Here is a 68,311-nt window from a genome sequence, read left to right as displayed (position 1 = left end):
CATCACAGCTATCTTGCACTGCAGTTGGTACATACCATAGACCACAGACTTCAGTGAAAATGTTTCACCAGTTGTCAAACGTTGAACATACAGTATATCTGGTCTGAAGTTCAGGGCTGACAGATTCTCCATGGAGTCACACAACTAGCAGTTTTAGAAATGCCCCTGGCGGTATGCCCACAGAGCTAGCTTTTGGAGTTAAAAACGGCACACGTACTGTGCTATAATCTTTTTTTTTTTTTCTTTTTTCTTTTTGCAATACAGTTTATTACAGTTTATTTTTTGTTAATTGTTAATCTTCCTCCCCATGTGTTCCAGGTACTGGTGTGCAGATCAGGTGATTGTCCAGCGGGTTCTGGCAGCAAAGAATATTGCTCATGCCAAAGGGTCAACCATCATGGCCGGCTTCCTCAAAATCCTGCCTATGTTTATCATTGTCATCCCAGGTGGAGACATTAATGAATAACTTACAAAGCTAAACTCCTGACTGTAGACTCACTAATTGCCTTACTAATATCTTCCTATATTGTCATGTTTCCAGGGATGATTTCCAGGATCTTATTTGCTGATGACCTGGCATGCATCAGTCCTGAGCACTGCATGGAAGTGTGTGGCTCTGCAGCTGGCTGCAGCAATGTAGCGTATCCGAGGCTCGTCATGACAGTGATGCCCGTCGGTCTCCGCGGGTTGATGATGGCTGTTATGATTGCAGCTCTAATGAGCGACTTGGATTCTATTTTCAATTCTGCAAGCACCATATTCACTCTAGATATTTACAAGATGCTACGAACGCGGGCGTCGTCCAGAGAGCTGATGATAGTTGGGAGACTGTTTGTTGTTTTCATGGTGATCATCAGCATCGCCTGGGTGCCTGTGATCATCGAAATGCAGGGAGGCCAAATGTTCTATTACATCCAAGAAGTATCAGATTATTTGACTCCACCCATAGCTGCTCTCTTCCTGCTTGGTATACTCTGGCGTCGCTGTAATGAGACAGGTGCCTTCTGGGGTGGAATGGTAGGGCTTTTCCTTGGAGCACTGCGTTTGGCTTTGGCGTTTGTTTACCGTGAGCCACACTGCAACCAGCCTGATGAGCGTCCATCTTTCATCAAAGATATCCATTTCATGTATGTGGCAGCCATCTTGTTTTGGGTGTCAACCCTGGTGGCTGTCGTTGTTAGTCTCTGCACTCCTCCACCCAGAAAGGGACAAATTAGAACCACTACTTTCTGGGGACTAAACCAGAGAAAGGAGCGAAAAAATCAAGGAAATGAGAAAGCTGGAGAAGAGGTCAATATACTGAAACCTCTAAACCACGCAGCCTTAAATGGAAATGGTGTTCTTCATGAGGAAATGTGTCACGACCACCCAAACAAGCTCAATGACACTGAGGTAAATCTTGAAAACTGTAACATAAGCAATGGTAATAATATCACAGCCACTGACACAGAAACAGTCCCTTCAGTCCAGAATGGTGGCTGTGCTCTGATTTCTGACAAAGAAACAAAAGGAGTGAGGCATGTTGAGGTGGAAGAGGAAGATGAGAGCTGTGTTGGAGAAGAAGCAAAGCTAGATGGTGGACGTTGTATGAAGGTTTTGGATTGGTTTTGTGGCTTCAAGGAGGGCTCGTCCAAAGCTCAGGTCATTACAGTTCAGGAACAGGAGAAGATGGTGGATGAGCTTCTCTATGAACCTCCAATAACCAGAATCATCTTAAACGTAGCACTGGTGGTGGTTTGCTCTATTGGGATCTTTCTCTTTGTTTATTTCTCCATATAAGTTCAGCTGCTTCCAAGCAGAGAGCCACATTTGTCAGTAAACACATCTTAGAAAAACAGAGCAGGCATGTTTGATACAGTAGACTGACCATTACACAAATTAACAAACCACAGCTGAAATATACAAAAGGCATGTGGTTAACGTATTTTGGATGTTATTCAATATCCAAAATATACCTTTTGTTTGAGGTGTACTAATCCATTTAGGATACATGTTGTGAATTTTTTTTTTTGGCAGTCATTTGTTCAATCTTAGTAGAGGTTCTCTGACTCCTGCCTTTGGGAGATGAATTCAAATATTTGGAGGCAGTACAGCACCAAATACTGGCATTGTGGTGGTGGTAATTAACGACAGTCACCCCAAAAACTGGGGGAACTCACATTCATGGACATTTTTTCAGATTTTATTGCTAATCCATCCATGTCTGAATTGCACTTTAATGGCTAGCAAGACATCCGCTCAGGTCGTAGCTGCAGAGGGCATTTGATACGGGTTTGGGTAAACGTGGTAGCGTTGGGTCCTGTTGGGTCCTAGCGTTGGTGCTAGCGCTGTGATACTGTTTAGAATTTCTTGTGCTTTGTCTTTTTAAAAGCAAACATGATATTTTATTTAAAGGAAATATTTTGATTGCACAAAAAAGTTGGTAACGGGTTAAGGGGTGGGGCGCTCAGGTGTGGGGGCAGCGGTTCTTACGGGGGACTGGTTGGTCCTGGACTTGGGACCACTGTGTTTGTGTATGTGTGTGGATAGGATGTTTGTTGTTGTTGTCTTTTGAGTGTGGGCGTGTTGTTTGTTGTCGTCTTTTTGTGTGTGTGTGTGTGTATGTGTGGGTGTAGGTGTGTGTGTAGGTATGCATGTTTGTGTCTGTCTACGGTGTGGGTGGTGGGTGCTGGCCTTGGGCACGGCGGTGCCCTGGGGGTGTGGCCACTGCAGGCCCTGGACCTGCCTTCCCTGCCCTGCGGTTGGGTGTAGGAAACCTGGGTGTCCAATGAGCCAGTATTTAGCTGGCTCTCTTCCTCCGGGGGTAGTCACTACTCCCGGTCATATGTATCCTGGCCCTTCCCCTCCTCCTATTCAATCAACAACACAACACACACGTAGGGTCTGGGGGGGGGCAGGGGGGTCATTGCATGATGTCCCACCCCCCCTTTTTTAATTACACCGTACAGCTCACAGAACGTCATAGTACACATAGGGCCTTGGGGGGCAGGTGTATCACACCGTGGCTAGTGGGTGGAGCCGCTGAAGTGGCTCCACTTATTTGTTCGCTGTTGCCTGCTCCTCAATTTTATCTACATCTTAGATATTGAGGGCCTTGGGGGGATGGTGTGGATGGGCGCTGTTGTCCAGTGCACATGTTACATCTGTCCCCCCAATTTTAATAGCACTATAGCTTTCATACAGTCATGTACATTCATTCATACATGCATCCACATAGACCTAACATATCATCCCAAACATTTTGAGTGGGAGGAGGGGGTGGGCGGGTCTTCCCACACCCGGGTTTCGTGCACCCTGCCGGGGGTAGGGACTGGCTAGTAGTTCGGGGCTGGGTTGGCTGCTTCTCTGGGGCGCTGCTGGCTCAGTGCTGGTGCCTGCTGGCCCACACTGAATGTCCATGTATGGTCTGTGTATATGAGCATGGCTGTGTGACTGGCATGTATGTGTGTGTATGAATATATGACGTGTGTGTGCGTGTGGACAGCTGGTCCTGGGTCTGTGGCTTGTTGAGCCTTGGCCCCTATGGGACACGGTTGCGGAGGCCAGGAGTTATCCCTGCCTACCGCTCCCCGCTACGCCCCACGGATTGTCACGGCCGCCCCTGGGATGTGGGTGCCTGGGGGTCCTGGGGTGCATGGTCGGGTGTCCTGGCGTGGTTTCTGGCCCGCTCCCTTGGCGGCTGTGGCCTGGGGGTGGCTCGGGCCTCTTTGGCGTCGGGGGGGGGGGGGGGGGGGGGGGGGGGGGGGGGGGTTCTGCTGGGTGTCGGGTGGTTCCTGGGCGCCTGGGGCCTCGGGGCTGCATTTTTGGCTCGTGCTGGGGGGGCCAGCCTGCCGGAGGGGCAGGCTGCTCATTGCCTCTGGCTCTCTGGGCTCTTGCCCGTTGGCCGTGGGGGCCCCGTCTGGGGTCTTCCTCCTCTCTGGTGTGCGCGCAGTTGCCATTGGAATGTGTGGTCTCGGGTCTTCTGTGCTCCTGGTGGGCTGTGGATGATCTGGCAAGAATAAATAAATTAAATTAAAAAAAAAAAAAAAAATACAATTAACAAGAATAGCCTATAGAAAATAATTATAGAGCACGTCTTGTAAAAGCAAATATGTTTGGTACAATAATGCCTTCGGATTATCATTCTGATTGCGAAAATTGCCAGACATGACAGGTCAAAAAAAAAAAAAAAAAAAAAACGTTGGTAACACACTTAGGTGGGATTATATGGTATCGAGACATGGGCACGCTAGGTACTGTACCTACGCTATATAGGTACAGTACTGTAAAACACCAAGCTATTGCTTTACGGGGTTTGGGTTGGGTTTTTTTGTACAAAAATAAACTGATACTTTGACTTTAGCCTACATAACAAAAATCATGTTGCATATTAGGCTGCTGGAAAATATGAATACAAAAGAAACATGATTTCAAAAAAAGAGAGTTTGACCCAAATCAGTTAAAGTGTTCACTGGATTTGTAAACAAAAATTTTGCGCAAGTTATAGAAAATCTCTTACTTTGACTGTATCCCAACATCTATGTATAAATGAATTTAATTCATTTGGATTTTGTATTCTGAAATGAAATGACTGACTGCATATGTGACAGTTATGGTGCACTGTTAAATAAATGTAGGTACAAATTTTATTTTATTGCACCTTACTTTTTTCAATGTATCTGGCCAGTATGTGTACCAGATACAGTGTATCTGGTACACACATTATTAATAAAACTTGGCTTAGTAGTAAATTGTTTCCCAATAATGTGAAACTGTAAATGAACTGCTAGCATAATTTTATAAATTAAGTTTAATTGTTTAGTACTCAATTGGATATATGTAGATACATAAGGTGTTCTTCATAAAGCGCCACAATTTTTAGAGTGACATCAAAAATTTGAATGTGAAAACTTATTTTTTTGTGTAGGCTACAGGTACATATAAAAAATCTTGACTTAATCCCAGTGGGGATGTGTTCATGACATTAAAATTTATAACGAATGTGAATTACTATGACTGCATCTTTTCATTTTAATGGAAATGTGTAACTAATTCTACAATGTTTAACTCTTGTTTTGAGTTTTTGGTACACCGGTCCTGACAATCAGGCTTGTGATCATTGGAATCAATCTCAATGTAGAGAGATATTAAATAGAATTCTGCAGCCAGCAACAATCCCATACAGTATCTCCAGAGCCTGGGACAGAACTTTACCCTCCAAGATCACACTCACCCACACATAGTGGGGTTTATCAGCGATTACCTCCAGAATTTAGGAGTGGAGAGGATGGAAAGGCCACCCTGCAGTTCTGACCTCAACTCCACTAAACACTTGTAGAATCAGCTTGGATGTGTTATTGCTGCCAGAGTGACCAACATAACCACACTAGATGACTTGTGACAAATGCTGGTTGAAGAATGGGATGCCATCCCACAGCAGCATGATGAACAGGTGCCAGGCTGTTGTGGCTGTGTATGGTTCTTCCACATGCTGCTGAGGCTCCTGTTTGCCATTATGTTTTGTTTCTTCAGACTTCACTCAATAAACCAGTAAATTACACCAAACAAGAGTCAATAGCAGAATAAGCTGCTTTGCATTAGCAGAGAAGATTTGGCAAGTTTTTCATGAGCGCCACATTCTCAACTCTGCTGCTCAACCCACAAATGCATCTTCTTTTCAAATGTGGCTCCATTTAAGGGGAAATAAATGGGCTTTCCAACATTGTAAGATTTTTTGCCAGGAAGCATTGTTACAACAAAGAAATAATCAACCAAACACAAATTTACTTACTTTTTGTGCTAAATTTACTTATATTACAGTAATTCCATTATTGTTTTTCTAGCACTGTGCACTTAAACTCATTGATGTTTAGAATCTCTTCTATGCAACAGCAACTGATTAGGTTAGACTAAATTAATTGTAAAAAAAAAAAAAAACAGGAGGCTGATTGAAAGTTGTTCCCCTCATTTAAGGTTTCCTGTGTAGAAGGTTCTTAAAATCGATATTCTACAATAAAAAATATTTTAATGCAACTGCCAAAACCAACTTTTTAAAAAATCTATTCTCTTTTTAACATATCTGTATAATATAATTGTCATTTTAAGAACACCAAACATTTTAGTCCATTTCAATATCTCCAACAGCGTATGTATGTCAAAGCTATCACATGTTAACAGTGCACGGTGGTCGGAAACTTGCTCACACTACAAACTTTACAAGCTTGGTTTGACCTGACATGCTTTATTGAGAATGAGGGGAAATGTAGGTTTTGTCTGTTTATAACAACAGAATATATTTTGTAAGAGCAGACTGGTTCATTTGCACCAAGCTTATCACTCACATTATTCCTGCAACCACCACTAATGTATCCATAATAACATCCAAGGCAGTCCTTCAATCTTTCTACCACTTTCCTTCCCACTGACACACCCCAACAAGTATTGGCAGCACTGTCATGAATTATGTAAATCCTTATTTCATGAGAACAGAGAAATCTTTCTGCCTTGTACTATCATCAAGTTAAAACATACCTTCATTCTGCTGAATTCCTGCATAACTAATAACAGCTCTGATGCTCTCCTGTACTTCAGTGTGTCTTTAGTGTACATGGTGAATGTTAAACTACTGAATAATCTTTTTTTAAATTGCCATAACAGAGTACACTTGAGGTTTATACAGTACGCTGTGTAAATGTACTTATTGCCAGCTGCTGTGACAGTTATTGCAACAGTAATTCAATGGAAACTTGGACATGAAGTTTTTAAAGTGTGAGCTATAAGACCAGTGAACAATGAGCTGTCTGAGAAAACCATGTCAAACGATGAGCAACCAGGTCGTGGTGTGTGCTCTACAGCCACAACAACAAGCCTGCCACCACTCAGGTAAAAGAGCAGCAGCCTCTGCCACAGTGGAAAGTTACTGGGGGAGTAGTTCATGCAGAAGCTGCCCCCCCCCCCCCCCCCCCCCCCCCCCCCCCCCCCCTTCGGTCTCTTTAGGGTTTATTACACCTCAGTTTTGGCTGCGATACAATTTAGTGGTTACTGAGATAATGTCACTATAAATAGAGTATTGATAATCAGACACAAAAAGGTTTCAGTTCTCTGAAAGTTCAGCTTTTGCTGGAAGGCTGTATGAAAGTTTGAAAATTAATATTCAATTTAATTACAGTACTGCACAGAAGTCTAGAGCTTTCTTTAGGTTTTAATTCCAAGGAGCCAGACTTTCCTGGTCTTGAGCAATAGTTCTCCAGCTTTCTGAAGGTCTTTAAAGTTTTTCTATGGACATTGGCTGCTTTTTCATTCATTTTTAGTGCAGTCCACACAATTTTCACAGGTTTTATTTATTTTTATTTTTTATTTTAAGCCACTTAAAGCTGACCTATGAATCACTCAAGCATAAAGTCAAAGGATGGACCATAAACAACTTACAGATTTTTTTTCCCTTGGGGCCTCAGGAAAGTATTGGCAGGTGTCCTGCTCCTGTTGATGAGCTGAGATGTACCACCAGCTACAGGCTGAGACATCTGTTATGTGGCATTCTTCTGATACATCATTAGCGTCCTCCACCCCACCCTTTTGTGAACATTTGTGACAACTCACAATTTAAAATTTGTTCTTTGCTGTCTTTAGGCACTTTGTTACAAGCAGCTTGTAACAAAAACATCATTTGTTCCCGTTTCTTTTGCTCAATCTATAAAAAATGTCAGAGATAACACAGCTTGACAGGCATAAAATAGCATTTCAGGGAAAATACACAGATACTCTGACAAGGAAGAGTAATCAGGAAGAATGGAGACAGTTGGGGAAACAAGGCATAGATGAAGCTAATGGATGACAATGAGAGAAAGCAAGTAAAACTAAGGACAAGGCGCAAGAGAAAATGGACTACCAAAATAAAACAGGATAGCCCTAAACAAGGAAATACCAAACACAGAGACAGAGCCATGACAGCAAGAAATAAGGGAACACAAGGGAATCAGATTTAAACTATGACTCAGAACTTAAACAGAAGCTAGATTTCAAAAAAGTAGCAATAACTAAATGCTAAACTGAGACTATAATCAGGAACTGTTTACTGCTACTAGAATGACACAAAGCTCACAAAGAACTCAATTTACATGACACAAGAATAAAATAAAAAAAGACCTAAAAAAAAAAACTACATCTGCAGTGGATGAACAGTATCTGAAAGTCGTGTCCTTAAGAAAGGGAGGGCGGGGTCAGGAAGCCTTTCTTAAAGAAGGAACACAGGGAGAAAAGGCTGAGGTATGCCACAGTACTCAAGAACTGGACTGAAAATCAGTGGCAGCAGGTCTGATGGAGTGATGAATCTAAATTTGAAATTTTTGGTACAAGTCATCAGTTTGTGTGGAGGAGGAGAGTGTCTGCTGTAAAACACAGTGGAGGTTCTGTCATGGTTTGGGGCTGCATTTCAGTCAGCGATGTTGGAAATCTTGTCAAAACTTATTTAATTATACCATTAGATTTTGATCCACTGTGTAATGTCATCTGGACAGCATTTGATTGGTAACAGCTTCATTTTTCAGCATGATTATGATCCCAAACACACTGCCAATGCAGTAAAAGCATACCTGGATAGAAAAGCACACAGTGGAACACTATCAGACATGGACTGGCCTCCACAGAGGCTGGACCTCAACATTACTGAAGTAGTGTGGGATCATGTTGATGGAGAACAAGCCTAAAGAACTATTCCTGAAGAAACAGTTTAACCTGACCGTGCTGAAAACGTTCAGACATTTCTAACTTCCAGTCCAAAGTATCAAAAAATAAATAAATAATTGACCAGAACAAACTTGTTGTGTCAAGAGGTGCAGGGATTTAATTTTGCAGCAGTTTGGTGTTTTTGCTCTGCCTGTCTGAGTGAAGCTCAGAAACAAGCAGCTGTGCAACTACAGAACAAAAATACACCTTGGTTTATGGAAGGTTTGCTTGACTTGTTTGTTGCAGTAATCAGACTTAATGTTTCCACGACCAATGCTCAAAATGTTTGCATGAATAAATGGAAAATGTGAGCAAGGTTGCTCTTTAATAGCATCTCGTAGTCACTGAATACGCATCTTGTGTTAATGTGTGAAGGTCTTAAACTGGCCTCCAAATGGAAACTGACTGAAAACCAAAAGGAAAAAAAATTGTATGCATAGTTTTGTATTTGTGGTTTAAAACCTACAACATACCGGGACTTTATTTAGAGTTTAATTTTGGTGAACCACCACCCCCAGACCAAACTTGTGAGCAGCTAGTTGACACAAAATACGAGAAAGGTTGTATGTGTTGTACTTTTAAGAGAAGTGGGTTAAAAGACACACTCCCTTTGTGTGTCAGCAAAACTACTGCTCCAGATGTGATCTCGCTAAGCTCATCATGGGTTTGACCCCCAGGTATACTGTACATTGAATATAACTGAAGAGCCATTAAAACAATAAATCTAGAGAAATACAACGGGACTAATTAAAATGACACAAAAAAATTTACATGTAATCTTTGTCTCCTTATTTGTGTTTTTCCATCTGTCAAAGAATATGATGTGAACCATCTTACCTGTAATTTCAACTGCTTTGCACATTGTTTCCTTCAGGATCGTGTCAAAAGTTATTTGGCAGTTGTCAAAGTGTGCTTAACTTTTAAATGTCAGAAAAGAGTTTTATGTAGGGGCCTTTTATTTAGATGTAGATGCTTGTTTTCAAATGTCTGTGAACTCAAATACTTGATGCAGTTTGATTCTGTGCTTCCTTTTCCCTGTAGAATCTTGTGAGTGATGCATAACTGGGACTCAGTTGTGCCGTCTACTTCTCAATTATTATACCAGCTGCAAATGCCAAAAAATATAAATAAAAATGGGAATTTTAAATAGTGGTTAGTCAGTTTGCTTAAAGCGCCGTAGTCTTTGACAGACCACCGTCACTCATGCCGCCCTCTTCTCTTACTCGGCTTTGTTTCGAATGTATTTTGTTTGTGTCAGATGTGACGTGAAAGGGTTCTCACTGAATCAGCTATCATTTCAAGGAAAGCCCACAACTTGATTCTGTGGAATTTTACAAAAAATTTGGTGTCAGATGTGTCATTGTTGAGCGTGGGTGTGCTGAAACTTGAAACACATTGTGCCACAAATTCTTTAAAGTGATTCTAGAAGTTGGTCAGTAAATGAAATAGCTTTGGAGGGGGGTGGTGGTGATAAGGCAACAGTTTAGACTGTTTCCACCACAAATGGGACTCGATCCTCCTCCAGAATCACTCACCCACTCCTGAGGCAATCTATTAAAAGTGAACCTTTATTCCCCTTTATTAGAAATCAACAGAAGGAAACAGAGACCACCGCATGTGCCAGAAAGGGAAAGGCCACATCTGGCAATCCAGCAACCAGTCTTCCAGTGTTCTTTAAGAAAAACTGAATAACATTTTCATTTCAATGAGGAGAGATCAGAATTCAATTAAGCTATTTGGCGATTGAACTCTGAAAGCCCATCATAGCAGAAGGAAATCCCAGCAGTGACAGGAATTAGGACCGCCCAGTGTCTAGACACTAGTGGTGGTGAAGATAAAGATGGAGGCTTGGATGGCGCACTGACTGACCTGGGTAAGGTGGAGATGGGGAGGAGGTGGGTTGCACAAATGAGTCTGCAAGGGAGAATGACAGGTAAGCGGTGGAGGCAGACTGGTTTGAAGAAGGCGTGCAGAAAGATGATTTTACTAGAGCAGTGATGTCAGTTTTGAGTTTGACAGCGTGGGAAAATAGAAGTGATGTGAAGAACAGACAAGCAGCCAAACACTCAGGAAAGCAGAGGAGAGATTACAGATCTTCCTCACGTCCGCAGAGCGGTGAAAGAGGCCAAACATCGCTACGGCCGCAGACTGGAACAGCAACTACAACAGTCTGACTCCAGGGGACTGTGGCAGGGACTACGCACCATCACGGACTACAAAGCACCACACACACACCCGGTGAGTGCCGACGCTTCTCTGGCTGATGAACTCAACAACTTCTTTGCGCGCTTTGAGTCGGGAAGCCGACAGCCCGCTGCGCTCCCGGCCGGAGGGGCGGAGACACTCACTGTGACGGAGCGCGACGTGAGGAGGGCGTTTAGACGTGTAAACACCAGGAAAGCGGCTGGACCAGACGGTATTAGTGGACGTGTCCTTAAGACCTGCGCTGACCAGCTGGCACCTGTGTTTACATTGATATTTAACCTCTCACTGAAACTGTGTGTGATTCCCACCTGCTTTAAAAAGTCCATCATAGTCCCTGTCCCAAAGAAACCACACCCCAGCAGCCCCAATGACTTCAGGCCCATAGCACTCACCTCTGTGGTGATGAAGTGTTTTGAGAGACTCATCAAGACATTCATCACCTCCTCACTGCCCACCACCCTCGACCCACTACAGTTCGCATACCGGCCAGACAGATCCACAGACGACGCCATATCCTTCCTCCTCCACAAGACCCTTTCGCACATAGACACTGGTAAGGGGAACTATGTGAGAGTGCTGTTTGTAGATTACAGCTCAGCATTCAACACCATAGTTCCCTCCAGGCTGGTCTCTAAGCTGCTGGACCTGGGCCTGGGCCCATCCCTGTGCAGGTGGGTTCACAGCTTCCTGACCAGCAGACCACAGGTGGTACGAGTGGGTCACCTCACCTCATCCTCCCTCACCCTCAACACCGGATCCCCCCAAGGCTGTGTGCTCAGCTCTCTGCTGTACTCACTGTACACCCATGACTGCGAGGCCACGTCAGACGACACTGCTGTTGCGGGACTGATCTCCCACAATGAGGAGACAGCCTACAGGAGAGAGGTCTCCCGCCTGGAGAACTGGTGCCAGGAAAACCACCTCCTGCTCAACGTCAGCAAAACGAAGGAACTGATTGTGGACTTCAGCAGGAAGCAGCAGAGGGACTACCATCCACTTCTCATCAGTGGTGCTGAGGTGGAAAGAGTGGACACTTTCAAATACCTGGGAGTGACCATCTCACGGGACCTGTCCTGGACTCATCACATTAACATCACTGTGAAGAAGGCCAGACAGCGTCTCTACCTCCTCAGGCAGCTGAGAGACTTCAAGCTCCCACTCAAGGTGCTCAGGAACTTTTACACCTGCACCATCGAGAGCCAAGCAGGACTTCATGGCCCTAAAAAGGGTGGTTCGTTCAGCTGAACGGACCATCAGAACCATCCTCCCCAACCTGCAGGACATTTACACCAAGCAGTGCAGGCTGAGGGCCATGAAGATCCTAAAACAGCCCAGCCACCCCGGACACTCTCTCTTCCTGCTCCCATCAGGCCGGCGTTACCGCTGCCTGAGGACTAAGACTGAAAGGTTGAAGAAGAGTTTTTACACACAAGCCATCCGTCTGCTCAACTCTGAGCCCTAACCATTATTGCACTATGTAAATATTATAATATTCTATAATTCCATGTAAAAGTGTGTATAGTGTATAGTATATAGAGTATAGTGTATAGTGTGAATTACTTTTTTTTTTTTTTTATTATTCTTATTTATATGTGTGTGTATATATGGTTGCAGGTACAAAATACATTTCACTGTGCATTGTACTGTGTATAAGTGTGCATGTGACAAATAAACACTATCTTATCTTATCAGTGACCTTAAGCATAAGCTTCATAAGAATACTCAGAGAGAAGCTAAAGGATATGTCATTGCACACATCCATCATCTCATCTCATGGATTAGTGACCGCTGGACAGTGATCTGCCTGATTTGGTGATGTGAAGTACAGGAGCTCCACGGGGGACTGCACTCTCTCTTCATTCCTGTTCACCTTGTATACCTCAGGCTTTCAGTACAACTCAGGGGCACACCACTCACAGAAATACTCTGACAAATCTGCAGAGGGTGGGTGAGTTAGTGATGGGCAGGAGGAGTACAGAGTGGATGATTTTGTGGCATGGTCTGAGAGGAATCATCTGCTTCTGAATGTGAATAAGACCAAAGAGATGGTGATCGACTTCAGAAAGAAGAAGGGAGCTACACGACCCATGTCTATCCCGGGACAGGATGTACAAGTATCTGGGCTTCTACATTGACAGCAGGCTGAACTGGATGACCAACATAGAGGCTGTATGCAGAAAGAGGTCGACCAGGTTCTATTTCCTGAGGAAGATGAGATGCTTCAATGTGTGCAGCAAAACGGTGGCTTGATGATGGTGTTTCTATCGTTCAGTTGTGGTGAGCGCAGCATAATTTAATGTGGACTTCTGGGGGAGCAGCTGGTGACACCACCAGACTAAATAAACTGGCTGGCTCTGTGACTCTCAGCAAACCGGACACTTTTGAAGCAGTGGTGGAGAGCGTGGCGTCTCCGAACAAACTGTTATCCATCACGGATAATCCTAACCACCCTCTGCACCACTGCAGAGGAGCAGTTTCTCTAACAGACTGATCCAGCTCTGCTGCCACAAGGACACAGGAAATCTGCCATAACACCCTCATAATACAATACATCTGTCTGGCACAAAGCCCATTATATTATTAGGCGAAAGCACAAATTAAATATTAACCAAACAAAACAGCTATGCAGATATTGAAAGCTACCTGCATATTAGACATGACAAAGGTTTAAATGAGAATGTAGCTTTATGCATTTCTCATGTGTGCAATTCAATGCAGTTTAATAATATTTGTTGTCACTTTCAGTTTCTTTCCTTGATATTTCTTGGTATGTTTGACTTATTTATTCTCTTTACTAACATTTGATTGCTCTCTAGTAGACAAACTAGCAAAAATGCTTCTTGCCACTTAAAAAAAAAGGCAATTTAAACACTGTATGGCACAACCTAATGCATGTGTGCTAAAGGCATTCTCATATCACTACACATATTTTTATAGGAATGCCAAGATCCTGGAAGTAAGTGAAGCTGGAAAAAAAGGTAACTGAAAATCTACTCTATACCCTGTTAGGATATTTGTGTGTATAGTGTCGATATCGCGACAATCTAGAACTAAAATCTCGCGATTTCTAGATTAATAACGTTCTTGAGGTGTCTGTAAAGTTCGCTAGTAGCACTAGCCACAAAGAGCAGTCCGGAAGTAGGGAAATTTAAAATTATGCTCATATCAGCTGATTATAATTAATTTTCAATGTATAGATAAACTTATAAAATAATATTTGAATGTGCTAATTTTTACGACTTTACGTACAGGATCACTTTTGCTTAAGTTGCTCTGTATATTCTCTTGATATAGATAAACATTCATTTTAACAGGATTATTATTATTATTATTATTATTATCTTACATTTGACATAGATATCAAATTATGAAATGTAGTTTTTTTTTTTTGTTTGTTTGTTTGTTTTACATTTACTGTTTGTTTAAAAAGCTTCTATTTTGGCGTCACCGGATGTTTGTTTTCACAGTCTTCGCGTTAGCTTCACGGCTTCATCTCAGCTTCAGCTAAAGAGCGAACCGACAACAGCTGTGTTTGCTTGAAGTATCACATTTGAAGCTGATAATACGGGACTTTATCGCCATTTAAAATTCAGTGCTAGCATTTTTTTAAAAGTTACCTTAAACTGTTAAAGAAATGAAATAGCGTCATCGGTCGTAACCACAGAAACAGGCGAGAAGCAAAGGAGAAATAATAACAACATCAAACCCGGCAAACAAAGAGGTCCCCTTTTCAACGGCATCATTTTTCCTCCATATTCTATAGTTATGAGTCATGTGGCCGTCGAAAATGCCCACGGTCTAGAGCAGCAGGTAAGCTGTGTTTGCTTTATGCGTCTTGCATGTTCGCTTTATAAATCGTGTAAAAACGGCGGTGGTAAACATTAGCTTGCCGGCTAGCCTGGAGCTGCTAACTGTATGCTATTGTGCTAGCTTAGCGTCGGGAGCGCTGCATTTGTGCGCTCACGCGTCTGAAGGTGGCTGCGGAGCATACGACATGGAAAATATTTCGGGTCTGTCTGCTACATGACCTAAAATACGTCTGTTGAGTGTTTCGCATATATAAAGCTTCGGTGTTTTTGCTAATAGGTGTGATAGTTTTCTTAGGCTGCCAGCAAACTGTTCAGTATAACGAAGAGCTAAATGCAAAATGACGCACGAGTGATTCCACTGGCTCCCCCGTGTGAACACATGAAACGCACCCCTCAACTATTATGTTCACTGCGCTTGTCTTGCAGCTTGATATAATAATAAAATGGAGGTTTGTGTGGCTGGGACTTGCGGGGCTGGTAAACAAACAATGCGGCGTGACTGTCGCCCTCGCCGGCTTTAAGATGTTACGCAGCATTTTACAGACTTCGCGTTTGTGTTAACTGCGTCCCGCTAAGAAATGGTCATTTCTTCTGCGTCACCAGCAACGTAGTCTACCTTTGTCTGACTGGTCAGACAGCTGGATGGCAGCAGAAAAGTACTGCATGTCCTCGGTTGATGTTTTTGGAAAGGTCCAATTGCTGAAAATGTCTACGAAGGAGAGTGATGCGCAACCCAGGCCCCATTTCAACGAATTATACCTCCTCTTGAGTTTAGTTGGCCTAAGCTGAATGTCAACCCCCACTCCACTCTCCCCACCCCACACTCCCCCACAATTCAATTTCTGGAAATGAAAGCATTAAATCCAAAGTTGTTCCCTGAACAACAGAGATTGACGCACCAGCATCGCATCTCAGTATCCCAGACCAGCTGTGGCTGGGTGCAGTTTGCTGACATCATCATGAATTCAGCACGCTGGATCTTTTCAGCACATCTTTTTTTTTTTTAATGTCTGCTGCAGACATCAGCAATTAAAAGCGACTTCTAGATCTTTTCCCCACCAAATTCGGGCACTTTGGGTTCTGTCCAGTCCCTTTCACAGTGTTTATTATGATACATAAACATTTTTAAGGTAGGTAGCAGCTTGCCTGCCTACGAGCTAAATCCTAGTTTCTACTCATTTTGTTTTATGTGCATTTTTATTCATGGGAGCAAATGAATGTAATGGAAAATTGGTGAAAGAAACCAAAAACAGTATTTGAGAGGGAAAACTATTGACTCGGAGGGGGGAGGTGGATATGAGATAACAGTGACATTGAGCCTTCTTGCTGCATTAGCCACTTAAAACCCAAATGACTGAGAATCAATGGGGAAACTAACAGAATTGCCACTCTGTGTGTATCTGTGATTTGGGAAAAAATCAACTTATAACAACACCAACAAGTATCAGACACGGCTAGTAGTAGTTTCGACAACTCTAACATTTTGAGCTTCACCCTACATTTTGTTAAAGTTTATATCATAGTTTTAAGTTGTTGGGAGTTGGTCAGCACTTAATAAACTCAATAAAGAACAAAGTTGCACTGTTAGTTCTGCTGAAACTGACCAAGTCTTTTTTTTTTTTTTTTTTTCCTGTGTTTTTGTTTCCGTAGCTCGCCGTCCTAGACTTGAGTGCTGCAGACGGACAAGGTGGAGGGAATAGCAGTAAGCAGAGATCATTTTTTTTTTCTTTTTTTTTTTGTCGTTGTCTTTCTAAAATAAATAATGGTCTGTGCTGTATGTGGTACTGTTTAAATGCATCCCTGATGCAATAAGTGCTGTGTGAAGATGCTGGAAAGAGATGTTTCATAGTGTAAAATATGCATGTAGGGTGTGTGTGGGGGTGCTGTAAAGGTTTTGATGAAATTATGCCCCCCCCCCCCCCCCCCCCCAATAAAGATGACATTTGATGGCCTCCCCTGTACCCTTGATGAGTTTTGACACCTATTTCAATAAAGATGTGGTTTGATGAGCATAGAGTAGTTTCCAGGTTTCTCCAAGGGTAGCCCCAGTAAGCTGTATAGGCAGAGATCACCCTCATTAACTTCTGATGCACACCCAGTCAATTTGTTCTGGAAGCAGGCCTGAAATATGACAGAAACCACTCAAGTTAAGAACAGAGAAACAAGGGTTACCCCCAGTAGGTGTCCAAGGGGTAAAGAGTTAAATGTTTTGTTCTGTCACATGTTCTATTTTTATTCAAGTACAGAACATCAATTTTTACTGCAGTAACATTTAGCTGAAGAAATGCTGTACTTTTTTGGTTATTTTACATCTGATTTCATAGTTGGTTACAGATCAGGTCTGCGGCCACATGAAAATGCACATTTGCACTTGATCTTAAAGGGTAGTTTCATAACCGTTTGTTGCTACAATCATCCACAATTTGTTGATAAACTCTGAAATTGTGGCGTTAGCTGGATTTTTATTATCTATACAGTGTAACAGAAACTGACTGATTATTGGATGTTGTCTTTCTGTGTTGCAGGGCGATACATTCCTCCACATTTACGGAACAAAGATGCTTCCAAAAATGGTGGGTGCGGTCCACCTAACCTTGTTTCCTGCAAGCAAAAAGGAAAAATTATGAAATTTTTAGTCCTCTGGGTGACTCCTACACTGTTTCCTATCAAATAAAACACTTTTTAAATGTTAAAACATGCATGGTTATATCTGATTTTTTTTTTCTACCATTAGAGTAGAAAAGAGGAACGTAGCGACCATGTTGTTACCGACTGGTTAGTGAAGTCTGTTCATCACTGTCGTAGCTGGATGTGACGTGCGAAGGGCAGCTCTGACTGTGAAAGGGCGCGCTCGATTTGTGGTTTCCCAGTTGTTAGCTAATGAGCGTACACTGGGTAATCCCTGGGTGATTCTTACAACGAATTAAATTTACAAAATGGACTTAACGTTCTGTTTATTCTGACCTGAAGCAGGAAATGATTTACTGAGGTCACAGAAAGTGAGCCGAGGTCTGTTTTCCCCTAGATGGCCAATAAAACAAGGGCAGGTTTAAGGCACTTCAGCACTGGTTTCACTTGTCATCTGCATCTGTTTTTACTGTGGCTAGCATTTAATCTCCTTCCTCCTTGCTTGGTTTTGTACACATGACTACTGCCAGCTGTTAAGTTTTGGAATAGTGTGAAAAATAGGTGACATAGTGTTTGAAAAGTAATAAGGCCCCACTTGTAGAAGCTTTGTGGAGTTATTGCTATAAACCAAAGTATCTGTATATCTGCATGTGTTATTTTACCATGAGTCACAACTGAAATTTTGTCTCCTCATCCAGCAGGAAATGCCTTTGCTGCTGGGCGACAGGCTGCTTACACCATGGCGCCTACAGCCACCTGTAAGTTCCCCTCTGAACTTCTGATTTTCTTGGATAGACTTAAACAGAAGCTGGTGAATTAGTCCTTTTCATATTGTTTTCTACGCTGGCAACTTATTGATGTGAAATCATTGTTAATGTCTAAACATTAAGGTATGGCTGCATATTGTAAGCAGTAGTAGAGACACCTGAAAGTGCTGCTTTGTGAGAAAAAAATTTTAAACCAAAAAAAAACAAAAACCATGACTGAGTCAGAGGAGAGTCTAAGTTGGTTTGTTTAATCATTTTTTTTTATTATCAATAAAACGGACAGGTTTAGACAGAATTTTTTTAAACACAAATGCTAAAACAAGGGTGTATGGGGTAAACTGCCTCCCTTTATAACCCTGCCAGGGAAATATTTATTGTAGATGGATATAGTTTATTCAATGTTTTCTACAACTTACCCTAAAAGGGTAATTTCTCCATGTAACTTTAATAAATATAGAGGTTTTTATTTATTTTTGAATGGGGGGGGTCCTGCAGTTTCCTACCTTTCATAACTCTTAATTTTTCTTCCATAAATTATTCCAGTATATGTAAAAAGGACTCAAAATAATTACTGCTGCTGATAAACCTGTTTATTGGTGTTCTACAAGAGCTGAAACTACACTATATATGGACAAAAGTACTGGGTTACCTACAGCTGTCTGGCCATGGAAGCCCATGCCATGAAGCTCCCGGTGCAGTTTTTATGCTGATGTTAATACCAGAGGAGGTTTGGGACTCAGTTACAGAGTCGGGGCTCACTGCACGCCTCAGCCCCTGGTGATCCCGCTCTGCCACTTTGTGGCTGAGTCGCTGTGGTTCCTAAAAGCTTCCATTTTCCTATAATGCCACTTAGAGCTGATCGTGGAATATCTGGGAGTGAAGAAATTTCCCAAACTGAAATTGCGACAGTGGCATCCTGTTACAGTACCACAGTCACATTCAGTGAGCTCTTTAGAATGACCCATCCTTTCACAAATGGTTGTAAAGGCAGACTGCTGCAGGGACTTGGATTTCCCCCTCCGCAATACCCCTGTGGCGATGGGATTCAGTGATTAAGAGGTGCAGCCCAGTACTTTTGTCCACAGAACATGTATTACCAGCACTACAACCATAACAGCAGTGATGATCATGAAGATGATGTTCCTGCAGATGTGATATTAATGTGTTGTCTTGTGTGATGCTTCTTCTCTGCAGACGGTTGGGACGGCGGGCGCAACAACTTCGTTAACGGCTACCACGACACTCGCATGACAGGCAACTCATTTAACCGTGGCCCACCTCGCATGGAGCGGGGAAGGGGTGGTGTTGGAGCTGCCGGTTACCGCGCCAACAGGGGTGGGGCCTTCAACCCCATGAACCCAGCACAGCCAATGGGCTTTGGTGGGTATGAGAATAAAGGTGCGATTTTTAGTTTTACTGCTTGGGAACTTGGGGGGCTATTTAGCATAATGGTGCATCCAGTATGTGTTCATTTACCTGCCTCTCTACTACAATAATGACTATTTATACCTGCTAGCACACTGTTAAAAATGTCTCACACCTCTACGGTGCACTTTATCAGTGCAAAAAAAGAAACAACACAATTGGGCCAAATGTCTGTCTTCTGTTGTTGTTTGGGGTGGGACAACTGCTGTCTTGCAACTCTCTCCCATAGATTTTCCTATTAGTATTTGTTGATTGCCATGTGTCTGATTTATAAAAACTGTTCTAACATGGAGTGTATGTATAAAAAGAGATGCTGAAAATTTAGGTAGAATTGATAAAAATCCATTAAATTAAAGAAGAGTGTTCCATTTAAAAAAAAAAATTTAAAGGTTATAGTTTTACTCTGGGCAACAAATCAAATAAAACATGGTTCATACTAACATATTTCAGCTTTATTCATCTCCTCTCTTTTATGTGAAACATTGTAAGATTAACATTGTGTGCATGAATCTGTCCTCTAACAGTTTTGTGGTATTCTCCTGTTAGACGCAAGTGGCTGGAATACTGCCAAGGACGCCTATACCAGTTTTGGCAATAACCGAGGAAAGTCTGCTTTCTTCAACGACAGAGGCAATGCTAACAGAGGAAGGTGAGCACATCAGATGGAGATGGAGTCGTGAACTTCTGTCATTGGGCTTCTTTGGAAAATTTCATGTTAATTTTAAAAGCTAAAAAAAAAAGAAAAATTCTCACCATTACAAAAAAAAAGTTGAGTAGAGAGTTGTGGTTTGCAAAATCTGGAAAAAGTTGTAGCATTATACATCAACATCTTGCATTATTATTGGTGTGTGTGTGTGTGTGCTCAGGTTTGAGCATGGTGGATTTGGTAATGGAGGAGGGGGAGGAAACAGCCGCTGGGTGGAGGAGTCCAGAGATGATGGAGACTGGTCCAAGCCAACACCTCGTAACGAGCGCCTTGAGCAGTGAGTCTGTGCTTTAACTCATTCCTCTCATTCATATTTTGGGCCTTGCACTGGCTCTTGTCTGAGAGAAACAAATGTGCAAAAAAAAAAAAAAAAATCCACTGGTCAATTCTTTGACATTTATCCCTGAAAACACAGCAACAAAACACCTGTGTAGTTATCTAGTTTGATGTCACAATATTAGCAGTATATCAGTGTGGAATTGTCTTTTAATTTTCTATATTAAGGTTCTGCAGTGTATCTCTTACCTAACAAAAATAAATTAAAATTGCAAATCTGCCCCAGTAAAAATAATTACAGCACTGCCGGACTTCCAGATAATGTCAGTTATATAAATTATCCAAAGAAATTGCTGCTGTTACTGTAAGCGCTAAAGTTTCCCGAGCATTCGACTAACCTTTACCGTCTCTGTCCGTAGTGAATTGTTCTCTGGCAGTAACACTGGGATTAACTTTGAGAAATACGATGACATTCCTGTTGAGGCCACAGGACAAAACTGCCCTCAGCACATTGAGAGTGTGAGTTACTCTTAACTAAGAATAAGGGCAACACTACATTGGACATCAGCTGAGTGATTGCTTTTCAATGCTTTAATTTTTTATTTTTTTGTGTGTACATGTTTGTGTGTTTGTGATCTTGCAGTTCCAAGATGTGGACATGGGTGAGATAATCATGGGTAACATAGCTCTGAGTCGCTACACCAGACCCACTCCTGTCCAGAAATACGCCATTCCTATTATCAAGTCGAAGCGAGACCTCATGGCCTGCGCACAGACAGGTAGCGCACAAACATGCAGAAGATTGGAATTAGGTCCATGAAATGAAATGCTGAATGCGTGCAGAAATGGATGAGGTTGACTTTGTGTGTTTAGGTTCTGGGAAAACAGCAGCATTCCTCTTGCCAGTTCTGAGCCAGATCTACACCGATGGACCAGGAGAGGCCCTTAATGCAGCTAAAGCATCAGGACAGGTAAAGGGGGGGGGGGTCCTATTTTCTCCAATTAAAGGCTGTTAATTCCCTCATGGCTTTAAAAAAGGAGGAAAACAAATGTTTCAGGTGCTTGGGGATTATGGATTTTTATGATCTAATTAAACATACTGTGATAATTAAAGCATATCCTGCAGATAAAAAAAATTAAGCTCAGGTGCAAACAAAGTTCTACAAGTAATTATCAAAGGGTCTTGTTTATAAGTAAACTACTTTACCATAAATGGTATGCATTGGTTGCAGTCGCTGATATCATGCAGAAACTAAGCAGTTCTGCTTAAATTAATCTATTTTGACGCCTTACCAATAGCATACTAGACCTCAGATTCTTTTAGAAGTCTTGCCACTCAGCAGCCATCTTGAAATGCCATCTGGCACTTATTTGGGGAGTTATTTAATATAACATGTTACTGGGACATAAAAACAGCACCAGCCAAATCTGATTTTAGTGTTTCTGGTCGTCGTCCCAACGTAAGGTTCTTTCTCTGAAAGTAATTCTTCTGCCACCAACTTCACTGTTGTAGAATTATTCCATAAATTTCTAATCAGGAAATTTTGAGTGGAATGTCTCTTCTAATTCCTGTCCTGTCAGTTCTCTCTTCCATTTATGTTGTTTAGCTTTTAGGGGATTTTTGCTCTCAGGGGTCACTGACCTGCTCCCTGATGAGCGGACACGTGTACTGAAATGTTTGAATAAGAATCGCATGTTTTGACTTTAATATGGTGCCCCTGACGGCAGTGTTGCAGCCTCCATTTTTAATCAAGTATCAGTTACTGTAAGACTGAAATGTGTTGTTGTCATTGTGCTGCAGGAGAACGGAAAGTACGGCCGTCGTAAGCAGTACCCCATCTCTCTGGTACTGGCTCCCACCAGAGAACTGGCACTGCAGATATATGATGAAGCCAGGAAGGTATTTAGACACATCAGAATGAAATATTGGATTTTTTTTTTTTTTTTTTAATCTGTGTTTTATTTGTTAATGCTTCTTCTTTTCTTAGTTTTCATACCGCTCAAGAGTGCGTCCCTGTGTTGTGTATGGAGGAGCAGACATTGGTCAGCAGATCAGAGACTTGGAGAGAGGCTGTCACCTGCTGGTGGCCACTCCAGGAAGACTCGTGGACATGATGGAGAGAGGCAAGATCGGGCTGGACTACTGCAAGTAAGACATGAACAGAAGGAGTGAGTGATGAGTAAATGTCTCTTGTTTTTTTTTTTTTTTAAATTCAAGACTTTCTTTTCTTCTGTTTGCGTTAGCTACCTGGTCCTAGATGAGGCAGATCGTATGCTGGACATGGGCTTTGAACCACAGATACGGCGCATCGTCGAACAGGATACCATGCCTCCTAAAGGCATCCGACAAACTATGATGTTCAGCGCTACGTTTCCTAAAGAAATCCAGGTATATCTGCAGTGACTCCATTTCCAGAGATGAATTTTTTTCTGTCATAGTTAATGGAACTTTTTTTTTGGTCAAATCAGGAGGCTGTTACTAGAAAAGAAATTACAAGCATCCCTGTGGGGATCAGTGCAATCTTAGAAGTAAAATTTTACATCTGTTATGGTCAGATGGTGTAAAACAAATGTGTTGGTAAGCACATTGTTTGCTCTTTCTGCAGATCCTAGCTCGGGATTTCCTGGAGGATTACATCTTCCTGGCAGTGGGCCGAGTGGGTTCCACCTCGGAGAACATCACTCAGAAAGTGGTGTGGGTGGAAGAGAGCGATAAGCGGTCTTTCCTCCTGGACTTGCTCAGTGCCACAGGTGAGACAAGCTCAGCTCAACCGTCACATGTCCCAACATCACGGTGTACAACACATAAATACTGTCTGCAGCCTGAACAGAAGTTTCTACAGTAATCTCGAGCTACTGCAAGCACACACATACACATACAGTGCCATTTTATTTCCCCTGTCCTTTTGCCATCATCATATTGTCATCCTCACATCTCAGCTAATACATTATTGTGTTTCCCATGCTTAGCACAGTGTAATGTCCATCAGCACCCTTTGTCTTTCTATGGAAATATCACTTAGATATGTTGTGTGAAATTAGGAAGACATGTACCTCTAGGCAGCATTGAAAGGGGTTTAAAACCCCTAATTTAAAAGTCTTTCTATATTTCTGATAGCTGGTGAGAAACGTCTCACATTACATCCTAGATTACATTTTTCTTTGCCTCAAGAAGGCAGTGGTCTATTTTTATTACTCACCAGATATTTTTTTTCTTCCGATTTAATAAAAAAAAAAAAAAAAAAAGTTACAGTTTACAACATTTGTAGCTGGGAAAATAACATTTTGTCTTGTTAGTGATTATACTGCAGCAGCACATTCAGGAATCAGGAATATCAGATACACAATAACTTTGCTTTCAACTGGAGTTTACATGTCAGTGGTTTGGTGTGGTTTTATCCCAAGCCATCCCAAGTGAGGTACAGGACAGTACTGGAGACAACATAGAGAAACCTGGTAAGATCCTCAAACAGGACATTTTTATCTGTCATTTCATATCTTAAAAAAGTTTTGCTCGACTTGACTGTTCTTTTTTTCGTGGTTGGAGAATCTCTTGTTTATTTAGGTTCTGTTTGCCATTTCACATGTCGGGTCCTCATGTTAAATTAAACCCGTTGCCTGTTTTATTTTTTTCTTCTTTTTTTTTTTTTTTTGTAGTTTGAGTTTTTATTGTGGTGTCTTTTAGGGTATGTTGTTGTGATGTCTTTAGGTCAAACCCATAGCCTTGATGGAGAGAGTCTGGTCACGTTGTGCTCCTTTCTACAGCCAGGATGTAAATATGGGTCAAATAATGTTGATGCAGGAAGAACACAATGACCACAGTCTTTCCATCAGTGGCTCTAGTAATACCTGCATGAAAACACATTGCTACCAGTGCTGCTAGTCATTTTGTTATTCAGCTGATTATTTGTTGTTTTTACCCACACTGCACCGCCTCCTGCCTGTTGCACCGTTCTGTTCATAGAGCAACATCTGTTGTAAAGTGACGTGGGTAGTTTTAACCTAGAAAACCTGCATGTAATCACCCCATGGACTGAAACACGCTTACATACATGTAGACATACAATCTGCATACATGGTTGTTGTAACTGATGCGCCTTGGAGGATTTTATACACAACATTTATGTGTGCATGGCAGTATATAAATATAAAAATATTAACTATTTGTTGTTTGATTCATTCTGATGTTGATCGAATCCATTAGTTACCAGGAAAATCCGTCTCTTGGTAGAATGAGAAGTCTAAAAATGTATTAACAGCAATTTGGCAGGCTAGGCCGTCTGGGATGAATCTTAATTTATCTCTTAGGCTCAGAAAAGACACCTGCATCTGCAGGCCTTATCATAATTGCTCATGCACTTAGGTTTTGTATACCTCCATCATTCATCCTGTCAAGAAATGTGTTCAAGCTGATTTTACTTCCGCCTTGACTTTAGGTTCATTATTTTTTTTTTTTTTTCGTTCCACAATTTGGCCCATGCTACATAAAGCCAATGCCACAGTGGCGCGAGCGGTCCAGACACAGTGCAACCCGACAGCTGTTTGATTCCTTGCGGCATTAACGCCTGGCGTCTTCTCTCTTGGTTGGCCAGGTAAGGACTCGTTGACTCTGGTTTTTGTGGAGACCAAGAAAGGTGCAGATGCCTTGGAGGACTTCCTGTATCGGGAAGGCTACGCCTGCACCAGTATCCATGGCGACCGTTCCCAGAGAGACCGAGAGGAGGCCCTGAACCAGTTCAGATCGGGAAAATGCCCCATTCTGGTGGCTACAGCGGTCAGTAAAAACGTCCTGTTGGTTACATGTGCAAGTAGACCAAAATAGTAAATGCTTTGTTGTATGCATATCAATTCCGTTGATTGACAGCTACAATAGGCATAAAAATACTGGGGGGGGTTGTTGTTGTTGTTGTTAAAGTAGCTGCTCTTTTGTGCACTCAGGTAGCAGCTCGGGGTCTGGACATCTCCAATGTGAAACACGTTATTAACTTTGACCTGCCGAGTGACATAGAGGAGTATGTGCACCGTATTGGGCGTACGGGACGAGTAGGAAACCTGGGTAAGGCTATAAGTAATGCCAATCAGTGGAAGTGCCCCCTTGATTTAGGGTGGATCCTGTTTGCAGCTTTTACTCAAGTATTGTTTATTGTTTATTATATTCTACTATTTGTAAAAGTGTTTTTCTGAATGTTTCCCATAGGGCTGGCCACATCGTTCTTCAACGATAAAAACGGGAACATCACTAAAGACCTGCTGGACATCCTAGTAGAGGCCAAACAGGACGTTCCCTCGTGGCTTGAGAGCCTGGCCTATGAACACCAGCATAAGAGCAGTAACAGAGGGCGCTCTAAAAGGTACACTCACTTTGTCCTTTTTAACTTACAAATGTTTGTTTTTATGAGTATTAAAGACATTTGATGGTCTAAACAGAGTCCGTAAACATTGGTTTTGATCACTAGGTTCTCTGGTGGTTTTGGAGCACGTGATTATCGTCAGACTGCAGCAGGAGGCAACGCTGGAGGGTTTGGAGGACGTGGAGGAGGACGCAACCAGGCAGGACATGGAGGAAACCGTGGCTTTGGAGGAGGTGAGGATCTGATCTTTGGCTATAAATGACTCTGTAATCACTTTAAATATCATGGGAAGAGTGTTTGTAATGTCCTGGATTATAGAGATGTGTTTTGCTGGGAAACACTGATTTCTGATACTGATGAAATGAAGCACCAACTGAAGTTTCTCGTACTATAACGAGGCCTTTTCTCTTCACTTTGACTTCTCAGGCGGCTTCAGTAACTTCTACACCAGCGATGGCTATGGAGGCAACTACTCACACTCTCAAGTTGACTGGTGGGGCAACTAGGTTTCTCCATCCCTCTTCTCACTCATCCTCCATCCTTTCTCCACATTGATGTCTGCATCCCATCTGTCTTGTTACCACCATTAACCCCCCAAAACCCCACATGCATGTTATTAAACTATTTATGCTCATTTACGTAGCTTTCCTTCCATCCCCATTCCTTCGTGTCTTTTAAGTCGTCCTGAGAGTTTTCTTGTGCTTTCTATCTCCACCTTTGTTTTTGCAAAGGTTTCTTTTTCTTGGATTAATTAGCTTTTCACCTCTTGAAAAAGACCACATGTTAAAGGGATTCTTAAATTTTTAGTTGGTTACTTTTAAACACTGGACACAGATTTACCTGTTAGCTTCCTGCTAGCTGCAGCCTTTGGTTTCAGTGAGGAAGTTTCAAACCGTTTTCCCTCTGAGACATGTGTCTGAAGGAAAAACAGCCGGTTAAAGGTCGAGGTGTTTAATTCCCTAGGATGGGACGTGTGAGATTCAGAGTGTGGACTTCTTCAAAAGGGGGAAAATTCTTTTGTTTTCACTTTAGATTTCATTTTGACTTCATTGTGTTTTCATCTGCATTCACACTCCCTGCGTGACCTCATGTCATCTTTGTATTTAACGCATGGCCATGTTGTAAATCTCTGGCCAACAATTTTTCTAAAATATAGAGATAGGCAGGACATAAAAGCAAAACATGTCTGCATTTAAATTCAAAAATACTGGCCTTCACTTATCATATAATGGGGGCCACAGAACTGACTCTTTTTTTTGTTTGTTTTTTAATTTTTCACCTTTTTAAAACATGAAGATATTGGTTTATTGAAGTCTGATGCAGATGTCTAACAGAGATGAGTGGCTGGACAAACTGAGATGGCAGTCAGGCGTCATTGCCATTTAGCAGTGATGCTAGCAGGCAGTCATAGGACTTATAGTTGTTACTGCAAACAGCATTTTGTTTTAAGCTAAGGATTATGGAGAATCATGTTTCTGTACTGTGCCTTTAAGAATTTAAACATTGTCTCTTATTTCCATCGTTTTTATTGCCATAATACGTTAACTGTCTACAAGCATTGGCCCACCGTGACTAAAAATGTGTATTCAGTGTCATATGTTGGTTTAAACATGTTTTTCTTTATTTTAATTTGGAAGGAAGCAAACTAGTCTTGAACTAAATCAAACCTTGGCAAAAAAAAAAACAAAACAAAAAACCTAAAACTATGATGAGGAAACTCAAAGCATTTCCTCGTCTGTCTATTAGAGACCGATGAGCTAATTCCTCAAAGCATATAACCACTGTGGATTATTTTATAATCATCCAAGGTGAGAAAAATGGGTCAAAAATGGCATTAATCGTGCTCATAACTGAAAGCTAATGAGCAGGGACAGCCACAGTGGTCGTACGCTTTCGGGAACCCGAGTCCTATTCATGACATGTGTGTCACATCTACGGCTCTGCTTTGAGCTTGCAGTTTGGTTTCTCAAAGCCATCTTGTCACTAATTGTTGGGTCACTTTGTGCCAGTAACGGGCCCAGAAGCAGCAGCAGTCCTGTTGTGTTATTTCTCCCTCTCTTATTATCCAAATATGTAGCCATTTAATGTCAAATTCCTCATAACTTGCTGTATAAAAAAGCCAAAGTCTGGTGCCACTCAAGTAGTATCAGATTACTGTGACTGCTGCACAGTTTTAAACACTTCTGCTAGCAAACACTACATGGCTGCTGCTGAAAACAGTTAGCAAATTGTGTCGGTGTCTGTGGCCGTTCAGCTGACTCTTAGTGCCATCGTGCTCTTGGGAATCTAGATCTGCTTTAACCACAAACATTGAAGCCCTTGTTTGAGGGGAGATAAAAAGCTTCTCTCAAGGGGATACGCAGACCAAAAGAGTTCAAAATTTTCTCGCTCACTCTATCCTGGAGAGTTACATGAAGAGTCTTCTCTAAAAGTAGTCATTCCAGTTTATTTGTTAGGTCTTTAAGCTCTGTTGAAGTCGGGCATAAAACTAAAGAATTGGATCATCCTTCCTGACTTGTGTCACTGCAGAGACAGCTGGGGCTTCCCAAGGATGTAATGCATTGTTTCTACAGCACACTTTAGCCACGTACTTTACTGTGTGCGACTGTGATCAAGCACAAGATGCCACCTTCTTAAAAAGCTTAAGCTTACCAGTGCTCAAATTCCTCCTCTTACTGCTGGTTTCAGTCAGCAGTTTCTCTCTTCTTTGCTGTACGTTGTCAGGTTATAATGAAGTCACTTCCTCAACAAAATGTTTACAAATCTAGATTCCAGCCAACACACACAACAACCGTACACTGGCAGCATATGATTGCTTTCAAAACACTTAACACCCAGCCCACAAAGCTCACAGATGGGCCACACTCCTACTGCTTCACACTGATGCGTGTCCACTCTCCAGAGCAGCAGAAGATTGCTGTCTGGATCGGCAGTTTTGGCAGCTATAACTGCTTATTCACCTTCTGCATGCATGACATGTCCAAAATGTGCTGCACATGATAGACAATGACAAGGTCCTGCTAGGACTGTCGAATGCGAAGCCTAGCACAGCACAGCACAGTGAGAAACTGTCAGGGTAAATTGTGCTTGTGGAAAAAGTTGCTAACTGGACTGATCACATACATGTAAGTCCTTGGTTATCCCTACTTGGCTCTGCTCTGAAACCAGGCTTAAAGGGGCAGTTGACCCAAGATGTCCAGGTTTCATCCCTGATTGAACTTGAAAAGGGATCTCCGCTGTACATTTGGATGGTTCAGTGGTAGAAATCCAATCCGTTCCCCCAACTGGGCCAATTAGGAGCCTTTAAAAAAAAAAAAAAAAAAAAAAAAAAAAATGCTCTGTTACTCCAGGGCAGGGGGGAATTAATTTTGTTTTGTTTACATGTAGAACTCAGATTAAATGTAAATAGTTCAAACAAACAGGGAGGAATCTCCACAGAAAAAGAATGTGAAGTTAAACAACACTTGGTGTGCACAAAGTCACACTTCATCACTCAACACTAGACCAGACAGGTCTGGTAAGCTTAGTGCAGTGGGCAGTTTGAACACCGCGGACAAAATTAGAAGAGAAATGCTTATTCTTCAGAGAGAATACAAGTGTTTATGTATAAATAGAATTGCCAAATTAATGCGCACAACCCTCAAACTGCCCACTGGTTTTGACAAATGACAAAGCTGGACCAAGACTGTAAAACATATTCAAGTGTTGTTGTTTTTTGGTCAAGGAGTTTCAAATGCCAAGCAGACGAATTCAATTCTACAGCAGGCTTTAGTTATGTTCCAGTTATTTATTTTAATTTTTTTTTCCTGTCTTTGATTTCTAGACTGATTTTGATTTTTCATTCAGGTCAATCTGTTTCCCTCGGGTTACATTTGAGGGGGACGTTAAGGAAACTCGTTGGCTTTAACAGCGGATTTGAAGGGTAATGCTAAGGGTTCAAGCAGTTAGCTGGTCGTTTACTGAACACAGTAGATTTTCCAGAAGCTTTGCTGGTTCAAAAAGGCACCAGTCATTTTTAATGTGCTCGATGTCTCACTAAACCCGGTTCGGCTTACAGCTGTTAAAATGAGGGACCGGGGGAAGAAAAAAAATGCTGCTTTCAAGGACCGCTGCAAGATGACAGAATTCAGCTGCGCTCCTCGATGTTCACCTGCTCCCTTTACGCGTTTACATATGAACCAAAAGCAGAAAATTTATTTGAGTTTTCTTTTCAGCTGCTGTTACAGCGTATGGGTCAGAAAAGCAGTTACTGTCGCACAAAGACTCATCACTAAGTTTGAGATTGCATTCTAACACAGGCTTAACTACTATGAGCAGCGGTTGAATCGGTGATTCAAATGTTGACCAGAACTGTTAGAGGTGTCCCGCTAGATGATTTTTAGCACCTGTTAACCGATCAGATTTCTTCCTGTGGTCGTGAAACACTTATTTTTCTCCTGCACCGATGGTCTTTGACTTCTGTACAAGAGCTGTCGCTAAGTATCGAAAGGATTGAAAGCAGGAAGATGGAAGTAAGAAACAGGAGAAGTTGCTAATGACAATCAGTTATGAAGGATTTGCATATAATTCACTTTACACACAAACAGAAGTCTTTAAGTTGCACTTTTACATGTAGAACTTTTATTAAATGGCTGTCTTGTTGGCATTGTTACAAATTCAGCTTCTACCTTTTGACATTTTGTAGGAGTAATACACCTTTACTGACTGAACTGCCAGTCAGATCCTGCTGACTGATATTCCCTGTGTGAAGCATTTCTTACTTGAATCAGTGGCTGCTGCCAACTATAAGCTTAATGTAGTCTCGTTTTGTTACGAATGCTGCGGACGTGCAGCGTCGCAGGCGACTCCATTGAATGGATGTGGTCGTGTAGATGCTGCTGTGCCTTCTGACGAGCGCTAGGCAGCATATTGAGAATCCGTTAATAAATGAAGGAACCGGTTTTACATGCAGTGTGAACTTGTGAGAGTTAAACAGCAGGGCATCTTAAAGTAAAAGTTCAGTTTACCTCTTGTTTGTAGATCAGTCGTATAAAGTAGTGTTGTTAATATGTATGCAATGTATTTCAGTGTTTTTCTAGGGCAGGCTGGTTTTACCTGTCAGCTGTATTTACCATTGAACTGTGTTAGAGCAACACTTAAATACCACTGTGCCCCAAAATTCCCACCTGACTGCTTCAGAAAAATCCCCTTCTGAACTTCTACCCCAAGTGCAATAGAGTTCAGTTACTTGTGGCTTGCTTTCACTGTGTGGTCACCATGATTCTCTGCATGAGTTTTGTTTGGGGGTTGTTTTCTGTCTGAGCACAAGCTGGCACATGTGACGTAAGCTCAGATTTTTACGTGAGCACGGTGCCTTTTGAAGTGGCTGAATCACTGAATTTGTAGGTTAGGGCTGGGTATTTTTTTTTTTTTTTTTTTTGTAGAAATGTTTGCTCAGACTCTATGACGTACGATCACAATGTGGGGGGGACATTATGTAAATGCTGCAGAGCTGTTGACTCAAAACAATTCAGGCACAAGTTTTTACTGACTGACAACTGACTCCTGGTGCTAAAACTCGGACATGTTGCCATTTTTGTGCCGTTAATGTTACATTTTTGAGCAAATATGAGCTACAGTGGCATCAGGGCATTATGGATAGGAATGTAGATCAGGCACTTTATCAACCACTTTGGTCCTCACAATTTACATTTCTGAAAGACTTTATGGCAGGTTACTTACAGGACTCTCCACCTGCTAATTAACAAACACCAGTTTGGTAAAATGCCAAACTAAGATTGCAAACAGCACTACCATTATATGCTAAATAACATCAACATCTTACTAGAGTCATTGCATATACTTGTAGCCATCAGTGTGGAGGCAGGTGGTTTAAAATGAAAGGATGCACACCCTCTCTCACACACACATCCTTTCAGCAGTAAATGAGGTTAAATATAACATCTGTGTCATGCAGATCATGCTTAGTTTACTTCCTGTGAAACTCATTTACTAATCCAGCACTTTAGTTCTTATTTTTAATTTCCAAAAACCTTCTGATGCCTTAAACGAAGGGTGATACCCAGCCCTAATGGAGCTGATAGTGAACGTACCTGTGACACAGACAACACTGATGGTCAGAGAACAATTAATGGTGCTATGCTTCCATTGCTGTGGCCTACAGGCCCCTCCGTTATAGAAGAACCACTGAGTTTTACACAAACTACTTTTTTAATAGTTTAATCTTCAACTGAAGTCTTCTGTAGCATGTCCTTTAAACCTAAAGAGGTACGACTGAGAGTGAGTGTGACGGCAGTGTAGAGGTGTTAAAACAGAGGTGTGTGTGTGTGCGCGCTCGCGTGTGTGTTTAATGGTTCTTTGAGATTTTTTTTTTTTGGGGGGGGGGGACCAGGTGGAGTTCTAGTTAACAGCAACGGTAGGATTCAGCTGTTTGCACACAGAGTTCTTGAGTCTACTTTCACTGCTAGTTTGTGTAATTTGTCGAGCATTTTTGAGAAATGTTTATTTTTCTATGCCTAATACAAAAGCTGATATTTTACAAAGTGACTTGACCAAAAGACAGTAAACAAAAACACTGGCACTTGAATGTTGAATGTCATTGGTATGAGTGAAAATTTCTATTTTTCTGGGGTAGTGTGAGCTTTTTAATGTTAACGATGCGACGTGGGGGCGCGTTTCTCCGTCAGCGCGTCACTGTAGCAAGCTGGGCTCAACAGTCCAAACGTTACAACCACCAGTGCCAAAAACCACCTGCATTTCATAAATACAGATGCTGCATGCACATCTTTTCATGTTTAACCAGGCAGTTTTTGCAGCCAAGCAAATCTGGACCATAGATGGTTTAAAAGATGGATGTAGCTACTCTGACTGTTCCTGAAGTCTCAAAATGTTCATCGTGGTCATCTTGGTTTTATTAAAAAAATTAATTAAATAAAAGACGTGACAAGGAGGGGCAGGGCTGACTGTGAAACCGCTTGCTCATTGGCTAATTTCCTTTTAGCCAATGAGCATAGCATGGATAATTCTCCTTTTTGAAACCTAGCGTGAACAGATTTGCAAAATGGGCTTAATTTTTTTTTATTTGGTATGACCCAAAACGAGTGACTGAGCCCATTTTTCTGACTCAGAAGCTACGTCTATGTTTTATATTAGCTATAATTGTTCGAAAGCCAGGGTTTCTCTGGGGTGATCTCTTCCATATAGCCTGAAATCTTCTGAGTCTACACCATGTACATCATTTAAAAAAAAAACACGGTCCTGGTAGTTTAATGTAAATCAAGTCCTGCCCATTACAGTTGAAAGCTGCTGCAGTGTCTGTATAAAGCTCATCAAAACCCTCTCTAAACAAGCTAAAACCTCCTGCTTCAGGTCGTCTGTCCGTTACATGTAAAGATGTGCACGTGGTGTTGCATGAAGGTACAAGGTGAACCGCTGATTGATTACAGCTGACCTGACAGTGATGCGTGAAGAGAAACACCCTCCACTGGTTACCTTTAAAGTCACATTGGACTCAGTATCACATCCGTAAACCTGTTTATGTGACAGGCTTCGTTGCCAATAATAATCAATCATAAACAGCCATTTTTAATCGGCAAACAAATTGAGAAAATACCACCATAAATGCCAAGGTTTGGATTAAAAAAAAAAAAAAAGTTAATGATCAAAAACCATTTTGTAAAAAACAACAAAAAAGAAAAAACATGCAGTACAACAAAAAAAAAGTGTCCAGATTCTCTCCAAGTCGTTTTATTTTTCCTTTTCTTTGTTGAATCTTTACACTTTTCCTTCTCGTTAATACCCTTGTTGTGAATGTCTGGCAAAAAGTGGCGATCTTTAAAGTCTTCATAACACAGAATTAACTGTGGTTCTATTGCTCTGTTGTTGTGATTTGCATCTTTTTAGGCGTCAGCGTGTTAGAGCTGTCACAGGGGTGTTTCTGGCCAATCAGAAATGGGGATATTTTTTTTCCCCTTGCAGCTGATCAGTATTGATCTGCCCTGCAAGAGAAGAGTAATATAACTGACATTTGTACTGTAGGACCTCTAAGCACAGACCCACTGTAGTTACACAGGGATCGATTGATTTGTCCAAAGACTGCAGCCTCAGCAATCACTGACGCATATCAGATGTAGGCGAATCATTACTTTACAGCCTTTTGTATGCACAAACTACATTTTGCAACAAAATAATCGTATTCTTTTCAGGATGTTGTTAAAGACACACACAAAAACACCAACACTTTGTGGCTTTATTTTATGTTCAGTTTGATAGTTGCTCTAAAATTCACAAATGCTTAGTTGCATTTAGGAGCGATTTGCTGTTGTTTTAGCGAGTAGATTGAAATGAAATGAAGCCCAGTGCTGTCATCATTACTGACTGGCCAGACCCCGCAGTGAGGACAGACAGCAGCACCGGCCTGGTAGTTAGTATTTGCTTATGTATTAGTTTAGCAGATGTGCACGAAGAGCACTGCACGAAGAGAAAACTGTGCAAATATTCTGATTTTACCACAAATAAAGGTTTGGATTTGCAGATGTAATCAGTGGTTTGAGCTTTTTCTTTGTGTGTGTGTGTGACTTTACAGAGATGGAAAAACAAATGATGGCCAATGCCTCAAACTTATTAAACAATGTTTATTTGAAGATAAATATATTCTACAGCATCAAATGGAAGGAAAAAAATGTTGCAGTGTGTATAAAACAGACCTGACAGGAATGGCTGTGATTCCCTTCTCATCCTTTATAATGTGTATATTTTTTTAAATCACCAAAAGCACATTTGAAATGTAAAGTTGCACCTACAGTTGCTTTAACTTGGTACCGAGCCTGTTAGCAGGAGACGACTCAACGCTGTCTGCGTCATTCATTTTATTCAGTAAGCAGATTAACATGAGGAGACAGCAGGATATCTCCAAGTGGGAGGCGGTTTATTAGCCCTGTGTAGGAGAGAACGGCAGCCTCCAGAAATCTGAATAAAGCTGCATCCACACAGGAAGCACCTCGCAGTGACGAGGGGACCGGAGACCTCAAAGTTGATGACATTTGGCAACTTTAAAGCTGCTGGTGATGTGAAGCGGGTGGGTGCTGAGCAACTTTTTTTTCAACTATAAGGGAAGCAATTGAAGCAACTGCCAATGAGAGACCAGGATACTGGTGACTGATGTGACAGGGTCATAAATATATTTGGGCAGGGGTGTCAAACATAAGGCCCGGGGGCCATAATCGGCCTGGCAAAGACTCTAATCTGGCCCACTGGACAGCTTTGGAAAATGTGAAGGAGGGCATAAATTGCTTTTTATTAAGATATATCAGGGGTTAAATGTGCAGTTCAACCAATTTACAGTGACAGGATTTTCACTACTCTGACCCACTGATCAAAGTGGGCTGTATGTGGCCCATGGTGTAAAATGAGTTTGACATCCCTGTCTTAGAGGGTTACCGAGGCAATCAGAGCCTGGAACGCCCACTATCGACGACCATCAGCTTTAAAGTAAGGCGTGACGAGCAAATCGCTTCCTGTGTGCAGCTTAAATGTTTTGACTTAGACTGATGTTTCCAAAATGAGGTCAGCTGGGAGAGTTTCTGCATGCGTGTGCATGTTTTTCAGAAATCAGTCTTGGATACAAACAGCTTCTTTAATTACCTGCGTAACCACTGTTCTCTGAACCTTGTTCCTGACTGCTTATGTAATGTTCCAGTCTGGACCAAGCTGCCACCAGAGTATTTACATTTACAATCTCACAAGAGCAGAATAAGACACCGTTAAGATCAGCTAAATCTGTAATTATTATCATAATAAAGTGCATTAATTTCCAGCTGATGCTCCGCTTTGGTTGCAGGAAGGCTCTGCCCTCGGTTGTCTGGCACTTCAGGTCCTGTTGCTCCAGCCGTCTTAATTTAGAGACAGTTGGGAATTAAATGTTCTGCAGAGTAAGACTGATGTTTACTGAAGTATTCAGTGTTTGTTCATTGAGCTGTAAACCAGCCAGAATAGCCTCTGTGCTACACAAATATCATGTGAAATTATTTGCATGAAAAAAAAAAAAAAAGTTATACAAGTCAGTGTCTGGTCACAGCCTCTCAGTTAAGTTGAAGGGCTGATGGAGGCAATTGTGGTGGCACTGTTTTCACTCTCGCCTCTGATTGGTTGTTGGTCCTCGCTGATGTCTGACCAGAAGTCTGGGTTGTCTCTGTACCATTTCACTGTAAAACAAAACTAGAATTACTAAAACACAATACACAAAGGAAAGGCGTGTATAGTTGTGTTCATATTTTAAAGGCCTGTGTGTCTGTGTTAATGTACCAGTCTGTCTGATGCCTTCAGCCCAGGACACCTCTGCTCTCCAGCCCAGCTGCTGCAGCTTCTCACATTTGATGGGATAGCGCAGGTCGACCCGCGGCCTGGAGAGCAGAGGTCAAAGGGTAACATTTACATTGTTAAAGGTGGCTAACAGTATGGTTTGAAGGTTGAGATGTCAGGAGAAAGAGTGGGAAGATGTGGATGAGTTTGGCCATTTCCTGGAATTTTCCACTGCTTTTGCCAGCACTTTCTCTACTTACCTGTCAGGCACAAACTCAAGCCAATCATTCACTTCAGATTCTGGCACACTCTTAATCTAAAGAGAGAACACACACACACAATTTTCAGTGTTTATTTAATCTGACTTGCTCATCTGCCAGCTTTCTAAAACTCTCCTGTTTAATGTTTGAATAAACAGCTCCTAAACCCACCATCCTAACAAGTTCCCTGGCCAGTTGCACAATGGGAATCTCACAGCTTGTTCCCACATTGTAGATTTCTCCCACAATCCCTTTCTCCAGAACCAGCAGGAAGGCATTTATGGCATCACTGACAAATAGGAAGTGGCGGGATTTAGGCAGTGTTCCCTGGATAGTGCTGCAGAGAGACAGGAACATGTTTATGGTTGCATATATGCTTCTGTTACTGTGCTATGTGAAACAAATGCTAAACACAAATTGTAACTACAATGCTCGTTAAAACAAACCTACCATTTCTTGTTCATTTGCAAGAGGGTGAGAAATCTTGGAATGACCTAAAAGATCGAGAGGACAGTTTCATGTGAAAAGCCTGCTGGCAGAGAAGCAGGAATGTTTAACTCGTTAAAACCAGTCAGATCTTCCTGAATGTGAAATTCTTCTGTGAAAGTGAAAACAAGTGAAATTCTGAAGTTTGCATTTTCTGCACATGCATTCATTTGCAGCGAAATGTAACAGCACAGGTGCCTGAGCCTTTTTTAAACCTGCAAAGCGAACTGTCTCCCTCTTGTGGCAATGAGAGTAATTACACAAACACTGCTGACGGGCACTCTGCTTCTTTTTTTTTTTCCTTCTTTCCTGTGAAAACTGTTTTTCTTTACCTGTAGCATCAAAAACTTTTCTTCAATATAGCTGCTCTCTTAATTTCTACCAAACTGATCATTGGTTTAAAACTCACTGCTTCCAGTCTGTCACAGACACCAGATTAAAAGCCACAGAGATTCACCGGAACAATCAATGAGGGGATTCATTTGGCACAGTCTTGAATGTAATATATCCTTTATAACCAAAAGCTTAAACAGGTGTAAATAAGAAAGTAGTATCAGGTGCACATTATTTAAACCGAAAATTTAACAAGGAAAATATTTTGGCAGTCTTAGTGTGAACCAGTCTACTGACTAAATTCTGCTGATCTTGCAGAGATTACATCAATGCAGCCTGATGCTGAATGAGCTTCAATACAGATGAAAGTGTCTTGAGTAGAGCCTGAAATGTTTAACTGAACAAAAGGACCATGTTTGTTTGTTTTTTGTTCTTCAAAATTAACCACTAAAAGTAAAATGTGTGTAATCAGTCGAGAGTACTGCACCTTCTCGGTGTACTGCCTGGGCCCGTAGATGTTGTTGCTCCTGGTAATGATGATGGGAAACTGGTAACAGGCAAACAGGAGTATTTAAAATACAGTGATTTAAAAAAACAAACAAACAAAAAAAAAAACTTCCAGTCTGCAGACTTTTTATTATTACATTCTCACTTGAATTTAAAGGGATAGTTCACCCCAAAATCACATTTTGTATTCATATTAACTCCAGGCCTCTACAGCCATCTATGCTATTCTATTTGGACTGTTTTGGAGATCCTATCTGTGAAGACATCTGCCTTCTCTACAATATAATGAAGCCAAATGGCAATAACATTGCTGTAAACGGACAATACTGCTGAGTTTTTCAGATTGATTTGTTTGGCCCTTTGAGCATCAAAAGGCGAGCACTGTTTACTTTCCTTATTTTTAATGGCTCAAATCACACTGGAGTAAAAATAGGATGGCAAACTTCTTGCAACTAGGAAAAATTAGCAAGTGGCTGCAGTGTACAAAGCGGTCACACAAAGGTTGAGGGTGCACCACTTTTGATTGCAAGCCAATTGCACCGGCCATCTCCAAGCTAACTGCTTCACTATCACAGATTGCATGCAATTGCCAACTTGTCCCCATTCAGTTGCAGACTTATAACAGACTGACTCCTTCTAATTGCCATTTTCTTGACCCAAAGTCGCTTTGAAAGATGGTGGCAGACTCGTCTTTGAAGCAACAAGAGCAACAAGACTGCGAGTTCATTGCACATGTTTGCAATAATTTTGGTCCAACTCCAAACTCTGCTTTCTCTCGTTGTGACTGTGGTATAAGAGACAGCCGACATCTCACCAGTTAATATCTACAAAACTGGGCAACTCACACCAAAACCTTTATACCACAAACTTTATAATAAAAACATGCTATATCAAACTGAAACATCAAAAACTAAAATTTAACATAATTTATTTGGATAATTGGGTTCATTCTTTTAATTTGAAAGTTACTTCCTTCTCTGTATATGTGTTTACCTTATACTGGTCCCAGTAGGATCTGACCAGATACTCCGCAGCAGCTTTAGTAGCAGCGTACGGGTTGGAGGGCCTCACTGGACTGCTCTCATCGAACACCTGCAGAGGACAAACACCCGAGTCACCATCTGATGCACAATCCCAAACACATCCACAAAACAGCAACATCCAATCGATCCAACAACTGGCCTCATCCAGACTGGGTCCGTACACCTCATCGGTGCTGATGTAGATGAAGCGCTGCGGTTGGTGTCGAGCCTGATGCGCAGCACCCAGCAAAACTCTGGTTCCATCAACGTTAACCCGCTGGAAGGCGGACGGGGATTCAAACGAGGCCTCTGACAACACGCAGGAAAGGAAAAGCGCTACAACACGAGAGCTAAAACTGCAAAATCAGCGCTGTTAATACGAACACTGCTGCTCACCAACGTGAGTTCTGGCTGCCAGGTGAAAGATGATGTCGATGTGTTCGGAGTTAAAGATGTGGTTGACCAGCCGCGAGTTACACACATCTCCCTGTTGAAGACACGAGTCCATATGAATAACTGTACACACAACTATAGATAAAGTGTTATTAATGACACGCAGTGAAGTGAGATAAGACTGATTTAAAAACTTGAAACATTAGCATCAAATTACACAAATACTCAAGTAAGTGATGTAAGGCTGAGGTCTTTATTTCAGAGGCTATTATCTTACCCTGATAAATGTGTAGTTTGTTCTGTTTTCAATGCTCTCCAGACTCCTGGGGCTGCAGCAGTAATCCAGCTGTTAGAGATCAGACAGTGAGACGTGCCCACAGTACACACAACAGACACAACCTACAGCTTTGCACGGCCACCCACCCATGTTATATTTGTAAAAGGAATAAGGAAAAAAAAAAAAAAAAGACTTACATTATCCAGGTTGATAATTCTCCACTCTGGGTGTCTGTGGACCAGTGAGCACACCAGATGGGAGCCGCTGGAAGGACATGGAAACGAGGAGATAAATTTAAGAAGGTGCATCTCAAAGAGGACTCCTGTATTCTCTGCCCTGCTGTAAATCTGCACAGCCTTGTGACTACAACAGTCCACACACTTCTGCTGTTCATGAAGACATAATCTGTCTAGTCTGTACTGTCTAGAACACAAACAAATATGCACTAATGATGCTACAGTATTAAGGTTTTAGGGTACAGTGACCCATCCATCTTCTTCCACTTATCCAATTCAGGGTCGCGGAAGGTGGAGCCTCTCCCAGCTGCCATAGGGTGACAGGTAGGGTACACCCTGTTAATGAACCTGATTAAATTGAGGTTGGATGTGTTTCATGTGTCGATGAAGCCTCTCATGATTTTATGACTTTAAGCCGCCAATAAAGGCCCAGTGACTGAACCTGTTAAGCACATCTAATGAAATCCTGTAATGGCTTCAATCCTGAGTGAGTCAGTAACATGTTTTTATTTGCTAATGAGGTACATCACAAAGGACTTTAAATCTCTGAGGAAAAGCCTCTGCTACTTCCATGATGTTTATACCGCTCCAAAACCTGTGCACAGTTATTTAACAGGTAGAGCCAACAGGTATAGTGCTTACTTCTCGGTTAAAAAAAAAAAAAAAAAACTACTGTTGCTAAAATAATCATTTCACTGTGTATCATCATTTTACAGCATGTCCGAGGCATTCCTGGTGTTATTTCAGCCCCATCTTCCCTGTAAATGTGTGCTGATGTGAAATATGAACGCACATGAATCCAGCGCCTCCGGTCACCAGCACAGTCCGGCTGAAGTCCATGCTCCGGTTTTGCCGCAGCTGTTGCCTCACATGTACTCCTACAGATACAATAACAACAACTTACTCGTTTTATACTCCGCCATCAAGCCTGAAAGCTGGCTACCTTAATGGAAATATCGGAGCTCTTTTTTTCCCCCTTCCATAACAGTTACTTCGTGTAGTGTGCGACAGTTACTGGCTGCTTCACGGCACTGTTGACACGTTGAAAGCGGGCGGGACGTTTATAGTGTGTGTACTGGCGTCTGCTCTCTGATTGGTTTTCGTGTATGACGCTGTGATGTACGCGTACCGTGATTGCGTGAATCCCGAATCAATCAAACTGTCAACAGTGCACAGTCGGCAGGGGGAACCCAGTCAAACTTGCTTAAACAAACACGTATTATCCGGTTGTGCTTTTCAAAATAAGAGCCACATTTAAGTCATAGCGCCTGTTCATACGTGCTTTTAGTTTTAGACCAAATTTCAAATTAGAATTATTTGAGGCGGGTCTTTATTTGGATGCACTTTGTGTCATTCAGTGCGCTATAATCAGCAGCTGATATTCGTTTTCCCTCAAACTAAGCTTTTATTTGAGGGCAAGATTCTGGGACTTCCTGTTTCAGACTGCGTAACTTTGGCCGTCTTGACGCAGCTGGTTTACTTCTGGCTTCGTGGCTCATTGAATCGATGAGCCGTCCTATATTTGTCGATAACGCTAAACTGCACTAGGGGGAAAATGTCGTACTTGTTGGCGACGCTTGCGGCCGTTTTGCTGTTCACTTCGGAGGCTTCTGGAAAAACTGTTACGGGACTTTTTAAGAGCGAAGCGGCGAGACAGCAGAAGGGCCAGTTCATCACTAAATTCATGTACCAAGGTAAGGTTGACGATGCTGATGCGCTGCTGCTGCTGCTGGCGTGTCCTTCCAGCTCAGTATCAGCGATTAACGCGGCGTAATAACGGCGAGACGGTCCGGTTTGGCGCTTGTGTTTGCTTTCTGTTCTTTTTTATTTGCTCAAGGCTCACAGAGAGCCGCTCACAACTGGGTGTAACTAGCGAGTGTCTGATAACGTCTGCACTGATTATTAGCAGCGCTCACATCTTTATCTGTGCTAGGGTCAAATTACAATTTATCTTAAGACTATTGTTATTCTGGTTAACCTGCACAAGGACACTTTTATGTATTATTTTTTTAGATTAAACCTAAACATCAGCAGGTTATAAACCAACATCCTGCCCCTGAGTGTGGACAGGGGCACAGTGGGGTCTGTTTTCTGCAAGAGCTAGTGGTTAAAAAGGTTTGAAGCCTCCACAAGCTTGTGTCCTGAAAGAAGGTTGAGACAATCTCACTAATTTCAAGTGATGAAACCTGTCTGAAGCTCAAGGGCTTATGGGTAGGAGCCATGCTGGCAGCCCCTCTGACAGAGGAGGCAACTACCAAAGGCCCCTCTCTGTTCTCCAACTTATGTATTTTAAAATTAATGTTTTTATCTTGGTTATGCCTAGAAATGAGCCAGTCGAGATGGTTCAGGCATCTGACTAGGATGCCTCAGGGGCGCCTCTTGGGTGAGGGGTTCTGGGCATGTCCTACCGGGAGGAGGCCCCAGGGCAGACCCAGGACACGCTGGAGTGATTATATCTTTTGGCTGGTCTGAGAACGCCTTGGGGTCCCTGCGGATGAGCTGGAGGAGGTGGCTGGGGAGAGGGAGGTCTGGGCTTCTCTGCTTAGGCTGCTGCCCTGCATCCCGGCCCCGGAAAAACAGAAAAAGACAGATGCATATTTTTATCTTTCTGACTACCTTAATATTTACTAGTTAAGCTTTTAGTCTACAAAATGTCACAAAAATGCAATGCAAGTATTAAATAGGTAATCTGCAGCAACGAAAAGGAGGCACTGCATGTGAGAAGCTGTTGCGATTGTGATGCCTTGTCTTTGTTTAGGTGGCAGCGGTCTGTTGGTGTGCCGGGTGGACAGCTCGGCCCTGGCTAAAGAGAGGGAGTCCAGACTGCTGCTGTATCAGGATATGGACTCAGAGCTGGACAACCTCAGCTGCTCCGAGAGGCTCGCCAAAGCCCACTTAACCGGTAAGAAGCCAGCGTTAGCTGATACAGTGCTGCTGTGATGCCGCCGTATTGATTTATTTCTCCTCTCTCCATCCTCCACGCTGTCACCTCATTTCCCTGCTTCAGTTACTCTCAGTCAAGAAGAGCACAACCAGTCGATCCCTCGGCAGTCCTCCCCTGCACCCTGGCAGGTCCTGTATGCTGACAGATACACTTGTCAGGTAATGGAATTACACATTTTAGTAGCACAACTAGGACTTTAGTCAGGCAAACTTACCTCCAGCTAAACCAAAGAGGACACTGCTAAAGGCGACTGCATGCACATATGCAAATGTTCTATAGCTCAGGTGAAATTACACCAATCATATCATCACACCTACAGCTTAGTGCATGCACAGTCATGTACAGTGCACACATACCTATAGTCAAATACACACATCGACAGTCTGCTTTGATACGAATCTGTCACCTTTATTGTCAGGGAGCTCATTCTAATGCAAAGCACGTAACCACCACACCGACACTGTTATTACACAATTATATGCAATATTCAAAGTGGAAATATTCGTTATAATATTATTATACTTATACCTTCAATAGTACTGCATAAACTAGTAATAATAGTCATCGTTCTGTGGATACTATCTTATCTTTGGGATAACTAAGATTTTCCCTTTACATTTCTTTCGTCTCTTCAGGAAAACGTGTTGATCGCTGATCACGCTGATCTCGGTTTTACCGTCCTCCTGTTTAATGCCGACTCGGCCGGAAACCCTCTGGAGCACTTCAGTGCAGAGGAGGCAGGTCAGACACCCCGAATACGCCCACAGCTGTCAGACTACAGCAGATAATGCCAGTGCATCATTAAGCTTGAGCTGGTTGCTGGCTCACTCTGGAGTGAGAGTGTAACTGTCTGCGTAAAGTCCCAAATCCTGGAAAGTTTCACACAAATAACTGTGACCCAGTAAAACTATTAAAAAGATGGAATGGGTTTCCAGGCACTATTAAATCTCTGCAATTAATGACATCATCAATGCAATAATGCATTATAACTAGCCTTTATGATTGTTTGATGTGGGGCAGGCTGCTTTATCCTGACTTTGTCCCCTCTTCCTCTCTCAGGCCTCCACAGTTTTTACTTCCTCCTGCTTCTGGCTTACTTCATCGCCTGCTGTATCTACATCCAGCCTCTGTACCAGGCTCTGAGGAAAGGAGGACCCATGCACACCGTCCTCAAAGTGCTTACGACGGCGCTGGGATTACAGGGCTGCTCCGCTCTCTGCAACTACATCCACCTGGCCAGGTAGGTTCAGTAGAGCCAGACAAAGGCAGTGTTGATCCAAGGGGCATGCAGGTGCAATATTTAGAGTGTTTCTAAAGCTCACAGTGCTCTTGGTGGCTTCCTGTTAGAGAGCAGTTAAATTTTATGGCTCTGTTCTCTCAGTCTTCAAGTTTATATTTATTTATTACAGACCTGTTACTAAAAATAAATGTGAAATAATACAATAGTCTTCCTGTTTGTGCCTCCTGTTGTCTGCAGGTATTCCAGAGATGGAATTGGTCTTCCACTGATGGGCAGCCTGGCTGAGTGTATGTTACCATATCATAGAGTCTATTAGATGTTATTACATTTATACTTAGAGTATTATGCAAAATAGATTTGAATTTTTCATGCAGAGAAAGAGAACCTCGCTGATCACACACATTTTTCTTTTTTTTTTTTTTAACTCTTCTGGCTCTGATGCAGTCTGGGACATGGTGTCCCAGGTGTCCATGCTGTACATGTTATTGAGTCTGTGTATGGGCTGGACTCTGAGTCGAGGCAGGAAGCCTCAGTCCAGACCTCTGCAGTGGGAACAGTCTCCGGCCTCCACGGCTGTCGCTGTTGGTGGGGTTATTACACAGGTATGCAGAGCTTAAGAATATTTCACATTTTAAAACATTTAAAAATAAAATTAGGTCCTGGAAATACAATCCTGATCAGGCACATGATGTGAAAAGCATGAAGTGAGAGTACAGTGGAAAAAAAAAAGAAAAGAGTCAGATTCTTTTAGAAAAGTGAGCCCAGACTCTATTTTCAGGGAGTGCTGCTGCTGTGGGAGCAGTATTCAGAGTCTGAGAGCGAACATCACAGCTATCACGCCCAGCAGAGTGTGGCTGGTCTCCTCCTCATGGCTCTGAGAGTGAGCCTGGCCCTCCTGCTGGCCTCCATCCTCTACCAGATCATCTCCACTGAGAGGAGCACCCTAAAGAGAGACTTCTACCTCAGCTTTGCCAAGGTAAACAACACGTTACAGTAAAACAGACACAACAGATGCCTGCCTGCAGTTCCTCGGGTGGTCACGTGGTCTTCTTCTGTGCAGGGATGCTTCCTGTGGTTCCTCTGTCATCCCGTCCTTGTCCTCATGTCTGTAATCTTTAACGAGCATCAGAAGGAGAAGGTTTGAACACACACACACACACAAAAAGTTTTATCAAAGCAGCATCAAGAAATGACACATGACTCAGCGCTCTGTTAGAACTGCAGATCTCATGTTTAAATTAATTGAGATTAAATGTTCAGCACGTACCTTTTGTCGCCCAGTGGCCACAAAGTTCACGTGCTGCCTCCAATCTGTCTTCCTCCTCTGTAGGTGGTGACCATCGGTGTGATCCTCTGCCAGTCCATATCCATGGTCATCCTCTACCAGCTCTTCCTGTCTCGTTCTCTCTACTGGGAGGTGTCCTCTCTTTCCTCCGTCTCCCTACCACTCACCATGTCCAGAACGAACCACAGGGGACGCTACTGAGCACATCCACAGTTTTCCCTTATCGTCACGAGCTAAGGGTGGATGTGCTAATGACACTGTGAGGTGTCCCCTCAGAGGAGGGAGGCTTTCTGAAAGTGCAGATAAGAAAAAAAAAAGTGCTCAAACACTGCAAGAACTGCTTTCCTTTGCAGTTAACTGTTTCCTGGGAGAACAGCTAAGGTTTCTAGGAAGCAAGTTACCAAGGAATCATTAAAAGAGGGTGACAGGAGGACGATATATGTACAGCAACACCCTACCTCTAGTTCTAAATGATTTCTGACTGGAGCCAGCGTGAGCATTGCTGAGCAGGAGCAGGAGAGGCAGGGCTTTCAGGCGGTTTCTTTGGTTCTCCATGACAACAGCCAAAATACCACCGAAACAAAAGGAAGGCAAGGACAGATGAAGACAGCCGGCTGGCACCAAGATTAAGAATGCATCACCTGGAGATGTAGATGTCAGGAAAGAGAAAGGAAGCAGAGATTTACTCCTGACAGGGCAGAGTGTGGAGATGGTTGCTTGGGGCTCACGGACGCAGGCCAAGATCAAAATACTTGAGGTTTTATTTCTGTTCTTGGCTTTTATTATAACACAGAAATATCACAGACACCACTGTCCTGCTCCTTCTTCTCATTGAGCTTACCCCGCTCATTAAAACCAGAATGACTTAGATCAAATCCACCAGGATAGAAAGCCTCAGTTTCTCTGTGAGGCTGACATTTTATATATAATCAATATAAACCACACAAACAAACCAAAACCAAGAACGTGCTACTTCCTGGTTGACCTGCGACCTCCGAGTTCTACTTAGAAACTGAGGCCTCATTGGCCGAGCGCCCACGTTCATCACGATGAAGGTTCAGCGGTGTGTTCTAACAGTTTGGCTCGGGATGTGTTAGGATTGAGTGCGACGGGCAGACGGATGCTGTGTGTGTTTTGTAAAGAACTGAGAAGGACGTGAACTTTAATTCTGCAGAGCCAAAGTGAAGACGACGAGCCAAAAGATCAGCGTGTGTTCCCTGAACATCACACACACGCATACAGCTGTACCCTAACTCATGAAATGATAAGCTGAGAGCATGTTAGACTCCAAACTCTGTAGCTTAAGACACTTTGCATGGCTTACCTATTTTTTTATTGTCAGTATAAAAAAGATCAGGAGGAACCAAAGTCTACACGATGGCTTCAGATGAATTTCAGTGTGTAAATACAGTCCAACCCCACACATTTATGTTCCTGTGTTATCAAGTTATTACTGTACGTGAGGCTCATTAAATGAGATGTTGGTGTTACATAAGATCCCAGTGGGACCTGAACTGTACTTTCATGTAGGATAAGTCCCACTTAGCAGACTGACAGCTAATATATTTATTCATCAGCTATTTATTTTACAAAGTGAATATTTCAACAGCAGCTGCACTGTTGATTGCACACTTTCATCTTTGACATGTTTTACTGACATCAGCATTTTTATTTATCTGTTAAATCATAATTGGGTAAATTAAATAGAAGTAATGCACCAGCATGGAGGTGCAGTACATTTACCTGCATACAGTAGATCCAGAACCTTTGTTTAAGATATCAAAACATAACTGACGATAGAAGTGGAAGCTTTTTCAGGAGCTGGGCTAACTTCATCCACTGATAGACTGTGAGAAGCAGATGAAACTAGAACCCAAATCTAAAAAGGAGCGCACAAAGACTTCCCATATAATCTTAAATATACGCTATAACCCTCTAATAAAAATGCTCCCAGGAAAATCAGCATGCAGTCCTCCTCAGTTATAAAGTTTAACCTGAATATGAGCCAAAGTGTGCAACCTGGTCTGTTTAAATCTGTTTGTAGATTGGTTTACATTGAGGCAGTGCATGTTTTTTCCTCATGTCCACACACAGTGTACTGTATGCACACAGGATGCAAGTTTATCCCTCAGTGACAGTCTTGTTAATGAGGCCACCAGCTATACTGTCTTTAATGTTTATCCTTTAGTTTGAGGCAAAGTACATTTTGCTTATATTTCATACTTTGGTTTCCAGATATTGCATTTTTTTTTACAACCTGTGGAAATAATAGACCTGTGATCACGACAACTGTAATATGGCAACTGTAATAAAACAGATCTTAAAGTAAACTAGTAAAGTCCTTCTTGTGCTTCTTGCTGCAGCTTCAAGGAACATGACTGCTGCGCTGGTTCATTCAGAACATAGAAAAACACAACAGTCACTGAGTGTATTTGAGGTTTGACATATTTACACTGACTGATCTCCCGGTCACCCGGTTCAGGCACACATGCATAAATATGTCTAGAAGGAATTATGTCTGTTAGGTTTGGATTAAAAAGAGAAAGGGGAATAAAAGTAAAAGCTACAGGTCCTATTTGGCGCCCTTCTTTGTATACTTGGTGTTGAGCCTATCATAAACATGTATCTGCCAGACTGCTACAACCTTCAGTTTGTGGATATTTTGTACACAGTAAAAACATAAAAATAAATCAATCCAATGATGAGCTAAAGCTGTACAGTTCTAAGTCCTGAGCCACCCTTCATTTCTTTATATTTGGTCCCCAGGAGCCAGACTTTCTTGTAATTTTTATAGTAGTCTTGAGCAACAGTTCTCCAGGCTTCCTGAAGGTCTTCCAAAGTTTTTCTTTGGACATTGGACCTTCAGCTGATCCGCTGCAAGAAGCCATTCTTAAGTAAGGGAAATAAAGAAAATCATCATTATGTACAGAAGATGTAAAGAGAGAAGTACAACAGTGAGTGCCTACAGCCATCTGTAAAACACGGTGGAGGCTCTGTCCTGGTTTATGGCTGCTGTTTGAGATCAAACCTGATGGAGTTATGAACACAGCCAGATTTTGATTTTCTTCTCAAAAGCTTCTGATTGGAAGCAATTTTAGCATGACAGTGGTCCCAAACACACTGCCAAAACAGTAAAAGCATACCTTGATAGAAAGACGTATAGTGGAATGCTATCAGTCATTTACTGGCCTCCCCAGATCCCGGACCTAAACGTTATTGAAGCAGTGTGGGAGAACTGAACAAAAGGCAGCAACATCCAAAAAAAGAGCTTTGAATGTCTTTCAAGAAGCCTGGAGAACGATTCCTGAAGACTACTTAAAGAAATGAGAAGAAAGCTGCCTGAGAGAGTTCAGGCTGTGCTGAAGAATAAAGGTGGTCACACCAAATAATGACTTTGAAGCTTGTTACAACTGTACAAACTGTTTTTCTTTTTTTGCCTTATGCATTTCCACGTTAATCTGCACGTTTCAATAAATAGCTGCACCCATTTCCCATTTTCCTTGCAAAATGTAAAGAAACGAGGGGTGGAGAAATACTTTTGCAGAGCACTGAGTGTTTGTGGTAGCAGGAGACACGCAGTTGAGTCGGAGTAGAAACAGCAGCCTGTTTGCTCGACAACATAAAGTAAACTTCGTCACGAACAGGATTCGAACCTGTGCGGGGAAACCCCATTGGATTTCGAGTCCAACGCCTTAACCTCTCGGCCACCGTGACTACGCATGCCCACAAGTTCCCACGTTCATACATAAGACAACATATTGAGATATCTAGAAGTTTGATTTGTTTGTGGACCCAGAAAAACATTTATTGTCCAAACGTTATTATGAAGAAGTCGTCCTATTACAATAGGAAGGCAGTAGCTTCACACGCAAGTCAGTTTCTTTATCAGCAAAATTACCATTAAGTGTAACAGCTAACTGCATTTGCGGTTCCTTGTTGGAATTATACACAAGATATATTACCGACACATTTTGCCTCGTTTGTAAACAAATGTTATTGACCTCCTCTCTTCCGTGATCATGGTGAAGCGGGAGATGTAACGTATATCTATTTTATTCGGCTGCTAGAACCTTCAGGCAGGTACGAGTTTGTCACACACGTCCCCAAACTAGCACTGCTTCTAGCGGTGATACATTCAATTTAGTGGGAAAGTGAGAAAGACATTAAAAGACTATTGATAATTCAATCACTTTAATGTTTGAGATCGTGTGTTTCACCACTAAATGGTCATTTATTGATGCTTCAAAGGCTGCTCGGCATTATTTGGTCTCTTCTAACTTGTTATAACGTACATTTGATACAACACGATGATTTCCCCCTGGAGCTGTGAATGCAGCAAAACGTCAGCTGGCAGATATCGCATTTCTATTGGCTCCTCACTGCAAGCTCCGCCTTCTTCTCATGAGCATTAATAACTCCTGTGGCTGCTCGCAGACAAGGACTGCACCATTACAGGACCGAAAATGATCAACTGGAAGGTAAGCAACCCTTCATATATTATTTTTAATGTACCAAGTGCATGTTTGGTTATGAATGTGTAACTGCTGTTTTCGTTTTGGCTCTCTTTTTCCATTATTTGCCACAGCTGTCACTAGCATAAAGCTAACGTTATCTTAGGGTCTCGCGTTATTTGTCGCTGCTGTTACTAAAACTTCTATTAGCGTCAAATATTAAATAGTCTGTATATCCGTCTCCTCGTATATTTTTCTGTATATATTAAAACGTAAATGGCATCTCCAGTTTATAAATGTTTTGTTATTATTAACCACAGAAATTAGCTGATAACAACGGGAAAAGTAACTGAGTAGAAAAATTATTAAAACCAGTGTCACTAGATATATTGTCTATGTGCCGAATTGAAGAGTGGTCTGAAACAATGAGAAATTATTTTTTACAAGATGCTTAGTTTTAGTCAGTACGTGCAGAAAATTTTAAACTATAAGATTTTTGAATGCGGTTTGGCTAAAAAAAAAAGTGTGTGACCTGTTACAAACCCATAATGCACGTGTTGTGTAGCTGCTTCTCCTGTTTCACACACCCCCCTCCCCTCTCCGTGTGACCAAATTAACTCCCACTTCCCCCACAAACAGCTGAGGAGGGGGAAAAAACATCTCCGAGGTCCCTGGCTGTTCCAGACATTTCTTTTCCAGCAAAGTTCTCACATCTAACAGGAACATCAGACACACTATAAAGAAACAACATAGAACAAAGGTGTTTTCTCCACCAAACAGTATTTGTGTATGTTAAACATGTGCTGTCTCTGTCCTCAGGCTTTGGACAACGTCCCTCTGCTTTTCTACATCCTGGCCCTGAAGACGCTGCTGCTGTGTCTGGCGTTTGCTGGGGTGAAGATCTACCAGAGTAAGAAAGCAGAGGAGGCCCTGAAGAAGCAGCAGGCTGAGAAGAGGAGGCTGGCCCAGCAGACACAGGAGCTCATCGACAATCTGAAGGAAGACTGACGAGTGAGGGGAGAGGAGCAGAAGCTGCTGTACACAGGCAAGAGATGATAATTACATGCTTAGTAAGGCAAACGAGATGTAACACTTGACACAGCAGCACTGGTTGTCCTAAATGCTTCTGATAGCTACAGTTTTAATTTATTAGTGGTGGTATTAGTCCACTAACCGCTCTGATATGAGCACTAAAATCTTGAATGTATTAATGGGAATATTTAATTGTCACCAGTGGATTAGACACTTGAGTTGGGAATTTTATGAATTTCTTTCTCTCTCTTCCAGGGAAGCATCTTACAGGCCAGAGCTATGAGCCACTTTCTCCAAGTATGAGCCATATTTCTGACAATTGGCAGCTGAGAGACTTTCCTGTGTTTCAGGAAATGATTTGTGGTTACAGTAACAGGACTGTCGGCCATGTTTTATATTTAAATATTGTGTAAATGGTTGACTGAACCAGTTTTTATTAGATAAAATCACAGCAACAAAAACAAAACATGCATACTCTAGTACTGAGAGGACGTTTATATCTACGAAGCAGGGATGATGTGAAGCCCTCAGAGCTCAGCATTAACTTCTCGTTAGTCAAATATCCACTCCAGTGTTCACAAAATTCCCCACACATGATCTGACTTCCTCACATTCATATCTTCAGCTGAGGTGGTCATCCACTCAGGAAACAAACACTTGAATGAGCTTCAGTTTGTCTCCAGTTGGAAGTTTGTCAGATCTGCTTCTTTGTATGAATATGACCGGATGTTTGTTCTGAAAAATTTTTTGTAAACTGCAAATCAGTTTTGTGCTGATTTTTTTTTTTAATTGTATTAAATTTTACATGCTGCAATGTTGTTTTATGTCTCCATCTTATAAATCCACCATAACAGTTTCTAAATTGAACTGAATGCATTTCTATATGATAATGAATGATGAAGATAATGATAATGAAGCTACAATTAAAGGTTCTATTGTTCTGACACTTTCAGTATTTCCTACGCATAAATGGCCATCACTTCCAAAAAAGTTAATTTTGAGATGAAATTAAGGACATTAGTGGTGAATGTCCTGGATCAGCACCTTCATCATCATTGATGCTCTTTGTGCAGAAAGGAAAGCAGAAAAAACATCTGGCAGTTGGGGCTCGGGCCACAGCTGTCCCCTCAATTTTAACAGCACCCAGCACACCTCATGCATTCAGAAACAGATATACATAAACTTATCTAATTTGGGGAGGGGGTCCTAGACCCCTATTCCCTACACCCTGCCTGGGATGGGAGTTCGGGTGGGGCTCTGTGGACCTGGCTGACGATGTCCTGGGGTTGCTGTTGGCCCTGGAGGAGGGGTGTCCGCTTGCCCCCGCTTCAGAGGGTGGGTGGATGTGGATGAATGTGTGTCTTTGTTCATTTGTCACAGTCTTTATCTTTGTTTGCGGGTGTATATGGGTGGGTGAATGTGTGTAGATGTGTGAGTGTGTGTGTGCGTGCGTGTGTGTTTGGGTGTGTATGTGTGCATGTGTGTGGATGTGTGTGTGGCTGGACCTGGGTCTGGACCTTGTTGTATCTTGCCTCCCTGCTGCTCCTCTCTGGTCGCTCCTGTGTCCCCTGCCCCTCCGCCCCACTGGGTTGTGGGTGCCTTGGGGTTCCGGAGTGGGGCCGGATGTTCTGGCGTGGGCGGTGGCCTGCTCCCCTGGGGGTTGCGGTTCGGGGCTGCGTTGGCCTCTTCTGTGTGTGTGTGTGTATGTGTGTGTGTGTGTGTGTGTGTGTGTGTGTCTGTGTGTGTGGGGTGTGGGGAGGTGTTGGGCGCGTCTCGGGCCCCTGGGGTCCTGACATCGGCTTGCGTGGGGGGCTGGCTTCCCGTTGCCTCTGGTTCTCTGGGGTCCTTGCCCATCAGCTGGGGAGGCTTTCATCTGGGACCTCCTTCGCTCGTCTGCCGGGGTGGGCATGCGGTTGGCATTGGAGTGTGTGGCCAATAGGTCTTCGGTGCACTTGATGGGTTACGGACAGTCCGGGCGTCCTGGATCTTTCTCTGTCCGTCTCGGGCTTCTGGTGGGCGGAGCTGCGGCTTTCCACCCTCGTTAGTAAGTATATTTCATGACATGGATGCTGGTGCTCACGCTTGCTCATGCGGGTGTGGCATGGCGGGATTGTTGGTTTGTGTGGCCATGCTTTGTTTCCTGTCTTATTTTTTTACTTGTAAATTTATTTTTCCAGGTATTGTTTGATGTTTTTTTTGTATGCTGTTTGCTGGACTATCCCCTTTTCCAATTTTTTCTTTTTTTTATCCTTCTCTCTTTTCTCTATCAGCCTGTCAACTCTGGCATCACAATGACTGTATATGTGTAAATAATAGAAATAAATAAAATAATAGGACATTATTAACAAGAGGAGGATATAGAGAATCTATAGAGCTCATCTTGGAAGAGTAAATATATGGGGCACAATAGTGCATTCAGATCACAGTTCTGGTTGAAATATCTGCCAGACATGACAGGCTTAAAAAAAAAAAAAAAAAAAAAGAGAGAAAATTGGAAAGAGATGAAAGTAAGGATATTAGAGGACAGACAGTGGTGAATGTCCTGGATCAGCACCTTCATCATCATTGATGCTCTTTGTGCAGAAAGGAAAGCAGGAAAAAAGCTACAGACTGCAGGAACATCTACTGACAGTCTAGAAACTAAAGTTAGGAAATAACGTTTGTGCATGTTTGTCATCTAGAAGATTTCAGACACATGAAATCAGAGTGAACTGAACCTCTGCTGGAAAACAGAATCACAACTCAAAAGTGGAATCAGAGAGGAGCAAGGATTTTCTTTGTTTTGTCAGTTTTAGTTTTAGGAAAAACTGACGAACATTACATTTAAAAGTGTTCTTATTTCCTGAACCTGTGTCTCCACCGTCATTGGAGACACAGCTGAGACATCTCCACTGAGTGAGCAGCAGCGCCCTCTGCAGTGCGTAGAGAAGAAGTGCAAAAGCTTACAGCACCTGGTATTCCCAGGCGGTCTCCCATCCAAGTACTGACCAGGCCCGACCCTGCTTAGCTTCCGAGATCAGACGAGATCGGGCGTGTTCAGGGTGGTATGGCCGTAAGCAATTGACAAGATGAATAACAGGCTTTTTATACATGCCAAAGAAAAAAAAAATACATTCTTCTATCTTCACCTTATACATTATTAGCCTCATAGCATAACTGCCTAACTAATTTTTAGGCAATAATAGGCAATAATGCAGGGTGAATCTACTGTGTCAGCAAAGTAGAGTCAGGCATAATCTCAATTTGGCCAAAAAATGACTTAGGCAATTATGCTAACGATATGCAGGCTGAAGCCTCCAAATGACAAACATGTTTTACTTTAAAATCGTCTTAACGGCCTGTGTGCCCTCTGTCACTGAAACACTGTCTTGTAATAAATCAAAATGTATTATTATTGATATATTACTGCAAGAAAAGCATTTTTGTTGCTAAATGTTGAAGCGACAGCAACTAAGGTTTGCATGTTTTATCTGTAAGATTTCAAATTGAATAGACATGTTCTAAGCTGTAACACGTATAAAAAGGTTGTTATTGAGTCATGCACTCGCTTACGGCCATACCACCCTGAACACGCCCGATCTCGTCTGATCTCGGAAGCTAAGCAGGGTCGGGCCTGGTCAGTACTTGGATGGGAGACCGCCTGGGAATACCAGGTGCTGTAAGCTTTTGCACTTCTCTCCACACACTGCAGAGGGCGCTGCTGCTCGCTGAGTGGAGACAGCTTCAGGAAAGACTTCAATAATCATATTATTAAACATCTAAAAACAGCTGAGCATTAACTTGTTGGTTTTTTTCAGATTTAGGAAATCAGATTAATGGTTTGCTTGTGAGTTCAGCAGCTCAGGTGGAGCTGGCATATCAAACACACTGACCTGAAAACTCAAACAGCGGTGTTTAACAACTGCTTCTAAACACACTACGACACATCGAACAGCCTGCTGAGCTGCAGACCAAAAAAGCTGAATGTAGCTCTGGTGCTGCAGTACTCTGGGGGTCGCTGCTGCGGGCCCCGGGTTCACCTCTTCCTATACCCTGCTGAGGTGTGGGAAATAGGGGTGCCTACTGAGCCAGTGATGCTGGCTCTCTTCTTCTTTGTCTTCTCAGCCCCCCCCCCTCCCCACACACACACACATGCTACACACACACACTCTCATGCTACACATCACTCACACAAGCAGGGTCTGGGAGAGGCCGCATGTGGAGCTGCATGACCACTCGCCTCTCCTTTTTAAATGCATTATAGTCGTTATAACTCACAACACATCCTGATACACATAGAACCTTGGGGGACAGGCATGCTACCCAGAGGCTGATGAGATGGGACTGCTGAGGCGGCCCCACTTAGACCCTCACTACTGGCTGCTACTCAATTTTAATTGCACCTTAGACATTAAGGGTTTTGGGGGGACGATGTGGGCGAGCATAACATCTGGCAGTTGAGGCTCGGGCCACAACTGTGCCCTCAATTTTAACAGCACCCAGCACACCTCATGCATTCAGAAACAGATATACATAATCTTATCTAATTGGGGGGGTGGGGGGGGGGGTGTCCTAAACCCCTATTCCCGACACCCTGCCTGGGATGGGAGTTCGGGGGGGGCTCCGTGGACCTGGCTGACGATGTCCTGGGGTTGCTGTTGGCCCTGGAGGAGGGGTGTCCGCTCGCCCCCGCTTCAGAGGGTGGGTGGATGTGGATGAATGTGTGTCTTTGTTCATTTGTCACAGTCTTTAGCTTTGTTTGCGGGTGTATATGGGGGGGTGAATGTGTGTAGATGTGTGAGTGTGTGTGTGCGTGCGTGTGTGTTTGTGTGTGTATGTGTGCATGTGTGTGGATGTGTGTGTGGCTGGACCTGGGTCTGGACCTTGTTGTATCTTGCCTCCCTGCTGCTCCTCTCTGGTCGCTCCTGTGTCCCCTGCCCCTCCGCCCCACTGGGTTGTGGGTGCCTTGGGGTTCCGGAGTGGGGCCGGATGTTCTGGCGTGGGCGGTGGCCTGCTCCCCTGGGGGTTGCGGTTCGGGGCTGCGTTGGCCTCTTCTGTGTGTGTGTGTGTATGTGTGTGTGTGTGTGTGTGTGTGTGTGTCTGTGTGTGTGTGGTGTGGGGAGGTGTTGGGCGCGTCTCGGGCCCCTGGGGTCCTGACGTCGGCTTGCGTGGGGGGCTGGCTTCCCGTTGCCTCTGGTTCTCTGGGGTCCTTGCCCATCAGCTGGGGAGGCTGTCAGCTGGGACCTCCTTCGCTCGTCTGCCGGGGTGGGCATGCGGTTGGCATTGGAGTGTGTGGCCAATAGGTCTTCGGTGCACTTGATGGGTTACGGACAGTCCGGGCGTCCTGGATCTTTCTCTGTCCGTCTCGGGCTTCTGGTGGGCGGAGCTGCGGCTTTCCACCCTCGTTAGTAAGTATATTTCATGACATGGATGCTGGTGCTCACGCTTGCTCATGCGGGTGTGGCATGGCGGGATTGTTGGTTTGTGTGGCCATGCTTTGTTTCCTGTCTTATTTTTTTACTTGTAAATTTATTTTTCCAGGTATTGTTTGATGTTTTTTTTGTATGCTGTTTGCTGGACTATCCCCTTTTCCAATTTTCTCTCGTTTTTTATCCTTCTCTCTTTTCTCTATCAGCCTGTCAACTCTGGCATCACAATGACTGTATATGTGTAAATAATAGAAATAAATAAAATAATAGGACATTATTAACAAGAGGAGGATATAGAGAATCTATAGAGCTCATCTTGGAAGAGTAAATATATGGGGCACAATAGTGCATTCAGATCACAGTTCTGGTTGAAATATCTGCCAGACATGACAGGCTTAAAAAAAAAAAAAAAAAAAAAGAGAGAAAATTGGAAAGAGATGAAAGTAAGGATATTAGAGGACAGACAGTGGTGAATGTCCTGGATCAGCACCTTCATCATCATTGATGCTCTTTGTGCAGAAAGGAAAGCAGGAAAAAAGCTACAGACTGCAGGAACATCTACTGACAGTCTAGAAACTAAAGTTAGGAAATAACGTTTGTGCATGTTTGTCATCTAGAAGATTTCAGACACATGAAATCAGAGTGAACTGAACCTCTGCTGGAAAACAGAATCACAACTCAAAAGTGGAATCAGAGAGGAGCAAGGATTTTCTTTGTTTTGTCAGTTTTAGTTTTAGGAAAAACTGACGAACATTACATTTAAAAGTGTTCTTATTTCCTGAACCTGTGTCTCCACCGTCATTGGAGACACAGCTGAGACATCTCCACTGAGTGAGCAGCAGCGCCCTCTGCAGTGCGTAGAGAAGAAGTGCAAAAGCTTACAGCACCTGGTATTCCCAGGCGGTCTCCCATCCAAGTACTGACCAGGCCCGACCCTGCTTAGCTTCCGAGATCAGACGAGATCGGGCGTGTTCAGGGTGGTATGGCCGTAAGCAATTGACAAGATGAATAACAGGCTTTTTATACATGCCAAAGAAAAAAAAAATACATTCTTCTATCTTCACCTTATACATTATTAGCCTCATAGCATAACTGCCTAACTAATTTTTAGGCAATAATAGGCAATAATGCAGGGTGACTCTACTGTGTCAGCAAAGTAGAGTCAGGCATAATCTCAATTTGGCCAAAAAATGACTTAGGCAATTATGCTAACGATATGCAGGCTGAAGCCTCCAAATGACAAACATGTTTTACTTTAAAATCGTCTTAACGGCCTGTGTGCCCTCTGTCACTGAAACACTGTCTTGTAATAAATCAAAATGTATTATTATTGATATATTACTGCAAGAAAAGCATTTTTGTTGCTAAATGTTGAAGCGACAGCAACTAAGGTTTGCATGTTTTATCTGTAAGATTTCAAATTGAATAGACATGTTCTAAGCTGTAACACGTATAAAAAGGTTGTTATTGAGTCATGCACTCGCTTACGGCCATACCACCCTGAACACGCCCGATCTCGTCTGATCTCGGAAGCTAAGCAGGGTCGGGCCTGGTCAGTACTTGGATGGGAGACCGCCTGGGAATACCAGGTGCTGTAAGCTTTTGCACTTCTCTCCACACACTGCAGAGGGCGCTGCTGCTCGCTGAGTGGAGACAGCTTCAGGAAAGACTTCAATAATCATATTATAACATCTAAAAACAGCTGAGCATTAACTTGTTGGTTTTTTTCAGATTTAGGAAATCAGATTAATGGTTTGCTTGTGAGTTCAGCAGCTCAGGTGGAGCTGGCATATCAAACACACTGACCTGAAAACTCAAACAGCGGTGTTTAACAACTGCTTCTAAACACACTACGACACATCGAACAGCCTGCTGAGCTGCAGACCAAAAAAGCTGAATGTAGCTCTGGTGCTGCAGTACTCTGGGGGTCGCTGCTGCGGGCCCCGGGTTCACCTCTTCCTATACCCTGCTGAGGTGTGGGAAATAGGGGTGCCTACTGAGCCAGTGATGCTGGCTCTCTTCTTCTTTGTCTTCTCAGCCCCCCCCCCTCCCCCCCACACACACACATGCTACACACACACACTCTCATGCTACACATCACTCACACAAGCAGGGTCTGGGAGAGGCCGCATGTGGAGCTGCATGACCACTCGCCTCTCCTTTTTAAATGCATTATAGTCGTTATAACTCACAACACATCCTGATACACATAGAACCTTGGGGGACAGGCATGCTACCCAGAGGCTGATGAGATGGGACTGCTGAGGCGGCCCCACTTAGACCCTCACTACTGGCTGCTACTCAATTTTAATTGCACCTTAGAGATTATGGGTTTTGGGGGGACGATGTGGGCGAGCATAACATCTGGCAGTTGAGGCTCGGGCCACAACTGTGCCCTCAATTTTAACAGCACCCAGCACACCTCATGCATTCAGAAACAGATATACATAATCTTATCTAATTGGGGGGGGTGGGGGGGGGGGGTGTCCTAAACCCCTATTCCCTACACCCTGCCTGGGATGGGAGTTCGGGTGGGGCTCCGTGGACCTGGCTGACGATGTCCTGGGGTTGCTGTTGGCCCTGGAGGAGGGGTGTCCGCTCGCCCCCGCTTCAGAGGGTGGGTGGATGTGGATGAATGTGTGTCTTTGTTCATTTGTCACAGTCTTTATCTTTGTTTGCGGGTGTATATGGGTGGGTGAATGTGTGTAGATGTGTGAGTGTGTGTGTGCGTGGGTGTGTGTTTGTGTGTGTATGTGTGCATGTGTGTGGATGTGTGTGTGGCTGGACCTGGGTCTGGACCTTGTTGTATCTTGCCTCCCTGCTGCTCCTCTCTGGTCGCTCCTGTGTCCCCTGCCCCTCCGCCCCACTGGGTTGTGGGTGCCTTGGGGTTCCGGAGTGGGGCCGGATGTTCTGGCGTGGGCGGTGGCCTGCTCCCCTGGGGGTTGCGGTTCGGGGCTGCGTTGGCCTCTTCTGTGTGTGTGTGTGTATGTGTGTGTGTGTGTGTGTGTGTGTGTCTGTGTGTGTGTGGTGTGGGGAGGTGTTGGGCGCGTCTCGGGCCCCTGGGGTCCTGACGTCGGCTTGCGTGGGGGGCTGGCTTCCCGTTGCCTCTGGGTCTCTGGGGTCCTTGCCCATCAGCTGGGGAGGCTTTCATCTGGGACCTCCTTCGCTCGTCTGCCGGGGTGGGCATGCGGTTGGCATTGGAGTGTGTGGCCAATAGGTCTTCGGTGCACTTGATGGGTTACGGACAGTCCGGGCGTCCTGGATCTTTCTCTGTCCGTCTCGGGCTTCTGGTGGGCGGAGCTGCGGCTTTCCACCCTCGTTAGTAAGTATATTTCATGACATGGATGCTGGTGCTCACGCTTGCTCATGCGGGTGTGGCATGGCGGGATTGTTGGTTTGTGTGGCCATGCTTTGTTTCCTGTCTTATTTTTTTACTTGTAAATTTATTTTTCCAGGTATTGTTTGATGTTTTTTTTGTATGCTGTTTGCTGGACTATCCCCTTTTCCAATTTTCTCTCTTTTTTTATCCTTCTCTCTTTTCTCTATCAGCCTGTCAACTCTGGCATCACAATGACTGTATATGTGTAAATAATAGAAATAAATAAAATAATAGGACATTATTAACAAGAGGAGGATATAGAGAATCTATAGAGCTCATCTTGGAAGAGTAAATATATGGGGCACAATAGTGCATTCAGATCACAGTTCTGGTTAAAATATCTGCCAGACATGACAGGCTTAAAAAAAAAAAAAAAAAAAAAGAGAGAAAATTGGAAAGAGATGAAAGTAAGGATATTAGAGGACAGACAGTGGTGAATGTCCTGGATCAGCACCTTCATCATCATTGATGCTCTTTGTGCAGAAAGGAAAGCAGGAAAAAAGCTACAGACTGCAGGAACATCTACTGACAGTCTAGAAACTAAAGTTAGGAAATAACGTTTGTGCATGTTTGTCATCTAGAAGATTTCAGACACATGAAATCAGAGTGAACTGAACCTCTGCTGGAAAACAGAATCACAACTCAAAAGTGGAATCAGAGAGGAGCAAGGATTTTCTTTGTTTTGTCAGTTTTAGTTTTAGGAAAAACTGACGAACATTACATTTAAAAGTGTTCTTATTTCCTGAACCTGTGTCTCCACCGTCATTGGAGACACAGCTGAGACATCTCCACTGAGTGAGCAGCAGCGCCCTCTGCAGTGCGTAGAGAAGAAGTGCAAAAGCTTACAGCACCTGGTATTCCCAGGCGGTCTCCCATCCAAGTACTGACCAGGCCCGACCCTGCTTAGCTTCCGAGATCAGACGAGATCGGGCGTGTTCAGGGTGGTATGGCCGTAAGCAATTGACAAGATGAATAACAGGCTTTTTATACATGCCAAAGAAAAAAAAAATACATTCTTCTATCTTCACCTTATACATTATTAGCCTCATAGCATAACTGCCTAACTAATTTTTAGGCAATAATAGGCAATAATGCAGGGTGAATCTACTGTGTCAGCAAAGTAGAGTCAGGCATAATCTCAATTTGGCCAAAAAATGACTTAGGCAATTATGCTAACGATATGCAGGCTGAAGCCTCCAAATGACAAACATGTTTTACTTTAAAATCGTCTTAACGGCCTGTGTGCCCTCTGTCACTGAAACACTGTCTTGTAATAAATCAAAATGTATTATTATTGATATATTACTGCAAGAAAAGCATTTTTGTTGCTAAATGTTGAAGCGACAGCAACTAAGGTTTGCATGTTTTATCTGTAAGATTTCAAATTGAATAGACATGTTCTAAGCTGTAACACGTATAAAAAGGTTGTTATTGAGTCATGCACTCGCTTACGGCCATACCACCCTGAACACGCCCGATCTCGTCTGATCTCGGAAGCTAAGCAGGGTCGGGCCTGGTCAGTACTTGGATGGGAGCCCGCCTGGGAATACCAGGTGCTGTAAGCTTTTGCACTTCTCTCCACACACTGCAGAGGGCGCTGCTGCTCGCTGAGTGGAGACAGCTTCAGGAAAGACTTCAATAATCATATTAAACATCTAAAAACAGCTGAGCATTAACTTGTTGGTTTTTTTCAGATTTAGGAAATCAGATTAATGGTTTGCTTGTGAGTTCAGCAGCTCAGGTGGAGCTGGCATATCAAACACACTGACCTGAAAACTCAAACAGCGGTGTTTAACAACTGCTTCTAAACACACTACGACACATCGAACAGCCTGCTGAGCTGCAGACCAAAAAAGCTGAATGTAGCTCTGGTGCTGCAGTACTCTGGGGGTCGCTGCTGCGGGCCCCGGGTTCACCTCTTCCTATACCCTGCTGAGGTGTGGGAAATAGGGGTGCCTACTGAGCCAGTGATGCTGGCTCTCTTCTTCTTTGTCTTCTCAGCCCCCCCCCTCCCCACACACACACACATGCTACACACACACACTCTCATGCTACACATCACTCACACAAGCAGGGTCTGGGAGAGGCCGCATGTGGAGCTGCATGACCACTCGCCTCTCCTTTTTAAATGCATTATAGTCGTTATAACTCACAACACATCCTGATACACATAGAACCTTGGGGGACAGGCATGCTACCCAGAGGCTGATGAGATGGGACTGCTGAGGCGGCCCCACTTAGACCCTCACTACTGGCTGCTACTCAATTTTAATTGCACCTTAGACATTAAGGGTTTTGGGGGGACGATGTGGGCGAGCATAACATCTGGCAGTTGAGGCTCGGGCCACAACTGTGCCCTCAATTTTAACAGCACCCAGCACACCTCATGCATTCAGAAACAGATATACATAATCTTATCTAATTGGGGGGGGTGGGGGGGGGGGTGTCCTAAACCCCTATTCCCTACACCCTGCCTGGGATGGGAGTTCGGGTGGGGCTCCGTGGACCTGGCTGCCGATGTCCTGGGGTTGCTGTTGGCCCTGGAGGAGGGGTGTCCGCTCGCCCCCGCTTCAGAGGGTGGGTGGATGTGGATGAATGTGTGTCTTTGTTCATTTGTCACAGTCTTTATCTTTGTTTGCGGGTGTATATGGGTGGGTGAATGTGTGTAGATGTGTGAGTGTGTGTGTGCGTGCGTGTGTGTTTGTGTGTGTATGTGTGCATGTGTGTGGATGTGTGTGTGGCTGGACCTGGGTCTGGACCTTGTTGTATCTTGCCTCCCTGCTGCTCCTCTCTGGTCGCTCCTGTGTCCCCTGCCCCTCCGCCCCACTGGGTTGTGGGTGCCGTGGGGTTCCGGAGTGGGGCCGGATGTTCTGGCGTGGGCGGTGGCCTGCTCCCCTGGGGGTTGCGGTTCGGGGCTGCGTTGGCCTCTTCTGTGTGTGTGTGTGTATGTGTGTGTGTGTGTGTGTGTGTGTGTGTCTGTGTGTGTGTGGTGTGGGGAGGTGTTGGGCGCGTCTCGGGCCCCTGGGGTCCTGACGTCGGCTTGCGTGGGGGGCTGGCTTCCCGTTGCCTCTGGTTCTCTGGGGTCCTTGCCCATCAGCTGGGGAGGCTTTCATCTGGGACCTCCTTCGCTCGTCTGCCGGGGTGGGCATGCGGTTGGCATTGGAGTGTGTGGCCAATAGGTCTTCGGTGCACTTGATGGGTTACGGACAGTCCGGGCGTCCTGGATCTTTCTCTGTCCGTCTCGGGCTTCTGGTGGGCGGAGCTGCGGCTTTCCACCCTCGTTAGTAAGTATATTTCATGACATGGATGCTGGTGCTCACGCTTGCTCATGCGGGTGTGGCATGGCGGGATTGTTGGTTTGTGTGGCCATGCTTTGTTTCCTGTCTTATTTTTTTACTTGTAAATTTATTTTTCCAGGTATTGTTTGATGTTTTTTTTGTATGCTGTTTGCTGGACTATCCCCTTTTCCAATTTTCTCTCTTTTTTTATCCTTCTCTCTTTTCTCTATCAGCCTGTCAACTCTGGCATCACAATGACTGTATATGTGTAAATAATAGAAATAAATAAAATAATAGGACATTATTAACAAGAGGAGGATATAGAGAATCTATAGAGCTCATCTTGGAAGAGTAAATATATGGGGCACAATAGTGCATTCAGATCACAGTTCTGGTTGAAATATCTGCCAGACATGACAGGCTTAAAAAAAAAAAAAAAAAAAAAGAGAGAAATTTGGAAAGAGATGAAAGTAAGGATATTAGAGGACAGACAGTGGTGAATGTCCTGGATCAGCACCTTCATCATCATTGATGCTCTTTGTGCAGAAAGGAAAGCAGGAAAAAAGCTACAGACTGCAGGAACATCTACTGACAGTCTAGAAACTAAAGTTAGGAAATAACGTTTGTGCATGCTTGTCATCTAGAAGATTTCAGACACATGAAATCAGAGTGAACTGAACCTCTGCTGGAAAACAGAATCACAACTCAAAAGTGGAATCAGAGAGGAGCAAGGATTTTCTTTGTTTTGTCAGTTTTAGTTTTAGGAAAAACTGACGAACATTACATTTAAAAGTGTTCTTATTTCCTGAACCTGTGTCTCCACCGTCATTGGAGACACAGCTGAGACATCTCCACTGAGTGAGCAGCAGCGCCCTCTGCAGTGCGTAGAGAAGAAGTGCAAAAGCTTACAGCACCTGGTATTCCCAGGCGGTCTCCCATCCAAGTACTGACCAGGCCCGACCCTGCTTAGCTTCCGAGATCAGACGAGATCGGGCGTGTTCAGGGTGGTATGGCCGTAAGCAATTGACAAGATGAATAACAGGCTTTTTATACATGCCAAAGAAAAAAAAAATACATTCTTCTATCTTCACCTTATACATTATTAGCCTCATAGCATAACTGCCTAACTAATTTTTAGGCAATAATAGGCAATAATGCAGGGTGAATCTACTGTGTCAGCAAAGTAGAGTCAGGCATAATCTCAATTTGGCCAAAAAATGACTTAGGCAATTATGCTAACGATATGCAGGCTGAAGCCTCCAAATGACAAACATGTTTTACTTTAAAATCGTCTTAACGGCCTGTGTGCCCTCTGTCACTGAAACACTGTCTTGTAATAAATCAAAATGTATTATTATTGATATATTACTGCAAGAAAAGCATTTTTGTTGCTAAATGTTGAAGCGACAGCAACTAAGGTTTGCATGTTTTATCTGTAAGATTTCAAATTGAATAGACATGTTCTAAGCTGTAACACGTATAAAAAGGTTGTTATTGAGTCATGCACTCGCTTACGGCCATACCACCCTGAACACGCCCGATCTCGTCTGATCTCGGAAGCTAAGCAGGGTCGGGCCTGGTCAGTACTTGGATGGGAGACCGCCTGGGAATACCAGGTGCTGTAAGCTTTTGCACTTCTCTCCACACACTGCAGAGGGCGCTGCTGCTCGCTGAGTGGAGACAGCTTCAGGAAAGACTTCAATAATCATATTATTAAACATCTAAAAACAGCTGAGCATTAACTTGTTGGTTTTTTTTCAGATTTAGGAAATCAGATTAATGGTTTGCTTGTGAGTTCAGCAGCTCAGGTGGAGCTGGCATATCAAACACACTGACCTGAAAACTCAAACAGCGGTGTTTAACAACTGCTTCTAAACACACTACGACACATCGAACAGCCTGCTGAGCTGCAGACCAAAAAAGCTGAATGTAGCTCTGGTGCTGCAGTACTCTGGGGGTCGCTGCTGCGGGCCCCGGGTTCACCTCTTCCTATACCCTGCTGAGGTGTGGGAAATAGGGGTGCCTACTGAGCCAGTGATGCTGGCTCTCTTCTTCTTTGTCTTCTCAGCCCCCCCCCCCTCCCCACACACACACACATGCTACACACACACACTCTCATGCTACACATCACTCACACAAGCAGGGTCTGGGAGAGGCCGCATGTGGAGCTGCATGACCACTCGCCTCTCCTTTTTAAATGCATTATAGTCGTTATAACTCACAACACATCCTGATACACATAGAACCTTGGGGGACAGGCATGCTACCCAGAGGCTGATGAGATGGGACTGCTGAGGCGGCCCCACTTAGACCCTCACTACTGGCTGCTACTCAATTTTAATTGCACCTTAGACATTAAGGGTTTTGGGGGGACGATGTGGGCGAGCATAACATCTGGCAGTTGAGGCTCGGGCCACAACTGTGCCCTCAATTTTAACAGCACCCAGCACACCTCATGCATTCAGAAACAGATATACATAATCTTATCTAATTGGGGGGGGTGGGGGGGGGGTGTCCTAAACCCCTATTCCCTACACCCTGCCTGGGATGGGAGTTCGGGTGGGGCTCCGTGGACCTGGCTGACGATGTCCTGGGGTTGCTGTTGGCCCTGGAGGAGGGGTGTCCGCTCGCCCCCGCTTCAGAGGGTGGGTGGATGTGGATGAATGTGTGTCTTTGTTCATTTGTCACAGTCTTTATCTTTGTTTGCGGGTGTATATGGGTGGGTGAATGTGTGTAGATGTGTGAGTGTGTGTGTGCGTGCGTGTGTGTTTGTGTGTGTATGTGTGCATGTGTGTGGATGTGTGTGTGGCTGGACCTGGGTCTGGACCTTGTTGTATCTTGCCTCCCTGCTGCTCCTCTCTGGTCGCTCCTGTGTCCCCTGCCCCTCCGCCCCACTGGGTTGTGGGTGCCTTGGGGTTCCGGAGTGGGGCCGGATGTTCTGGCGTGGGCGGTGGCCTGCTCCCCTGGGGGTTGCGGTTCGGGGCTGCGTTGGCCTCTTCTGTGTGTGTGTGTGTTTGTGTGTGTGTGTGTGTGTGTGTGTGTCTGTGTGTGTGTGTGGTGTGGGGAGGTGTTGGGCGCGTCTCGGGCCCCTGGGGTCCTGACGTCGGCTTGCGTGGGGGGCTGGCTTCCCGTTGCCTCTGGTTCTCTGGGGTCCTTGCCCATCAGCTGGGGAGGCTTTCATCTGGGACCTCCTTCGCTCGTCTGCCGGGGTGGGCATGCGGTTGGCATTGGAGTGTGTGGCCAATAGGTCTTCGGTGCACTTGATGGGTTACGGACAGTCCGGGCGTCCTGGATCTTTCTCTGTCCGTCTCGGGCTTCTGGTGGGCGGAGCTGCGGCTTTCCACCCTCGTTAGTAAGTATATTTCATGACATGGATGCTGGTGCTCACGCTTGCTCATGCGGGTGTGGCATGGCGGGATTGTTGGTTTGTGTGGCCATGCTTTGTTTCCTGTCTTATTTTTTTACTTGTAAATTTATTTTTCCAGGTATTGTTTGATGTTTTTTTTGTATGCTGTTTGCTGGACTATCCCCTTTTCCAATTTTCTCTCTTTTTTTATCCTTCTCTCTTTTCTCTATCAGCCTGTCAACTCTGGCATCACAATGACTGTATATGTGTAAATAATAGAAATAAATAAAATAATAGGACATTATTAACAAGAGGAGGATATAGAGAATCTATAGAGCTCATCTTGGAAGAGTAAATATATGGGGCACAATAGTGCATTCAGATCACAGTTCTGGTTGAAATATCTGCCAGACATGACAGGCTTAAAAAAAAAAAAAAAAAAAAAGAGAGAAAATTGGAAAGAGATGAAAGTAAGGATATTAGAGGACAGACAGTGGTGAATGTCCTGGATCAGCACCTTCATCATCATTGATGCTCTTTGTGCAGAAAGGAAAGCAGGAAAAAAGCTACAGACTGCAGGAACATCTACTGACAGTCTAGAAACTAAAGTTAGGAAATAACGTTTGTGCATGCTTGTCATCTAGAAGATTTCAGACACATGAAATCAGAGTGAACTGAACCTCTGCTGGAAAACAGAATCACAACTCAAAAGTGGAATCAGAGAGGAGCAAGGATTTTCTTTGTTTTGTCAGTTTTAGTTTTAGGAAAAACTGACGAACATTACATTTAAAAGTGTTCTTATTTCCTGAACCTGTGTCTCCACCGTCATTGGAGACACAGCTGAGACATCTCCACTGAGTGAGCAGCAGCGCCCTCTGCAGTGCGTAGAGAAGAAGTGCAAAAGCTTACAGCACCTGGTATTCCCAGGCGGTCTCCCATCCAAGTACTGACCAGGCCCGACCCTGCTTAGCTTCCGAGATCAGACGAGATCGGGCGTGTTCAGGGTGGTATGGCCGTAAGCAATTGACAAGATGAATAACAGGCTTTTTATACATGCCAAAGAAAAAAAAAATACATTGTTCTATCTTCACCTTATACATTATTAGCCTCATAGCATAACTGCCTAACTAATTTTTAGGCAATAATAGGCAATAATGCAGGGTGAATCTACTGTGTCAGCAAAGTAGAGTCAGGCATAATCTCAATTTGGCCAAAAAATGACTTAGGCAATTATGCTAACGATATGCAGGCTGAAGCCTCCAAATGACAAACATGTTTTACTTTAAAATCGTCTTAACGGCCTGTGTGCCCTCTGTCACTGAAACACTGTCTTGTAATAAATCAAAATGTATTATTATTGATATATTACTGCAAGAAAAGCATTTTTGTTGCTAAATGTTGAAGCGACAGCAACTAAGGTTTGCATGTTTTATCTGTAAGATTTCAAATTGAATAGACATGTTCTAAGCTGTAACACGTATAAAAAGGTTGTTATTGAGTCATGCACTCGCTTACGGCCATACCACCCTGAACACGCCCGATCTCGTCTGATCTCGGAAGCTAAGCAGGGTCGGGCCTGGTCAGTACTTGGATGGGAGACCGCCTGGGAATACCAGGTGCTGTAAGCTTTTGCACTTCTCTCCACACACTGCAGAGGGCGCTGCTGCTCGCTGAGTGGAGACAGCTTCAGGAAAGACTTCAATAATCATATTAAACATCTAAAAACAGCTGAGCATTAACTTGTTGGTTTTTTTTCAGATTTAGGAAATCAGATTAATGGTTTGCTTGTGAGTTCAGCAGCTCAGGTGGAGCTGGCATATCAAACACACTGACCTGAAAACTCAAACAGCGGTGTTTAACAACTGCTTCTAAACACACTACGACACATCGAACAGCCTGCTGAGCTGCAGACCAAAAAAGCTGAATGTAGCTCTGGTGCTGCAGTACTCTGGGGGTCGCTGCTGCGGGCCCCGGGTTCACCTCTTCCTATACCCTGCTGAGGTGTGGGAAATAGGGGTGCCTACTGAGCCAGTGATGCTGGCTCTCTTCTTCTTTGTCTTCTCAGCCCCCCCCCCCCCCCCCCACACACACACACATGCTACACACACACACTCTCATGCTACACATCACTCACACAAGCAGGGTCTGGGAGAGGCCGCATGTGGAGCTGCATGACCACTCGCCTCTCCTTTTTAAATGCATTATAGTCGTTATAACTCACAACACATCCTGATACACATAGAACCTTGGGGGACAGGCATGCTA

The 68,311-nt window shown here is 43.4% G+C and overlaps 5 protein-coding genes and 11 non-coding genes across 20 annotated transcripts in view; 9 read left to right on the top strand and 7 right to left on the bottom strand.

The window, feature by feature from the left end:
• Positions 1 to 3,230, top strand: part of LOC115793907 (sodium/myo-inositol cotransporter-like) — a 6,973-nt gene extending 3,743 nt beyond the window's left edge. The window contains exons 4-5 of the mRNA XM_030749094.1: positions 319 to 446; positions 542 to 3,230. Coding sequence (XP_030604954.1) covers positions 319 to 446; positions 542 to 1,779 — 1,366 coding nt within the window. The 3' untranslated portion in view covers positions 1,780 to 3,230. The remainder of the gene's footprint in view (positions 1 to 318; positions 447 to 541) is intronic.
• Positions 3,231 to 14,362: 11,132 nt separating this feature from the next.
• Positions 14,363 to 33,552, top strand: LOC115793888 (ATP-dependent RNA helicase DDX3X-like). Of its 4 annotated transcripts, none has more exons than XM_030749063.1 (20): positions 14,363 to 14,718; positions 16,368 to 16,419; positions 17,243 to 17,290; positions 18,047 to 18,103; positions 19,307 to 19,510; positions 20,084 to 20,186; positions 20,404 to 20,520; positions 20,939 to 21,038; positions 21,163 to 21,298; positions 21,393 to 21,490; positions 22,321 to 22,419; positions 22,508 to 22,668; positions 22,764 to 22,908; positions 23,126 to 23,270; positions 23,925 to 23,975; positions 25,112 to 25,293; positions 25,458 to 25,575; positions 25,717 to 25,870; positions 25,976 to 26,103; positions 26,297 to 33,552. In XM_030749063.1, exons 1-20 carry the CDS (start codon positions 14,674 to 14,676, stop codon positions 26,374 to 26,376), a joined length of 2,223 nt encoding a protein of 740 aa, XP_030604923.1. In that variant the 5' UTR covers positions 14,363 to 14,673; the 3' UTR covers positions 26,377 to 33,552. The 4 variants fall into 4 exon arrangements, with proteins under 4 accessions (XP_030604923.1, XP_030604932.1, XP_030604916.1 ...); XM_030749072.1 differs by having other exon boundaries at positions 18,044 to 18,103; positions 19,307 to 19,492; XM_030749056.1 differs by having other exon boundaries at positions 18,044 to 18,103.
• Positions 33,553 to 34,531: 979 nt separating this feature from the next.
• tgds (TDP-glucose 4,6-dehydratase) lies at positions 34,532 to 40,846 on the bottom strand. 2 transcript variants are annotated; one of them, XM_030749884.1, is made up of 12 exons: positions 40,477 to 40,842; positions 39,645 to 39,711; positions 39,448 to 39,516; positions 39,174 to 39,264; positions 38,938 to 39,086; positions 38,749 to 38,847; positions 37,736 to 37,795; positions 36,880 to 36,923; positions 36,601 to 36,766; positions 36,430 to 36,485; positions 36,173 to 36,270; positions 34,532 to 36,072 (listed from the first exon to the last, which is right to left on the bottom strand). In XM_030749884.1, exons 1-12 carry the CDS (start codon positions 40,521 to 40,523, stop codon positions 35,954 to 35,956), a joined length of 1,065 nt encoding a protein of 354 aa, XP_030605744.1. In that variant the 5' UTR covers positions 40,524 to 40,842; the 3' UTR covers positions 34,532 to 35,953. The 2 variants fall into 2 exon arrangements, with proteins under 2 accessions (XP_030605744.1, XP_030605735.1); XM_030749875.1 differs by having other exon boundaries at positions 38,749 to 39,086; positions 40,477 to 40,846.
• A 318-nt stretch (positions 40,847 to 41,164) lies between these two features.
• Positions 41,165 to 47,453, top strand: gpr180 (G protein-coupled receptor 180). The gene is made up of 10 exons (XM_030745023.1): positions 41,165 to 41,377; positions 42,442 to 42,585; positions 42,691 to 42,785; positions 43,263 to 43,368; positions 43,687 to 43,867; positions 44,105 to 44,154; positions 44,312 to 44,469; positions 44,646 to 44,843; positions 44,928 to 45,005; positions 45,198 to 47,453. Exons 1-10 carry the CDS (start codon positions 41,239 to 41,241, stop codon positions 45,351 to 45,353), a joined length of 1,305 nt encoding a protein of 434 aa, XP_030600883.1. The 5' UTR covers positions 41,165 to 41,238; the 3' UTR covers positions 45,354 to 47,453.
• A 1,331-nt stretch (positions 47,454 to 48,784) lies between these two features.
• On the bottom strand, positions 48,785 to 48,866 carry trnas-cga (transfer RNA serine (anticodon CGA)). The gene has a single exon. It is a non-coding gene; the product is annotated as a tRNA-Ser (tRNA).
• A 671-nt stretch (positions 48,867 to 49,537) lies between these two features.
• Positions 49,538 to 51,454, top strand: smim11 (small integral membrane protein 11). Its single transcript, XM_030751764.1, has 3 exons — positions 49,538 to 49,630; positions 50,423 to 50,648; positions 50,891 to 51,454. Exons 1-2 carry the CDS (start codon positions 49,616 to 49,618, stop codon positions 50,609 to 50,611), a joined length of 204 nt encoding a protein of 67 aa, XP_030607624.1. The 5' UTR covers positions 49,538 to 49,615; the 3' UTR covers positions 50,612 to 50,648; positions 50,891 to 51,454.
• A 2,120-nt stretch (positions 51,455 to 53,574) lies between these two features.
• Positions 53,575 to 53,693, bottom strand: LOC115799447 (5S ribosomal RNA). The gene has a single exon (XR_004021574.1). It is a non-coding gene; the product is annotated as a 5S ribosomal RNA (ribosomal RNA).
• A 488-nt stretch (positions 53,694 to 54,181) lies between these two features.
• On the top strand, positions 54,182 to 54,300 carry LOC115799442 (5S ribosomal RNA). The gene has a single exon (XR_004021573.1). It is a non-coding gene; the product is annotated as a 5S ribosomal RNA (ribosomal RNA).
• A 2,618-nt stretch (positions 54,301 to 56,918) lies between these two features.
• Positions 56,919 to 57,037, bottom strand: LOC115799436 (5S ribosomal RNA). The gene has a single exon (XR_004021572.1). It is a non-coding gene; the product is annotated as a 5S ribosomal RNA (ribosomal RNA).
• Positions 57,038 to 57,525: 488 nt separating this feature from the next.
• LOC115799432 (5S ribosomal RNA) lies at positions 57,526 to 57,644 on the top strand. Its single transcript, XR_004021570.1, has one exon. It is a non-coding gene; the product is annotated as a 5S ribosomal RNA (ribosomal RNA).
• Positions 57,645 to 60,261: 2,617 nt separating this feature from the next.
• LOC115799426 (5S ribosomal RNA) lies at positions 60,262 to 60,380 on the bottom strand. The gene has a single exon (XR_004021569.1). It is a non-coding gene; the product is annotated as a 5S ribosomal RNA (ribosomal RNA).
• A 488-nt stretch (positions 60,381 to 60,868) lies between these two features.
• On the top strand, positions 60,869 to 60,987 carry LOC115799504 (5S ribosomal RNA). Its single transcript, XR_004021587.1, has one exon. It is a non-coding gene; the product is annotated as a 5S ribosomal RNA (ribosomal RNA).
• A 2,615-nt stretch (positions 60,988 to 63,602) lies between these two features.
• Positions 63,603 to 63,721, bottom strand: LOC115799422 (5S ribosomal RNA). The gene has a single exon (XR_004021568.1). It is a non-coding gene; the product is annotated as a 5S ribosomal RNA (ribosomal RNA).
• A 488-nt stretch (positions 63,722 to 64,209) lies between these two features.
• Positions 64,210 to 64,328, top strand: LOC115799418 (5S ribosomal RNA). Its single transcript, XR_004021567.1, has one exon. It is a non-coding gene; the product is annotated as a 5S ribosomal RNA (ribosomal RNA).
• A 2,620-nt stretch (positions 64,329 to 66,948) lies between these two features.
• Positions 66,949 to 67,067, bottom strand: LOC115799583 (5S ribosomal RNA). Its single transcript, XR_004021601.1, has one exon. It is a non-coding gene; the product is annotated as a 5S ribosomal RNA (ribosomal RNA).
• Positions 67,068 to 67,555: 488 nt separating this feature from the next.
• LOC115799533 (5S ribosomal RNA) lies at positions 67,556 to 67,674 on the top strand. The gene has a single exon (XR_004021590.1). It is a non-coding gene; the product is annotated as a 5S ribosomal RNA (ribosomal RNA).
• The last annotated feature ends 637 nt before the right edge of the window (positions 67,675 to 68,311 follow it).

This window comes from Archocentrus centrarchus, chromosome 2, assembly GCF_007364275.1.
Source record: "Archocentrus centrarchus isolate MPI-CPG fArcCen1 chromosome 2, fArcCen1, whole genome shotgun sequence".
NCBI classification, from domain to species: Eukaryota; Metazoa; Chordata; class Actinopteri; order Cichliformes; family Cichlidae; genus Archocentrus; species Archocentrus centrarchus.
This window is presented reverse-complemented; position numbering and strand designations above follow the sequence as displayed.

What these genes read in the sequence shown, in the direction of transcription:
- LOC115793888 (XM_030749056.1), top strand. Translation starts at nt 14,674, where the DNA reads ATGAGTCATGTGGCCGTCGAAAATGCCCACGGTCTAGAGCAGCAG. An exon ending in CATGGCGCCTACAGCCACCT is followed by an intron (nt 18,104 to 19,306) that starts GTAAGTTCCCCT and finishes TCTTCTCTGCAG; the next exon opens with ACGGTTGGGACGGCGGGCGC. An exon ending in ATCGGGCTGGACTACTGCAA is followed by an intron (nt 22,669 to 22,763) that starts GTAAGACATGAA and finishes TGTTTGCGTTAG; the next exon opens with CTACCTGGTCCTAGATGAGG.
- gpr180 (XM_030745023.1), top strand. Translation starts at nt 41,239, where the DNA reads ATGTCGTACTTGTTGGCGACGCTTGCGGCCGTTTTGCTGTTCACTTCG. An exon ending in CGCCAAAGCCCACTTAACCG is followed by an intron (nt 42,586 to 42,690) that starts GTAAGAAGCCAG and finishes TCCCTGCTTCAG; the next exon opens with TTACTCTCAGTCAAGAAGAG. An exon ending in CTTCAGTGCAGAGGAGGCAG is followed by an intron (nt 43,369 to 43,686) that starts GTCAGACACCCC and finishes TTCCTCTCTCAG; the next exon opens with GCCTCCACAGTTTTTACTTC.
- tgds (XM_030749875.1), bottom strand. Translation starts at nt 40,523, where the DNA reads ATGGACTTCAGCCGGACTGTGCTGGTGACCGGAGGCGCTGGATTCAT. An exon ending in CAAACTACACATTTATCAGG is followed by an intron (nt 39,265 to 39,447) that starts GTAAGATAATAG and finishes TGTCTTCAACAG; the next exon opens with GGAGATGTGTGTAACTCGCG. An exon ending in TGAAGGCATCAGACAGACTG is followed by an intron (nt 36,073 to 36,172) that starts GTACATTAACAC and finishes TTTGTTTTACAG; the next exon opens with TGAAATGGTACAGAGACAAC.